Here is a 71,955-nt window from a genome sequence, read left to right as displayed (position 1 = left end):
GCTCTCTTGCAGGTCTGCCCTTTAATGAGGTGTACTGTGCCAGTAAATTTGCAATAGAGGGAGCGTGTGAGAGTTTGGCTGTCCTCCTGCAACACTTCAATATCCAGTGAGTTTTAAATGTTTGTTTTATGTGTCTTCTCTTCCGTTGTTTGGACGCTGTTAACCGTGAAGGTTGATTGTGATTCATCCTGCAGCGTGAGTCTCATTGAGTGTGGGCCGGTCAACACTGACTTCCTGGTCAACCTGCAGAGGGCGGAGCTCGGTGATGCGTCCCTCCAACAGGTCGACGCCCTCACCCTCAGCCTCTACGAAAAGTACCTGCAGCACTGTGGCGCCGTTTTCCAAAACGCAGCGCAGGACACTGAGGACATCGTGAAGGTGTGTTGAAGATAAGATAAAGATATATAAATATAAACAGGGCAAGATTCAATAGACAGATATACAAAATGTACACAATGCCAAAAACATAAACCAGGTTAACGGAAAGGCTCATTAGTTGCTCATCTCTCAACTTGCTTGTTCTAGACCATAACTGCATTACATATCATATATTGTGTCTGTATATGGATAACTTCTACTTTTCATTCTGAACGTGCATTTAATATGATTTAGCTTTCACTTGAAGTCAAATTTTGAATAATAAACTTTTAATAATAATAATAAAAAAAAATATTTCATATGGCTACTTTTACTTTAGTAGAGATCAAAATACCGCGATAGTTTTATCACAGCAAAAAAGTTAGTGTGTCTAAGTACGAGCACTGCTCCACTTCAGTGTGTGTATGTGTGTGTGTGTGTGTGTGTGCGTGCGTGTGTGTGCGTGTGTGTGTGTGTGTGTGTGTGTGTTTTCGTCTCCAAGGTGTTTCTGGAGGCCATCCAGGCGGCCAGCCCGGCTTTCAGATACTTCACCGGCGGTGGAGTGCCACCTCTCACCAAACTGAAGATCACAGATCCAGATGGCTCACGGTACATCAGTGCTTTGAGCAAAATCATGTTCTCAGCTGAGGAACAATAATGTTGCCTCGTTTTCCACTAAGCCATCACTTGCTCTTCTCCTTCTTTACGTGCACAGGTCAACATTTCTGCTCTTTCAGATTTTGGGGAATAAAGTTGACGCACTGTGACTCACTGGTTGCTCGAAGGGCGATGAGTTCAGTGGTGTTAGTTCACATGGAGCGACTACATGCTTCTATTTTTGTATGTCACTTATCAAAAGTTGTATTCCTTATCACAATGTAAAGTTATGAATATAAAAAATAGATCATGTTGGTAGAGAATTATTTGAAAAGGGTTATGTTTTTAATGCGTTCCTGTCTTCTAATAGTTTTCCCGTCTCACTGGTTGGCATAGTTTCAAAGGGATCGGCGAGCTTCTCGACATTACCACCCTACTAAATGTAAAACACGCCAAGAATTCTCTCATTTCGTTTTTGATTGGCCTCCTGAAGCAACATGAACAACTTCCTCGTTCCAAAGCATGGAATGAAGAAATGTTTCATTTCTTTTCTTGTGTTTGCTGAATGGCTTGCCTTAAAGTGGACCTTGAGGGATAACTTAATAAAGTACTTTAACTGACCTGGATGATACCTGTTATTACACTTTGTGCAGTTATTACTTCATAATAAAGGTCACAAGGAGGAACACGGGAAATACTGACCAAATTCTGCATTTTCTTTTTGGTATTTTATTGAAGTGGAAAAATCCTTTGTTTAAAAAAAAAGAAGAAGTATAATGCTTTAAAAGGTATAAGACCCTTTACATGGTAAAGACAAACAAAAGAAGCAACAACAAAACAAGAAATATGACAATAGTGAGAAAAAAACTTGCAGGTTGGCATCTGCAGTTCTGAGGTTGCGGGTGCATGGAGGTCAGAAATATAATGTCAGAAGATATATGACATGACATGACATATCATGACATATCTCTACTAGATACATGAATGAAGGCCTGTTAATGATTAATGCATGCTCAGTGTATAAATGAGTAATACCTGCTCAGTGTATAAATGATAAATGCATGCTCAGTGACGTCTTCGCAAACCAGTGACATCACTGCAGTGACTCCTATGTATAGTTGTGAGACAACAAATTGCATTAATAGAAGAACATGTCATAGTTATTACTGCAAATCTTCTATTATTTTCATTTTTCAATAAAAATCTATCAGAGGTGATTAAAAAACAACGAAAAGGTAAGAAAAGTATTTCTGAAAGAGGAAGTCTAGCTGCCTCGGCTGGGCTTCTGAATCCCTAAACTGTATAAAGCTGAACGAGGGCCATGCAGCAGCCATCGGCTGCATGTGTAATCGTCGGCTCGGGGCTGTTAAGCGCTTGAGTATGTTCTCTTTTAACGTGAATGGTTAGCTTGTCTCTACGTCTACGCATTACGTCTCTGGCCTTTGATTGCATGGCTGAGGTTCTTAAATCCCTCCCTCATCAAGTGCCTTAGTTCCAGTCTGAAGCTCCTGAACTGGATCCTGCTGGACCGGTTCTGACTGTGTGCTAACACGTAATGCTGCAGCACCCAGAGGTGTTATAGCCTCTTAAAGCCATGCAGTGTTATGCAGATTAATAATGAAAATACAAATATAGTTTACAATCATACTGCTATCAAACTCGGCTTTATACACTTCATTTGATTGGAGATGATGCAGCATCAAAGTCTAGGATGAGTCATGAGCACAGCATGTCGAAACCTCTCAAAACCCCTTAAACCCAGGAGTCAAATATGTTTAGTGATTCACTCACAAATGAGTCATATGTGACAAACCCTCTGACAGTAGAAGAACAAATATGCCTTTCCTTATCTATTTTGGGGTGATAAGAGTAAAAGTGTCTAAATTCGCAACTTGTCTGTTTCTATAACAAGTGAGATTAGTTCCAACTAGTATAGCTATTTTACATTCCATAATAACAATACTACTCGTGATACCTTTTCTATTAGAAATCATGGAAACAAGTCGTGTTTTATAAAAAAGACATAACCTCTGAAAAGAAAAAAAGTCCAGCTATACTTCAATTCACAAATAAGTGATCAATTTAACTTTTAAACTGGGCCAAGCTCTCTGATTGGCCAGAGCCTGCTGCCTCGTCACTGCTTTCTGTATCGCACAAGTGGAGCGGCTCATCAGTCGGAACAAAGCCGGGTTGCTGCCGCTGCCGCCGGGGTGCAAGCGCCGCCGTGTCTCCTGAGAGCTCGTCCCAGTCTCCAGAGGTGAACCCCGGCATGACCAGCAGGAAGACCCCGCTCCTCCTCAGGGCGCTGCGCGAGCTGTCCGGAGCCCGCTCCTCCAAAGCGGCGCGAGGCACCGGGAGCGGAGCGAGTAGCATGTGAGTGAAAACCGGACTTCCCGGCAGAGACGATGCGTGACGTCAGGAGGGAGAAATACTGAAGACGGGTTCGATTGAATGTCATTAGTCAGAAATTTCTCGAAATGTGGCGGCTGGTGGGATTTAGATGTTAAACTTCCTATTCTTAACTTCCACGGTTTGTCATTGACTTCTGCGTGAGTTGTACTGCGGAGAGTGAGTGAGTGAGTGAGTGAGTGAGTGAGTGAGTGAGTGAGTGAGTGTGTGTGTGTGTGTGTGTGTGTGTGTGTGTGTATGTGTGTGCGTGTGTGAGAAGCGCACTTGACGACTAACCTGCAGTCATGCGACTCTGTGGCGCCCTCTTGTGGTGGTTATTCCTCGTGCATTCAACAAGCTGCAAGGGAATAATGAATGGAGGATAAATAGGGACATTTCAATCCAGTCTGTCATGTAATGTTCTGTTTTTATTATTATATATAATCCCACAGACTCATGTATCAGGGTTCATACTATCATGGAAAACCTGGAAAAGTCATGGAATTTTAAAATGGTTATTTCCAGGCCTGGTAAAGTCCTTGAAAAAATAAAATCCCAAAAGCTTTGGAAAAGTCATGGAAATTTGTTATATTCATATGTTCATGTTGTTCATTTACGCTGAGTTTGAAATAATGAATATGCTTTTAAAAGAAAGATGCTCAAAACATAAGCAGGCATACACTATAGTATATCTATAAATGGTTATTCTTCTAATCAAACTATTGTCTCTCATTCATTTGTATAATTTAAGGTATACTGTATGCTTTTGGAATTCTCATTGTTAGTTTAAATATTACATGTTCTCACTTTTTCATGTTTACACCGAGATTTCACAAAATGCTTGGTCATGGAAATTTGGTTCAAGGAAAAGTGATGGAAATCCATTGGTCAAAATGTGTATGAACCCTGATGTATGTCTTCCTCTTCAGGCACTTGTGGGGCTCCTGTGGGGCCCTGGCAGTGAGAAGGGTCGGCCTGCCTCTCCGGCCCGCCGTCCTCGTCAGCACACCCAGCCGCAGCTTCATCAACCTGGCTTCCCCCGTCAGCAGGAGCAGGATGGAGTACACTGAGTGCCGGACACTAGGGTGAGTGCCCCGAAATGACAAAGACCACTGAAATACCAACACGATAGCTCACAAACAAAGCACCTGATCTAAACGTTGTACACGGACAGGTTAGGTATCGATTCATGGATTAATGGACAATCAGAGAGTTAAGATGCAAATATATTGACAAAGAAAAAATGGTCTAGGTACCATTTAGGAATATTACATAGCAATTTCACACAAAAAAGTACTGAAAATAGATTACATTTGAAATTGAATTAAATATCGTATGTGCGCCTCTGTCTCTGTGACTGTGTTCAGGTATTCTCCAGAGCAGATGTACAAAGTGGTGGCCAGTGTGGACCAGTACCGCCACTTTGTTCCCTGGTGCAAGAAGTCTCGGGTCACAAAGGGACAAAACGGCCACGTCCGGGCGGACCTCGAAATAGGTTTCCCCCCCATTGTGGAGCGCTACACCTCTGAGGTCACCGTCGTCCCAAACCACCAAGTCAGGGTAGGTCCCAGCCTGTAGCTCCAGGAAAACAAGTATTCTTTTCTCAAGCAATGTACTTTGACACTTTGACTTTTGGCAGTCAATGAAAATTGAAGTAATTTCTTTTGTAATAGGCGGTGTGTACCGATGGATCCCTCTTCAGCCACCTTGAAACAATATGGAGGTTCACCCCTGCAGACAAAGACCTGCCAACCTCCTGCAAAGTGGATTTCTCTGTAAGTCTATGAAAGGAAATTAGTATCTGACCCTGAGGGTCATGAGGAAATCCAGTTTTTGCACCGCCCACAGTAATTTGAATTAGAAGTAGAATTCTGCAATGATAATAGAATAATGTAAACAATGAAAGGAGTCAAATAGCATGTGACCGTATTATTATTATTATTATTATTATAATATACAAACCCACTGATCAATATAAAATGACTTGCCCATGGGACTTAAGGGATCAGATTAGGGCTGTAACAACAAATCAATAAAATCGATTATCAAAAGTGTTGGCAACGAATTTCATTATCGATTCGTTGTGTTGCGCGATTATTACGCCGGGCAATAAGTTGCGGAGAAGAAAAAAAGAGCGGAGCAGAGCAACTGGCCGGCCAGCGTTTCTGAGATTGGAGTGAGACACGAGAAAAGCTGAGGTTGTGATGTTCTCAAAAATAGAAGATCTTTGACAAGTCGAGTCTTAGCCAATCAGCGTCTTCATGTTCCTCAAACTTGTTTTTAATGGAAGCTAGTCAGCTTGCTATCGCGTTAGCTAACGTGTTTGGTTGTGTATTGTCGTTAAAGTTACGTTATGTTCCGTTACAGTTCAGTCTTGTTAGTAAAAAAACGTAACGTGATGAAACATGCCGTCACCCCCCGGTCTGGTTCAGTTCACGCTGTCACTCGTTAACGTTAAACCGGCTCACCGGCGGATCTGGCTGCAGGTTTTTTGTTTTTTTTTACTCAAAATAGAATGAAGCAAATCACGTCGTTGGGCTTAGCCAGCAACGTGACGTCGTGGTCATAAGAGACCCAGAATGAAAGAGTTTAAGGAAGAGGACGCTCTATATGGAGCAGTACAGCTTCCCTCTGTCCAGTATTTCATACATATTGATAAAGCAGGGTATGTAAATGCAGCCTCTGGAGGGATCAATTACAGTAAAAAAGGGCTCACATTTGGCAGATGTAAAGCATAGATGTGTATGTTTTTAGTGTTAGTCCATTTTGTTGTTTTAATTAACAGCTCAGGGATGTTCAAGGAGCAACCTGTTTGTGCACTTTCTGAAGATGTTTTGCACTGTCACTTCTGTTTTTGAATAAAGGGTTGGAAATGAACGCTTTTTTGATAAAAAACATTTTTTTATCCGATTCATCGATTAATCGAAAAAATAATCAATCGATTATTAAAATAATCGTTAGTTGCAGCCCTAGATCAGATGGCATGCTTAAAGAGAGACTCATTCCAGGTCTTGTACTATTGTGAATGGATTACTGGATTCAAATGGGGTAAAATGTCATTATGTTCTTAATTTGGTCTTGAGTGGCATGCTGGTGTCCCAGGAGGCCTGAAATAACAGTCAGGGCAGGGAACAGTGTGAAGAAGCTGCTGAGAGGAGTTTGGCCTAAATGTTGGCTCAGGAAGTAATTGCATTTCAGTGGAACATGTACAATAAAATGGACATTTCAAGGAAGTAAAAGTCTTGACAGTCAAAAGACATCTTTGGTTGTGATTGTAGAATAAACTCACCAACAAGTTTCCCCCCTTGTGTCCTCTGTAGGTTTCATTTGAGTTCAAGTCTCTTTTGCACTCTCAGCTGGCCAACGTCTTCTTTGACAAAGTGGTTAAACAGATGGTCAACGCCTTTGAGTCACGAGCTGCGGCGCTTTATAGGAACCAGCAAAGGCGCCGTTGAGGAGGCGGTCCACATGAGGCCTCCAGGTTCCCTGAGACCTTCAACCAAACCCTGATATCAACACTTGTCTTACACAGGAAGCTGGTTCTTCTTTTAGCACTCGCCCATATCTTATACTTGAGTTACTATTTATTTGTAATCCACAAGTTAATTTATTTACTTTATTGTACATATTTAGTTACTTAAAGGTACGGCATAAATGCATGGTTTCAAATGATCACGTTTCTTTGTAAGATTGGGGATGAAACATCTATAAAAGGGTTCAAAGCTATTTTTGTTCAGCACTTTTTTGTCGGTGGAATTAAAAAGCTTTTATTTTGGTAAATCTATGTCCAAGCGTCATTTTTCTGAATTTCTATTTTTTATGGGCTGCATTTGTAATAAAAATTGCGATAGACCCCAGTGACGGGGGAAGCAAGGATTTCCAGTGTAATGGATCGTATCAATATCTGTTTACTTGATGTTGCGTTTGGGCAAAATAATGAAGGAAAAAAAACTTGTTCAAATCTGCACCTGGTTTACTTTCTTCACCCTTAACAAAAAGTAGGGGACATACAGATGAGGTCACAGAGCAGACACAGACAATAGAAGCTCGAACAGTTCAAAGATCCAATATGAGAAATATTATAGTTGGCGGACAACTTATTTCACCCCATTTCAATTCTGTGGTTCAGGTGAGTTCACAGCAAATCTGTTCTCTCTGATCAGAGTCAGGATTTAAATACAGGGTTGAAGGAATAACAGGAATTGACTTTGAAACTATTTGCACAAGAGGCGTGTAGTCGTGTTCAGTCCAGAGAGCGGTTTGCTCTGCTAGTGGCTTTGCATCATACAGGTCTGTTTTACAGGACTAAAGGTGATGGACACATGGAGGTGCGACCTCTTACAGGTCTGGACTCTCTTCACACTACTACAAAAGGCTTCACTCAGATTTGTTAATTAACGTAAAACAGTTTCTGTGTGCACAGGGGTTACTGTTACAGACCGAACTGACAGGAATACACAAAGGCCATATAAAATAATACAGTTAATGCAGTGATCTAAAATTGAGTTTAATCGTCTTTAAACCCCGTGGAAAAAATACACGCAGCAGCAGAAGAATATCTTAGTGACTATTAATATTTATCAAGATGGTGTTTCTTTGGTTTCTTTTTACATTTCTTTGGGTTTGATATGCGCAATGTTTTATAACTTCATGTCCGGAAAGCACATTTTTACCTCACGGTAACATACTTTAATTCTACTTGTTTGAGTTTGGGGTTTCCCAACTTTTATCTTGTCTTGCACAATGTCATTTGAGGTATAAAAGGGAGGCGTCTGACAGAAAGACTGCACAGAGGCAGATATCTCAACACCACGAGGATGAAGAAGATTGCGGTTCTGATTCTAGCGTTCAGCTGCTGCGTATGTGAAGAGGTGCCAGTCAAGGAAAATGATGCCAACGTCCGTCATTGCCCAGGATCCACCAGCTGCAGTGACATCTGCTCCCTCACCTCCATGAGTCAAATCCTGGGAGCAGTGGGAGAGAAGTTCGACAACATGGCGGAGAAAATAACACTCCTGGAGGCCAAGTTGCTCAACACTGAGAAAGAAGTCCTGGAGCTGCGGAGCCTGACAGGAGGTAGACTAACCAAGAGAAAATCATTTTATGGGATGTAATAATCACGTGTTATAAGTCTTCCTTTTATAAATTCTTCCTTTTGATGGGTTTGTGGTAATTTGATGCTCTCAGGCAAACCTCAGGTGGCCTTTTCTGCGGCTCTCAGGGAGTCCGGCTCTGGAGACATTGGACCTTTCACCACTAATACCCCACTGAAGTATAAAAAGGTCTTCTCCAACACTGGCAATAGCTACAATCCTTCAACAGGTATGTGTGTGTTAGAGAGAGAGATAAAGAGAGGGAGAGACTAATGAGGGCTCATGAAATTGAAAACCAATCTCTTTATTCTGGCAGGCATCTTCACAGCACTCGTCAGCGGAACGTACTTCTTTCGATTCTCAATGTTCAACAACCTCAATCATACTCCCAACTCCGTTGTGAGCCTCATGAAGAACGCCGAGCGTCTGGCGTCCGTCTGGGACACTTCAGGGACTGATAGCAATGACATGGGTAGCAACGCTGTGGTCATCGCCCTCCAGGTGGGAGACAACGTGTACGTGGACCTCCAGGCCAACAGGAGGGTCTATGATGATGCCATGAACTACAACACCTTCAGTGGATTTCTGCTATTCACTGCTTAATTTGCAAGGGACTTCATGCGTATAGCTTGGGAAGTGCCTGCTGTTAAAATGGTTCATTCAAAAGCCAAACTACGGGAGTAAACAGGAAATCAGGAAATGTGACAGCAATTGGTTTGAGGCATTGTATTGATAAAAAATATCAAGGATCAGCGTCTATTTTTTTCGTGATGTTTGGATTTCATCATTTGAACAAGCTGTGGTTATTTGTATTGAAGGTCAAAATGTTATAGGACAAAATATTATAATAATACCGTAGACCAGGGGTTCTTAACCTTTTTGACCTTGGGGCCCAACTTTTCAAGTACAAAGTGCCCCGGGGCCCATTCAAATATTAACACTGTATTGGTTTATTAACTAATTGATCTCACTCTTGGTTTGACTTGTATTCAATAACTAAATCAAATCCACCTACAATTTAACAAGCAAAAACCTTGTCAAATAAATGACATGATACAATGTGATCATCACAAAGACATTTATTGATCATGTGTATGTAAACCTGTATTGCATTTATGGCGTGCATCTTATTTATTTATTTTTCATTTTTTATTGACCTAACGCGGGCCAGAATGGGAGAGCTCCGGCAAAAAAATTCCGTTTTTCACCTGTGGGCCGCGAGGGCCGCGGGACCGCATAGGTCAGACCTGGGCATCTTACGGCCTGCGGCCCACAGGTGAAAAACGGATTTTTTTTGCCGGGCCTCTAGGTGGCGCTCGCGGCCCAATGGTATGGTTAAGAATCACTGCCGTAGACCATCTTGTGATAGGAGCACAAAAGTTCAACAAATGTAGGTTTACCGTTTTTATACAAGTCTGTTTTACAGGACTAAAGGTGATGGACACATGGAGGTGTGACCTCTTACAGGTCTGGTCACACTACAACAAAAGGCTTCACTCAGATTTGTTAATTAATGTAAAGCAGTTTCTGTGTGCACAGGGGTTATTTTTATTTATTTTTTATAAAAAAACGCGGCTTTGAGAGCACTTGTTTGCAATTGCACATTAACGTGATTAATCAATTATTTAACTTGCAAGCTAGGCCAATCACACCAGATGCGACTTTTAAAAGTGCAGCCGCTTCAAAAACGTCTTAGCAAAAACGCGCTGAGCAAACAGCCCGGTGCGCCTGTGGAGCGGGCCTGCGTGCGCAACCGGGGGACATTGATGAGCTGTGCGACTCTGCGCCTTGCGCTTAAAAGTTGAGATCATTTTAACTTTCATGCGCGCCTAAAAAACACTAGAAAAACGCGAAGCACGGCATTTAAAAAGCGCGCATGAAAGGCGTACCGTAGGAAAACAATGGTTTTGCTAGCGACGCTTTTTTGAGAGTCGCGTCTGGTGTGATCGTCCCCTTACTCAACTCGTCAATCTTCACATCTTCATCCTCCTAAATTACTGACTAGCAGAGGTCAATTTTCTATTAGATTTAGGGTAACCAAATCATGGACTTTTCCCACCTAACAAAACAATGTCCCTCTATAAATGTTTAAAAAATTGCCTAAAAGAATGTCTAAGTGCTGTTTTGTAACAGTTTTTTTATGTATTAGTGTTCATGTCTTTCTTGTTTTAGCTGTTATGTCTTCATTTATAGTTGTTTCACCCATGGGGACTTGTAGCATTACCATTGCTTAGGAATTACCGCAGGGGTATTAATCCAACATCCTTGAACAAACACAAGCCATGCTTACTTTCACATGCACACACACTCGACACAATTACATCATTTCATACAGGCAGTCCGATGAACAACGCCCTTTCACGCTTGCTTAGTAGAGCTGCAAAACTACATATTGACTGGAAAGCCAAAATATCGTGGTCAAAGTGAACAATTGTGCATTCGTGTCTCATCAGAGGTGGAGTTCTCAACAAATTATTAATAGCGAACAATGTAACATCCAGCCGTTTTTTTTCTGCGAGGGAAATGGCATTTTCATAAATCGATTCCCAAAAAAAATTCCCAATTTCATATATTTTTAAGAAATGATTTCCCTTGAAAAGCGTTATGCATTCCAAACAACCTCTGTAAAGGAAAAGCACAATATTTTGAATTAAATTAAATGAAGAAGCCAACTAGCAGAAGGAAGATCCAGACTCACCAATGCATTGCATGTTCAAGTTAACGATATTGTCATAGCTGTACAAATGTAGGTTTACAGTTTTTATTTCACCCATCAAAAGCTATATCAGAAACCACAAGTCAGATCTTCACGATGTGATTCAAACAGCATCATCTCAGGCCCCTTTGCTTCTCAAAAGATATTTCTCAATCCATTCATATTGTCAGCTAAATGGTTTGTAGGGAAGCCTAAAATTATTTCACCCGCAAGCCAAAGTAAGAAATACATTTATGGATTTTTCAGCAACAACCCGTTGTTTAAGACAACCGTACCGTCGTCAAATAAAGAAATATCTACCTTTAAATATGCTTGTAGTAGCTATGTAACAGTATTCATCCGTTCATACATTCTGTACAATAATACATGTATTATATATTTCCAGCCACAGTACAGGATGTTCAGTTTAATCCCCATGTCTATTAAAACAAGAATGTACGAAACAACAGTTTAAGGCACCCAAGAACCATATGTCTATACATGTTATCTCTGCAAATGAATATCTAATGCTTCTACGTTTGAACCATGAGTTTGGCTGAGCAGAATGCCTCCCCGTGGTCATTGGTGGCTCTACATGTGTAAACATTGGCGTCCTCTGGGCCAACTTTGGCTAAGACCAGAGTACAGCGGCCATCTTCCTCGTACTCTATCTGCACTGTGGGAGACTCCACCACGGGCTCTTCACCACGCAGCCAAACAACCTCTGGGTCAGGGTATCCTGCCAAGAAAGAGGGAGGGGAGAGGGCAAGTTTAAGAAAGCAGAACCTTTAAAATGAACGAAGAGCAAAGCTGTTTTGGGGAAAGTTCAAGTTGTAAGTCCAGAAGTCTTTCTGGCCTGAATGCTGACCAGTATGTCCCGCATAACAATACGTCAAATAGTGGAATATGCAAGGCATTTTTTTAAGTCAAGTCACTGCTCTACAACAAAAGCACACAGAATATCACAAAGAGGAACTCATGTCCTGCTTGAGCTCTGGAATGAAGTTGTGTACCTGTGAGGTGACACGAGAGACGGGCACTGGATCCCTGATCCGCTGTCTGGTCCTCCAGGCTGCGGGTGAAGTGGGGTGGCCCCTGCATCTTGCGCTCCAGAGACAGCAGGGCATGCTCTGCCTCCGGGCTCAGGAGTGAGTCTGAGACATGGAGGGGGAGGAAGCAGGCAGGAGATGAAAAAGAGGGGTAACGTTAAACCAGAAAGGTGAAAAGGTCCGGATAAGAAGATGAGAGAAGGAAGTGAGTGTCCTACCTTCTCCAGGGCTGGTTGGAGATCCAGAGGCAGAACTGTCACCTTTCGACAGCAGAGCCATTCTCTTCAGAGCTAACAAGGCCTTTCCTGCTTTCTATAAGACAAAAAACAGTGTGAAGCACAAAACAACACCTTAAACTCAAAGGCAAACTTAAAAGTACTGTGCTGAGTACCTTCCACTTCTGCCTGGCTAAAAACCTCTTCATCTTTTCCTTGGACAGCCTCCTGGTGGTGGCGAGATCTCCAGACTCAAATCCCATCCAAGGGTGGTCAAGTGCCTCCTTGCAGGACATCCTCCTCCTGGGGAACGCACAGAGGGTTATAGCTGGTTGTGAGTGGAGATGGTGTCTGGAGCTATCTGTGCCACAGCTGTGCGTCTATGAAATCACCTGGTGTCTTTGCTGAGCAGGGAGCTGATGAAGTGTTTGGCCTCGTCTGTAATCTCCTCAAAGCTCTCCTCATCAAACTCCCACTGGGCAGCTGTGACCAGGGCGAGGGTCTCTGCGTCGTTGTTACCCTGGAATGGAGACTCGCCACTCAGTCTGAAGACCAGAGAATGAGAGACGGCGGTGTGATTATATTAACTGTTTTAACCTACAACCACGAAGCGGCATTAAAAGTCCGAAACATTCAAACAACAGGCGGTTGATCCGTCATGACTATTACCACCAGCACAGTCCTATCAGTCTATTCTGTTCAATTAAAGGGACACTTGACCTTCAAAATCCAGAAACCATGCACCAGTTACTCAAAATAATCCACAGGCCTCGTTTGGAGCAGTTTCATATGGGAACTACTTTCTTTTTGAGTTTTTTCCGAGTGCCGTATAGTCCTGTTATATTTGAAATAAGGCAGACATCTCTACGGCTGATATCTTCAAAACTAGGCAACTCACACCAAAATAAGACAGACTGATAAGGAAAATATGTATTTTTTGATTTTGGGGTTAACGGCCTTTATAAATCTCTCAAAGTGTTTTTTGGGAGTTGTTATGCCAATTTAGATGGAACAAAAAAAAATCTTTAAATGAATAGTGCTACATTTTGGGAGATATACTCATTAGTTTTCTTGCTAAGACTTATATGAGAACCACTCTTTTGTATGTGTGATAAATATGAAGCCACCAGCAGCAGGCTAGTTTAGCTTAAACTAAGTGCCCCAAAAGACTGGAAACATAGACTGGAAACATGGGGAAACCGCTAGCCTGTCTCAGTCCAAAAGTATTTAAATCCACCTTAAATCAGCACCTTAAGCGTGTTTCCCAAAATGTCAAACTATTCCTTCAACGTAGAAAGAGTGATAGTGTGACTCACAATATGTAGCAGATGACTCCTATGCTCCACATGTCAGTGGTCAAAAACACAGGCTCATAGTTGATCACTTCAGGCGCCACGAACTCTGGAGTCCCGTGCATCACCTTGAGAGGCGTGTCGCCAACTGTGAAACACAAATCACATAAATTACTCCCAGAACCGTCACGAGAATGACAAGTAGATATTAAAGAGTTGCGCTGTACGTACCGAGCCTGCAGGCTAATCCGAAGTCAATGATCTTTATGGAGGTGCCAGTGGTGTCAACACACACAATGTTTTCCGGTTTGATGTCCAGGTGGACAATGCTCTGCTGATGCATGTAGGCAACCCCCTCCAGGATCTGATGCATGTAGCGCACGCTGGCCGACTCCGTGTGCTCGAAGTTGTCGTCCACGATGCGCTCAAACAGTTCCCCGCCTGCGATACTATAGGCAGACACGGTACAGTCACATTTATTTTGCATGCAACCAGAAAAAAAGTGCAGTGACACTTTCATGACGCTAAACTCACAACTCCATGACCATGACCATCTCAGGCTTGTGGTCGTACGCCGCAAGGCACTGAACCAGTTTGGGGTGGTGGAGGTAGTTCATCAACTCTATCTCCTTACGAGCAGCCTCCCTCTCCTTGACACGTCGACCTTTGTAGAACTTCCCTGCAAGAACGCGTCCCGTCTCTTTGTGGGTGAGCTTGAACACCAGGCCGAACTTTCCCCTAAAGAAGAGACGCGTTTTAGTTTTTTTTTTTTTTATCTCTAAGACTTTAAGAAAGAAATGTCAAACAATCTGTGATTCTAATCCTTCGTCTGTCAATGGGTAAGATTAAGGGCATTTTTTGGCCTTCATTAACTTTTTAAGACACTGGCGTTCTCAAGCCAGCCTTGTGTACATCTGTTGTTTATTGAGCAGAACTGTGTCTCTACTTGTATTTGAATCCTCCCTCTTTCACACATGGCAGACTGCCGTTCTAACATGCAGCCCGCACTGATGAAAGGACGTTTTTTCCCTTGGAAAGGTCAAGGTTGCTTGTTCATCAGCATTTCTGCTTGATTTACAGGTTTTTCCTGACAGATACTCACATGCCCAGTCTCTCCTGCAAACTGTAGTGATCTGTGACTTTTTCTGAAGAGTTAATAGTGACACAGGAATATGCTTGCGGGGCCTCTTCTCCTTTGGGTTTCTCTACACCTACACGAAAAGGCACAACAGCTGTAATGCAAGGCTCATTATATTTGTCTCGGATTTTGCGGTCCCACTAACCCATGTCGCCTCACCTTTCTCCTCCATCTTGACCACTGGTGACACTGGTCCTGGCTCACTTGCTCCGACTGCGTTGTAGGCCCTCACTCTGAAACAGTATTCCCGACGAGGTTGCAGCCCGCAGCACACTCTGAACGAGGTGCTCTCACACTGGGACGTGAGCTCGCTCCAATCCCCAGACTCAACGCGTCCTTGGTTCTTCACCTCGACCACATAACCCAGGACGGCACTGCCGCCGTCGTAGCAGGGGCCTGACCAGGACAGCACAAGGCTGTTGTCGGATACGACGGAGACCACGGGACCGGAGGCCGGGGGCTGAGGCCGCTCTGGGTGGGATGATAGTGATGAGGATGATAATGAATGAAGAACTCAAGTCACTGCAAACTCACTTCAGGTTCCAGATGCTGCAGAGTGTGTGTGTGTGTGTGTGTGTGTGTGTTCTTGCCTTACCTATGACAGAGAGGGTGAGCGTGTGTTCTGCTGAGCTCCTGCGGTCCTTCACCACCACAGCGTAGCGGCCTGTGTGATGTGGTTGAGCCTCTGCTATGACCAGCGTGCTGCTCCTGTCAGTGCTTTCTGCCCACAGCTCTGGACCATCCACTATCTGCGGAGAGAGAGAGAGAGAGAGAGAGAGGTTAATATTGAGAGAAATAAAGATAACATTGCAGAAAGTGCGTATAGTCTCTCATTTAGGCTTAAAATGACACCTGTTCTTTGCGTCTGATCCAACACGACACGACAGGTGGACTTCCGGTGAAAAAACACGTCACTCGTGCAGTTTGTCCCACCTTCACCTCGAGGTGCTGTGGAGGGTTTTCGAAATGTAATGCTGGACCTGCAAAAAAAAGAAAAATGAATTGAGTGTTTGACTCTTGGTCCGTTTTGAGGCCTGAAATACCCGAAGGAACTGGAAGGAAACTATCCAGTGTGTGAGTGTGAGATAAAGACATGGCATCATCTGTGGTTAGTGCTGTGTCACTTCCCCCAAGACCCTTATTATTGTCGCATGCAGCAGACCAAGTGTCTCAACTGGAAACACATGCAAAACATGAATGACCTATCCACACAAGTACACGCAGTCCTTCAAGTGTTTAATAATGGCAATCTAGTTCACCTGTTGCAATCCAGTTAAAAATGTTTCACGTTCAGATCTATTTACTGAGATAAATATCCTTAAAGGAACAAACACACATTTCAAGTCTGTACTGTATTCTTGTAATATAACGTGACCATATATTTAGATTAGTATGGAAAATTCCATATGAGAGCTGGAGTCAGTCTCAAGCCACAGGCTATCAGTATTCAAATAGCGTGGCCTCAGGATGGGGAATTTGACTTGAGACAATCTGATAAAGTTGTGAATGGCTTTACAGTTTACCTTCTTAAAACAAATGCTAAATTATTGCATCTCCAGGTTTAGACATCAATTATATCTAATTCATAAAGTCACAAAAAGCAGTATTAGATATCCTGTGCACACTCAGACCTTATTACATAAGCTGTTCATGCTTTTATTGCTGCAGCCTACACCCTAAGGTAAAGTTCCCCAGTGTAGTGGAGCACAATAGCTTAGAGCCAGACAACATTATATAAAGAACAAAGGCCAAAAAAAAAAAAAAGGTCTAGCTCCTCCAGGGCAAACCACAGCAGCACCAGCAGCCACTCAAACACACAAAAACAGACTCTAAAGAATAATTAACATTAACATGAACAAGCAGAAGTCAGACAATATAGCAGTGAATGATGAGAAGCAGAAAGGCGAGTGCACTATGGAAAAACAGGTGCATCGCTTTGTCATTTGGCAGCGGCAGTGAGAGAGGAGAAAAGTTATTCTCACCTGACCCTGAGTTGGCTCTCTTCTTTGGGATGACTTCTGCAGAGACAGGTGAAGCGCAGGTAGTTTTAGTGCGATGGAGGCGTGGCTCTGCTCTTCTGTTCTACGCTATCAGTCAACCCACTCATAAAGTTTCACTGTACTGTGCACCGTCCACTTCCCTACATGGCATTCACTTGGGACCCAGCACCATAAGTGGGTGTATCACTATTGTGGAAGTCGTGCATAACCTCTGACTGGTTCACGTGTTGCCTAACAACCAATCAGACACGGACGGGAAATTATGCGTTTCTTATTTATGTATAGATACAACATCCCGAAGAAGTCAAAACAATGGTTTTAAGATATTTCCTGGCGCATCAACATGTGTACCAGGAAGGAAGGAAGCTGCACTGTGTTGGGTTGTTAAATGGACTCCGACAATATCAAGAATGATCAAATCCTTTGAACCTATATGTGATATGAGTATTTATCTGATTACCTCTTGGAGTTGAGACCGGGCTAAGCTTATCAGAGCCTGCTGGGGAAGAACAAACAGATCCTTTGAACTTCTGTAGCTCTTCTTTGGGAGACTGCGATGGCCTTCCATTACCCACAATGCTCTTGGAAGCAGAAGTCGAGACATTTGAGACACGATTCTGCACACCGCAGATAGTTTCAAAGTCTGGATCGGTTGTCAGGAAGAGGAAGAGGGGAAGAGACAGATCAGAAGTGAAACTCCTACTTATTGCGATCGGAGTAACGAACAGAATGGATATTGTGGAGCTCTGCATTTCAACTTTAAAATCAGAAGCAGACTTTATTGTCAACACACTTGTGTCCCAGTGGGCACTCACCTCTGACGAACACAGCGGCGCAGCAGGATGTCTTCCCTGCGCTGTTCTCTGCCAAACAGGTGTAGGCGCCAGCATCTTCTGGCAAGCATTCCCTCACCACAAAGCTTGTCTGCGTGCCATTGAAGGAAGGAGTCCCAAAACGGGCCACTTCACCTGCCCATAGGAGCAAACAAGCACACTAGAAACTCTCTCTCCCGCTAGTGGAATGTGCAAGAAACAGGGGAGCCAGGGGGAGAGGAAAGGCCGACAGAGAAGCCAGATAACCTCTTGAACCCTGTTGTGAATCTGTCGGTACAAATGCTCACTATTTTGCCAGGCATTGGTCAAACCCACGCTTGTGTTTTTAATAATAAGGAATATCCCAATGACTCCAAAAATACCAAATAGCCAGGCTGAGTTAAACAGGAATGTGTGGCCAATTAGGAAAGAGGCAACTAGAAAGTAGAGTAATAAAATATGCCTCATTGGCTTGGAGCAAGCACAAACACAACACAGTCATGTGAAATGTCACAAAGAGTTGATTTAGTTTGCTACTAAGCCCCAAGGCAAAATGTAAGAGGGTTGGTTCGATTAGGACCAGTTTTTTAACCAAATGTGAGTTCTTGCAGCTTTGGTTTATCTAATGTTACTGTATCGGTGTGAATTGTCCCAGCTCACCATTGTGCAACCACGACGCTTTGATGGGTTGACTCCCGGCGAGAACCCCCCGCAGTGTGATGTCATTTCCTTCGTCCACGCAGCAGTCTTGCAGTGGCTCTATGAAGACGGGGGGATCCAGACGCTTACGAGCAGAGAGGTTAACAGACCCTGGATGCGGAGGAGAGGGGAACGAGGTGAGAAGTCAGATGCACAAAATAAAGGCAGCACATTTATAAAAAGCGTTTATGGACTTGTCGTAATTGCATTTTTACACTAAACTGCATAATCACACTGATGTCTTCGGCCTGGTCTTAAATGAGAAGTAACACCTGCTAGAAGTGCAAAATGAAATGGTACGTACGCGTGTTGCATCCTCTCATCTACCCAAACAGTTCACACCACTTCCTCTTTTTTTGTGGTATTTTTCTCTTAAACATCACATGAGTTCAGGTCACTTCAATGACATCAATCCTCCATAATATACAAAAATATAGTTCATGGTAAGAGCACCATGTTTTTATTTTTTTTGTTTCCGTCTTGTTTTTAAATGCTGTATTGATATTAAAGCTGGATCCTGCTTTAAAACCTGGGGGTGGATATTCCCAAGACTGTCACGCCCCTTTATCCAGTAGACCTTAAATGAATGTTGACAACATTGCCCTGCAGGGTGACTGTCAGGGTAATTAGAAGCAGCTACATTCCTGCCAGAGGTGTGAGGGGAGAGAAACACCTGGAGCCAGTCTAATTATCAACAAAGGTCATTGATTCTTTTGTCCCCAAGATCTCCGGGCTGATGGATATAGTTGGAACCGGCAAGTCCAAGACTCCCCAGCGGAGACGGTTTAGATTTTGTCCAGTTTCGTGCTATGCCTCCTGACTGAGCTCAATGGTCTGTTTTGTTTGTGTGACTTCGAGTTGTTTAATTAAAGACGATGCTAACAGCTGCTCTTTGATTGCCACTATTTTCCTTGTCCTCCCGTGCAATCCTGTTCCACTGACATTGACTCATATCACCAGTGCAGTACAGTGCCTTATTGCCACGTTGTGTGAAAGTGGACCAAACCTGACTGTGTGCAGAAATGCCATTTACAGAGTACTAGTTAAGATTTAAATGGATGTTTTTACTATCAACCTTTAGCCAGCATTTACAATCCTCAAGTATTCACCGTGAAGCCAGATGTTTACTACTTTGAGCTGCACACTGAGAGGTGGCTTCTCACACCCTTCTCACATCACTCTGTTTTTCTGATACGCGCTGACCTCAAAGCTTTTATTAGCAAGTCAGTGAACCCTCAGCTGAACTAAAAGCATACAGGTTGCTGTAAAAAGTGTGTGGTGAGGCACCATGGCCACGTAGACCATTTTAAATCTGTTCCTGATGTTTTTGACATGTAAGATCTCCTGTGCAAGACCGTCATCTGATGGACAGATGTGTTGATGTCTGCCAGGTCACAGTTTACACTGAAACAATTTCTATAAGCAGACATTACATGACATGCAGCTGACCAAATGATGAAACCTGACTGCAACCCTTTCAAACTAACACTTTCAGTTTCACAGCCAAAGCCACCAAAGAGCTGTATAATAATACACACAGCAGTTTTCTCTTAGGCTTTTAGAGCTAAAATGATGATGTTCAGTGTGATGTGAAAATATAAGGTCCCCTTAAAGCTGAACAATCAGGATATCAACTTTAAAAGCAATAAACCTGAAGTGTGTGTGATCTCAGTTAAGTTAAATGTCATCATGAAGCATCATCGTGTTCAGGCTTGCCAACTCAAACACTGACATTAAAAACATGATAAATTCTGAGCTCCTTCCAACATCAACACACACGTTTAGATCTCACGCAGCCCTCACCTTACCTGTGTCACTACATCTGTCTCTGGTGTCAACACCTCCCGGCCCGTTCCCCAGTGCGGGTCGTGCAGGTGGTTCTCCAGGGGCCTTGATTTGCATCCTGAAGGTTGACACGTAACGCTGTTTGCTGCCATCGGCGTTCATTTCTGTGCCAGAAAACAGAAATTGCCTCGGAAACAAATAAGTCACGCAGTCATTTCCCAAGCCGGTTATCACACTTCCTTCCCTCTGTCACTGCTGTGTGTGTCTGTAAAGGCAGCACTCCCCACACAGCCAGCGCAGCTCTGCCCTCACTCACACGTCTCTGCACATGTTCAAACTCCACTTTCTCACCCTCCCCTGATCTACTCTAACTCCACCTACAGCACACATCTTTCTCTGTTACATTGTTGGCCTTCTCAGGCAGGCTCTCCTTATCTCTCCAAAGGTCATCTGATGCCAGATCCCCACACCCACAATGCCCAGACCCCTCGTCTTTGTGAATGTGGCTAATAGACACACATAAACAAAGGAAGACAGAAAGTGGGAGGAAAGGGGTGTGTGTGTGGGGGGGGGGGGTGTTGGACTTATCTACCCAACCAGCCAAAGGTCGTATTGTGTGTTGTTTGTCGAATGCGCTGCCGTTTATCGATTTCCCTGTTTGCCCTCTCACTTATCAATGTTGCAATTGAACTTTGTGACGCGGTGACGCAGAGGTTCCCTTCACGCCTGAGGGTTGAAAAAGCAATGATTGTAAATCCTACACGGCCTTGAGTCTGAGCACCGGCCCTTGGTGCAGTATATCCCAACACACACACACACGCGCACACACACACACACACAAGGCAGTCGTTTCCAGGAGAACAGCGTCACTTCAACAGACCCTCCCGCTGCTATGGTAAGCAGGGACGTCTCGTGAGAGACACGATGAGAGCATGTTGTTGAGAGCCAACAGATCACACGACCTGCATTCTATACGATGGGATGCGGCCATGAGGGGAGGAATATATTCGCCCCAGTGAACACGACAGAGGCCCACTGAGGTGATCATAACATCTCTTCCTGCTCCCATGCCTGATCCCTGAATTCCACATCAGTGCTCACACAGAAAAGCACTGTGAGGGGCTTGTTTTTAGTTTCTGTGAGGGAAGAATTCCCAAATCAAACATTTACCAAAAGTCTGTACGCACAGAGACACCATTGTAAGGGCAGTTTGATGATGTAGAGTTTTATTCGTTCCGTATTATTGTGTAAATGTGTGAAATCGTTTGCTGTTCCAAAGAAGTTTGTCGAGCATGTTTCTGCAAGTGCTGCTGTGTCCCAGCCCCGCCACTGCTTTACATAACTGTCACTTTTCTGAGATAAGAATGAAACCAGAGAAGGGATGAAACCACTGGAATTCCCTCTAACTTCCTTGGTAAAATGGAAAAACGTATAATTTACTTACAAGCTCACATAACACTGCGGATGAGACCGTTCACACTCTTTACTTTTCTAATTTGCAGGAGACGGATAGCCTTGTTTGTTATCACGCAGCCACGGGCTCCAAGCTGACAGATAAATAATCAAAATCAAGCCACTGTGTTCACCACTCGCAAAATGGGTCCTCCAGGTGAAGCAAATAGTAGAGCAAATCACAGTGGTATACGTGCTTGCTCATCATAACAAACACATTACCGAATTAGGTCAGACTCAATGTCTCCGCTTTGTGGGAGAAAGAAAACACACCCAGAGAAAGTTGGCAGGGACTGTGAGGCTTCAGTGATGCTCGGCGAGAGGAAACACAGCAGATAATGCTGCATCTCTCCCACAGAGCCTCGGCCCGGAGGAGCATAATTAATGAAGCGTAGGCTCGGGGCCACTTACGACACACAATAGAGGAGAACAGAGCCAGAGGGGACATAGCGACCGACCCATTCGTCTACTTCTTCCCTCTGCATGCGGCAGCTTTCACCTGATGGTGATGCGTGCAGGTAGTTTGGTCTGCTCCCTCTGTCCTTGCATGTGATAAAACTCAAGAGCCCCCTGTGTTTCCACAACAATCCACCGTGATTCCTCAAGCTGAACATGAAGGGGTTAGATGTAGACTGGAGATAGTCACGGCAGACTGAAGGAAGGATTAGGTCCGTGGATAGGAATTTTTGTCGAGCTTCAAAGGGGAAACTGATGCAACGTGAGTGGACATGAAAGAATTACGTTGACAAAACAAACAAAGGGTAATGACATCATTATTATCATCATCATCATCATCATCATCATCATAAGACAGGATCTGAAACTGTTATATATGCAAAGCATGTAACACCCTGAAATATTTTATTAACAATTGACTTTAAATGTGTGTTTAAGTTAAGTCACATGTTGTTGTTACAATGTTTGAGAACATTAAATTAACTGTACACATACTGCCTGTGAAGGGCAGACAGTATTGTATTGGCCCCTTAGAAGAGAGCTCTGTCTCTTTAAGAGAGGAGTGAAGAAGACATACAGTGTATACAGGCTGAAGACATAAACGTATGCTTGTTTTTAAACTGAGATTTGTTAAATAAAAGTTGCAAAACTGAAGAAGGACGTGTTTGTGGACAGTTCGTTTCAAGGGTGCAACACATGCATATCACATGGTGCTTCAGTACACCCGGCAAACTGGGTGCAGTCAATACAATTTAGAAAGTTAGATAATTGGGCTGCTGATTATTTTGTGAGCATGTTTGCTTGATCTGTTTGAGGAAGTTGTTGCAGATAAAGAACTGTTAACTGGAAAAGTAATTAAACTGACACAAGAGAACGTATCAAATAAATATTAATTAAGTAGATTATAGGGGGAACCGCAGCGCCCTCAGGTGGAAAATGTCTTTGTTTGCTTTTTTTTTGCAAAAGGTCTGCCTCAGGTTAAGCTCATGTGGAAATCAGGTTGAGTCAGGTTGGCTTCTCCAAGAGGACAAAAAGTCAAGTGTGGTTAACCATTTAGCAAATAAAGCAGTCAACGGGCAGAACAAGAAACCCTAATGCCCAATTAACACTAATGATCCATGCATGTTCAGCTGATTACACCTCTTCAGGCGGTTCTTCACACCAAATGTGAAGACACTGGCTCCACCTGGAGGGCAACTGTGTACATGCCAGCAGTGCATTGCTTCCTAGATCCTCAGCTTCGTCCCTCTGCGTGGACTCTTATCGTCCTATAACACAGAGTAGTGTCCACTCTGTCAGTGCGGCAATGTTCCTGTTCCCAATAGCCACATTGATGACCCGTCCACAGCTACTGGTATCTGCAACACAACACCTCAAAGACATGCAGCCAAAAGAGAAGGGGTTGTCAGATTCCTCGACTGTATTTATTAAACTCTGCATTGTAAAAGTAGTCCAATAATCTCTCTTTACTCTGTCAAAGCTTTGGATTCAGTCTTTTCAGCTTAACTTGTTGTATTGCTACTTGTTGCTTCAGTAAGTGCAGTGCTTCTTCACCCCTGCACCACAGATACATTTTCTCCTCACGCCTTCACAAGTTGCAGAGCTGCGGCTTGACGAACTTGCTGACATTCTGTGCTGACTTTATAAAACACATACACATGCAACTCTCGGGTGTGAATATTATGAAGCGTCTAAGGCGCCGTGAAAAAATGTAACACTTGAGCCGACCGGTGACCCCTAAACGTCTTGCTCGGCAGCTCCCGGGCTGACAGGACAAGAAGGCGTGCGTGGCCCCAGGCTGCAGGACCGAGAGGAGAAGCCTGCTGACCATACTTACTATTCCCACTGGAGAGCATGTGTTTCTGCACAGAGCCTGGTTTTGGGAGGAAATATACTTGTGTGTTCTCAAGAGTGCGTATTGTAGCAGTAAATGAGCCGCAGCAGCAGGGGGCGTCGTTCACCATAGCAATATTAACATTATCTGCAGCTGTAATAGGATCTTTGAATGAAATGTTTGCTTTTGAAGCTCAGTCTCGGTTCAGTCTTCACATTTTGCGACATGTACATACTTCCTTAAATACCATCCCTTCTATCAGGATTTATTATTATTTTTGAATAGTTTCTCTTCCCTGAGGCTGAAAGAGCGAATGAGCTCTGTCGAGGTGTCTTTAAACGCTGACCCTGTTGTGCAAAAGGAGCTGTTGTTTTCTGCTCTGTTGGTTTCGCACATTGACCGTGACCCTCCGGCCCAGCAGTCCTTGGGGCATCCCTGGCCGACAGCCCGACACGTGTGGATGGAGCCAAAAAACACAGGATGCAAAGGAAAACCACCAAACTCCTGAATATCTCCAAAGGAAATCACTAATGAACGCTGGCCTTCCTGCTATTTCACAGAGGGATTGGAGGATTAAGATTGTATCGTGTTTGTATGCAGGTCTGAGACGTTTGTGGTTCAATATGCCAATGGAAAAACATACAGTAGTTTTCCATTTTTTTATCCAACTCTGAAAACCCTTCAAAATATATATATATAATTGAAGTAACACCGAGTCATATATAGTTTGTAATAACCTCACCAGAATAATCTTCTGGCCTTCTGTTGCATTAGTGAACAGGCTTGGTCCTTTTCCATGAGCGAGTGCATTTGTGAGTCAATGTGTTCGACTCCCACCTTTGCGATGAGGCCCCTCCACCGCTCTGTTGTTGGTGAGGGCCCACATGGAAGCGATTACGCCGTGCAGAGTGAAATTACAGAGGGAACCTACTCAACTGGAGCCCTCCTATAACCACTCGCTCATTCACTCGGGTTTTACACACATGAACGCCAGCTCGGAGAGCGCACTGGAGCCGAGCTCACACACGCAGATACGGAGACGCAGACGGGCACACACACACACACATGCTCATACACACACACACACACACACACACACACACACACACACACACACACACACACACACACACTCTCTCACACAGGATCTCTGCTGCCACCTTGCCTGAGGCTGTGCGTTTCCACTGCTGGCTCTGTTGGGACAAGGCCGCAGTGTGCTTCCCTCTCTCTCCTGGACGGGAGTGGGGCTGTAAATTCCTCAGAAAGTGCTGTTAAGAGCGCCTCCATTAAAACAGAGGAGTAGGGGGGGTGGTGGGTGAGGGGCGGCGCTCGCCAGAGAGGAGCCGACTCAATAAGTCATCGCCGAAGCCCGAGGCCTCGCTGGGGCCCCCACGGGAGAGTCACGAGAGCCGCAGACTGGATTTAGAGCTGCATACGGGGTCCTGTTCCGCACGCCTCGTTCACCTGGAGATACAGGTGTTGAGAGGGCTGCAGCGTTACATCAAAGAATCGGTTTACCGCCGTGTGATGTTTCTGCAGGGGGTTGATTGACTCATCAATTAAAAGCTCTGCGCTTACTTGCACAGCTGTTGCATTGGGAGGCTTTGTTTTGTACTCTGTTTAGAGCCCCTGCTGCACAGGGAGAAAACCCTGTTTGGCCGATTGTTTTTCAAGAAATAATCATCTCCTACTTCCACCTACTGAGGGTTTGGATCAGAAAAATGTTGAATTATGGTTTGAAGTATTATACAACAACGCTGTCCAAGAGTTTCAAAACAAAAGGTGCCATTGTAACTGCTGATATAGTCTCTGCATAACAGTCAAACTATGACTCAATATGTCATACTAGCTAGACAACATCTTACTCTAGATGCGTTACAAGACACGACACATTAAACAGAATGCTTTGGGCCATCAGGGCATTCATACTCTGAAAGTTGATCCATCTCTGTAGCTTCGTGCATGAGAACCACAGACATTGTTATCCCAACCTCTTGTGTCGGATAACATACCCATGTCATATTATTTCAACAGGTAAAAGCTTGTCTAGTGTCGATGCCTACTCAGCTCTCAGGCTTTGCCAAAAAAAACCTAGTTCTGAAACAATGGCATGACACCAGGAGCTTTAAAGCACTCCAGACACCTCATCCCTCCCCATGTTGTCATTTGCTACTTGCGCCATCACCCCGAAAGTTTACGAGAGTGGCCTGGTTGTGTACACGCTGCGGTGTCTGCATGCACACTAACCATTCCCTCCTCTCCACGCACGCTTCTCCCAATCAAGCCCATTATTATCCCAGGCGTGCTGCAGGCTCCCAAAATATCTGTCACGCAGCTGTCGGCACCTCTCTGCTCAACAGCTGGAGAGGCTCCGGGGCACTCCCTCGCCGGCTAGCCCTGATACTGTGCTCCTTCGCCCTGAAGGACAGGCGAGCAAATGAAGCCCTCTATCGTCGCAGCGCTAGCCCCCACCGGTGTTTGTTTACTTGTCAAAGCAACAACTGAGTGGTCCGTGCACTTCTGAGCAATAAAATACCAGACACATGGTGTGCGCGAGGCATGAAAATGAGCCACCAAGAACGTGGAGTTAGGAAGCTCGGTGGGCTGAAGTCTTTTCCACAAGTCCTACTATATTTGCTCTTTGCTGCAAGGCCCACATGTTGGCCTGATTATTTCTGCAATGAGGTATGAACGGCTGTGTTTAGTGATTTAAGAGCAGCTGGACATCTTGTTAACACATGATGCAGGCCTTAAAGAGACCAGGAGGACAAGACACCACAGTGATATTGAAACAAATAAAATCCTTCAGAATTGAGTGTTTTATCGTGAGCATTTTTCGGTGGAAAAATATGGCTATGAATTCAACAAGAATAAAGTGTCTGTCAAGTAAAAAAAAAAAAAGAAGTAAAAGTGATTTTAGTGGAGAGAAGCAGGACATCTCTTCACGGTGGCTGTGAGGGACCAGCATGGCTGGAGGCTCTGAATCAAAGTCAGAAAGTGAAACGCACATTTAAATCCACGGCCTCCTGCCAACTTGTTGCGCTCCATCCCACTCACAGTGGCCGCCTCGGAGAGCAATGATAGGAGGAGAAAGAACATATTGCACTTCCTGTTGAGATTTCGAGGGAGAGCGAGACAGATAGATATAGTACGTGCTCTGGAAACTCTCAGCTGCTCTCCTATGGTTAGGATAATGTATGACTGCAACTAATCCAGTGTTAGCCTTCAGAGCAAGAGTTCTTGAGCTCGTGCCAAGATTTGATTAGAAACAGACTTACTTCATGTCTGGAGAGTTTTTTTCTTTTTTCCTCTTTTCCCCAGTCCTGATTTCCTTTGTCCGTTTGCAAGCCCCTTCATATGCCGGCTGTAATTCTTATACAGTAAAAAATAAAGTACATGGGACATTCGCACACACTTAATCAATAGCTGCGGCAGCAGCGAGAACACTGGCGCTTGTGACTCACAACATGATCCTTTTTCTGACTTCTGACATGTCAAGGCCTTCTCCCAGGCGGAGCGACATCATAATATCAACTCCAGGAGCATTCTTCCTGTCTTACCCCAAATCCTCGGCTTGTCCCTTCTTGCCTTCGAGCGAGCAGGAAACGGCTGCATGCAAGATTTAAGATCTGAGATCAACAACGGGGGAGACGGCTGCGGCTGAAAAACTGGGCACCGACATTAAAGAGGAAAGGATTTACTCTGGACCGGCACCCCCTCGTGCACGCTTAATGGGAGCAGTTTCACACAGGAGGTGTTTTTCACCTCTGCGTATGAATAGAAGAGGCCACCAGGTAAAGCCTGTAAAAAACCTCTCCGCAGCACACGTCGAGATTTTCTGATTACTTTGTGAAACGTTTTTTTTTTTTCCTGGCAAAGAGTTGAATGGAGAGCATCTGATTCCATTTAGCTCGGTCTGCGTGCAACTTTTCAACTGAAATATTCACAAAATCGCACACACGTCTTCTCATTTTGATTCCCTTTCCCTTTCTTTCTTTGTTGTTTTCCCCTGGAGAGAGACAAAAGCAACCAAATAAAACCAAGTTTTCCATCACGCTCTCCAACCACCCCCCACCACCAAACCCTAAAAACCATCTCCCTCTCTCTCTACCACCGGCACCCCACCCACCCCACGCCGCTTGTCTTCATTCTCTCGCTCTTCACTCGTCTCTCTGCGTCGGTGCAAAGCCAAACAAGCCAGCCATTAAGTTGAGTTAAGCGCAGGAAGTGGGCCTTCGGGCCAGGCGGCACTGTTTACAAGGAGCTAGTCAGGTTTCAGCGGCGCTTTGAAGTGAGCAGCTCACAGGAGACTGTCTGTCACTAGGCAAAAGCCCAGCACCGCTCCACTGACTCACTCGCATTCCCCCCAATCATCTGAGCAGAGAGACGGGAGGAGGGTGGAGACGGAGGGGGTGTAAGAGGGAAGATTTATGCCCCCTCCTCGGAGTATCAGTTTCCGCCTCTTACCTGTCTGTTATTACGTTTCTTTATCCAAGAAGATGAAGATACAAGACAGACAAACATCGACTTGTCCACCAGGTCATGAGCTCTATTGACAGAGTGACACTGTAACCCAGAGAGATGTAGCCCGATGCAGTGATTGTGCGTCCATGTAAAGCGTTGCAGTAATAATAGGAACGCACACACACAGTACTGTACTGTATGTGTGTGTGCGAGCAATTCTCCAATGTCTGCCTCCAGCCCAAAGCCTTTGCTCTGAGGCGAGAGGGATCAACTTTCCCCAAACACACCCATCTAACTTCATGACATCATCCGGAGAGACGGTTCAATTTCAGCCATGCGTGGCTCGGGGGCGCTCCAACTTGGCACCGCCGCTCCGAGTTGTAAGTAACACGACGGCAAATCTGAACACCCAAGTTTTCCCCTTCACCAAACACAGAGAGGCAGAGACATTTTTCACAATTATGCAACAGCACAGACGACTCCTGTTGATTTAAGCGAGCCCTCTCTCTCCGACAACGGGCTAATACAGGCTTCTTGTTTTGTTTGGCACCCGAAGGCGATGATGTGGTGTACATGTGTGAGAAAGCATTCTTACAGGTTGGCCCCAGTTTCTCAGTCACAAAACACTTGGATGTGAAGTATCTCGGAATATGTCGGGATATAACAGGAGAGGTGTGTCCAATTGTCTCGGTATGAAGCTCGCTCCTTGTGTTTCGTGGTCTTGTGTAAGGAGCTAACTCTGTTAAGAATGACAATGCTCTCTTTTACTGCCAGTCTGAGGCAACAGATGTTCAGGTGTGACACCCTGTGACACCTTCACTTCACCCCCCTTAAGAAAACAGCATGGTTGGTCTTTTGTCAAAGAGAGTAACACAACATTATTTAATCATATAATACTCAACAAAAGGAAGGGAAGAAGTAAAGAAAAAAACAGTTTTTCCCCTTTGAACAAGGGAATTAAACTCAAGCATTTGATTTATAGTTGATTATATCTGCACATTCTGCTGAGACCCAGCACATGTTTTTTTTTGTTAAAAAAGGACTTACAGTACAGTGGGATAAAACAAAAAAAAGCTTCCTGGATGTAGTCCAACAGACTGAAACGTTCTCTTAATCCATACAAAAACAACGTAATTCAAAAACGTCAATTAATCATCTAGATCTACAGGATGTGGCATTATTACAGTGCAAAAGTAAAGTTAGGTACACTGGCAGACAAGGAAAAGTGTTTACTTTCTATAAATACAAATATATAATTTCATGTTTTTACAAATACTATTTACAATTCCATTTAATTACATTTGAAAGGTTTTACAGAGAGAACAAACCGCCGCTCATTCTCTGTGCTCCTTGGCTGCTGTATCGTCTCTCAACGTGAGCTTATGGAGGCTTTAAGAGAGGGGGAGGAGAGCGTTTCAGCACATGGCGTCCATAGCCATGCTTGTTATTTGTTCAGACAGTCCGGCTCAGTCCTTGTTTATCCAGCTTGCCCTTTTGTCAAACCCTGACCCTCCGTTTGGCGTGTATGTGTGGCTATAAGGCTGAGGCGAATACAAATGCTGTGAGAACCTATATGGCTACTCTCTGTGCTGCTTACCTATCACATGACAAACAGGTAATAACACACACATTATCCCCCCGGAAACATTCGATTGTCCCCGTTTTCTACACTGTGGTCTCGCCTTGTTTGCCGTTGGTCAGCCTCGTGTAAAACTTATGCCAGGACTGGAGAGTCTTTCCAGACCAGATCCAGAACCCGGAGGTGATGCCCACTATCAGCGTCATGAGGTACTTGATCATGTAGACGGTGAAGTCGGGGGTCATACGGGGCCCGGTCTGCAGAGGGCAGGGGATGGCCAGGCCCCGGCAGTTGTGGCTGACCCAGCTGCGCTCCCAGTGCGGGCGGAAGGACTGCTCGTAGAAGACGCAGGCGATGACGATGGTGGCGGGCACGGTGTAGAGCACGCTGAACACGCCGATGCGCACCATCAGCCGCTCCAGCTTCTCCGTCTTGGTGCCGTCGTGTTTCATGATGGTGCGGATTCGGAACAGCGACACGAAGCCGGCCAGCAGGAAGGAGGTGCCGATGAAGAGGTAGATGAAGAGCGGGGCGAGAACGAAGCCCCGGAGAGGGTCCAGGCTGCTCAGGCTGACGAAGCAGACGCCGCTGAGCACGTCGCCCTCGATCTGCCCGATGGCCAGGATGCTGATGGTCTTGGCGGCCGGCACCGCCCAGGCCGCCAGGTGGAAGTACTGCGAGTGGGCCTCGATGGCCTCGTGGCCCCACTTCATACCTGCCGCCAGGAACCAGGTGAGAGACAGGATAACCCACCAGATGGAGCTGGCCATGCTGAAGAAGTAGAGCATCATGAAGAGGATGGTGCAGCCTTCCTTCTTGGTGCCTTGGACGATGGTTTTATAGCGATCCGGGCTGAAGCTGTCATTGCACACCACTTTGTCTCCCAGAAAGTAGCCGGCTATGTAGGCCACGGAGACCATGGTGTAGCAGCCGGACAGGAAGATGATGGGTCGCTCAGGGTACCTGAAGCGCTGCATGTCCACCAAATAGGTGGTGACCGTAAATAATGTGGAGGCGCAGCAGAGCACCGACCAGACCAGGATCCATATGCGGGAGAAACGGATCTCTTTGTCGCTGAAAAACATGTACCCGCCGCTCCTCGACGGGTCACAGGGAGCTGCGCAGTCCTTCACCTCTAAAAACTTGTAGTTCAAATAGGGTGGCACTTTGAGGACGGGCGGGCAACGGAAAATCCTCTCGTGTGTGGGGAGGTCAGAGAGGTCGTGGGTGCCCGGGACGGGGATGATGGGCGGGACGGTGGCGGCGGAGGAGTCGTTTTGGCCCACGCAGATCTGCCCGTCTCCCAGCACCGGGAAGTTCTCGCAGCGCAGGCGGTCCGGCCACTGGAAGCCGAACTTGTTCATGAGGGCCTCGCAGCCCTGCTTGGCCCTCTCGCAGATGGACCTGCAGGGAGGGATGGCCTTCTCCAGGACCGTGCACACGGGCGCGTACATGGAGCACAGGAAGAATTTCAGCTCCGGAGAGCACTGTACCTTCACGAGCGGGTAGAACTGGTGCACCTCGAGCCCGGCGTCCTCCTGGTTGTAATGGCCCACGAGGTTCGGCATGATGGTCTGGTTGTAGGCTATGTCCGTGCACAGAGGGATGGAAATCGGCTGACAAAATCCATGCTCCGGGACGACGATTCCGTTGTCCCCCTGATACTGGGCTGATATCAGCAGAGGCAGCAGGAGTGCAGCCGACCAGATCTTGCAAGAAGTCATCTTCCCAAGTTTAGCAACTTCCGCCCGATATAACTTCGATGTGAATTTACTCTGTGTGTATCATCAGCCAGTAGTTCGTAAGAGAGAGTAACTTTCTAAAGTGAAAATCCGGAGGTGAAGACCTGCACGCTGTTCCCTGGTCTCCGCAGAGAACTGCTGGCTGACTTTTTTCTTTTCTACAACTCCGAGTCCCTCAATACATCAAGGCAGCCTCAATAAGAAACACAACTTCCGGTAATGGCTTTCAAAATAAGATCCTAAACGATACATCTGACGCGTTTGTAGAATTGGATGACAATATACTAGCATAGCTAGTATTTTATATAAAAAATAATGACGAACATTTATTTACAACTTCATCAAGACAAACTTATGTATACTACTACTACTACTACTACTACTACTACTACTACTACTACTAGTAGTACATAATCATTTTTATTTGTATTCATTGTCCTCGTATAATTACAGGACATATTATATGCAACATCATAATAATATTAATTAGTGGACAGCATCGATATTATGTCATGTTTTAAAGGCAATCATCGTATTAAGTTGTATGCGTTAACATTTTAGGAGGGCACTTTTTTTATTTTGAAGGTAATGTCGCTCATATTGTCGGTGACGTTGTCTAACTTTGCTCCACAGCTGGATTGCGTGGTCCAATCACATACAGTCTATGAGCCGGACAAAACTTTCCAAATGTAGAAGGTAGACTTCCCCACCTAGTGTACTCTAATGTCTATGTCATGTTCATATTCCATTTTAAATGTGACAATCCAGTAACCAATCAGTCACTCGCATGTATGACGTAATTTGGTGCTAGTAATGTCTGAAATTATGTTTAGTAAAAATACATTTCCATTGATCTGGACCTTCTTCAGTTATACTGAAGTGAAAACAAACGATACATTACGGAATTGAACAGAGGAATGATACGTAACATACTGAAAACCGTGCATTTATAACCATGACATAAAATAAGATATTCCTTTATGAGTCCCGCAGTGGGGACATTCTCAGGATTACAGCAGCAAGTCCACACAAGAGACACATAGTAACAATAAAAAAAATAAAAAAGTAATATAAATAAACAGTAAAAACCGTAATAAAAAAACAGTAAGAATCCAAAATGACAATATTATATATACAGACAGAATCCACTGTATTTATATTGCACCGATTGAAGTGACTAAAGTGAAACAATGTAAGAAATATACAAATTAAATACATTTTAGGTAAAAGAAAAGGTCAAATAAGAACTCTGTGTGTGTGTGTGCGTGTGTGTGTGTGTGTCTGTGTGTGCGCGCGTTCGTGTGTTCGCGTGTGTGTACGCGTGTATCTGTACGCACGCGACCACCTGTGCCGTACCGCTCCTAACCGCCGGCCTGTGGGGGAGGGTGGTGACGCCGGCCGTTGCTATGCGCCTGGATCTCCTACTTGACGTTAATTGGGCGAAACGACAGAATCGTCCGGGCTCAGCCAATGTGGAAGAGGGTCGCGAGGACCGAGCCGAGGGACGCACGAGACCGCTGGAGGATAATGTACGGACTGTGAAGAAAACTCCCGAAGTGGACGTTACTCAGCGAACTCGGGTAGGTCGATCCCGTATTTTACTCAGCTAACTTGGTTTGTTGAGACCGAGTTAACCAAATTCGACGAGCGGTTTTTGAAAAGTTTTAGTCCGAGTTCGCGATTGAGCTCGACGGCCTGCTAGCTAAACCCACCGATGGTAGCTAGCTTAGGGGTACCGCTAACTGTTCATTAATGGCGGAGGGGATGTATTTCTCTGAGATAGCATACTAAGATAACATACTCTCTGTGTTATCCCAAACCTTTGTCCCGTGTGGTTTGTGCCACATTTTAACCCTGAGCTCCTTGTGTTTTTGCCAAAACCAGTAAGTTAATGGAGTAAAGAATCAGTCCAAGTTCACGGGAGTTCAAGATGGCGTTTGACGGACATCAGAGCACATTTGCGAGTTCCCTCTTTCCCACATACCAACACCAGGTAAGGCATCATTTTAGGGTCATATCGTGGTGACATATTCTTTTAGGGTCATAGCTGTGGTGAGATATTTTTTAGGGGGTCACAGCTGTGGTAAGATATTATTTTAGCTGAGTTTTTTTTTTTTTTTGTCATGACATTTTTACAATCGCCATACACATGCGTTATAACGGGACAATTACTGGTTGGGCCCTTCATGCCGTAACTTTTGTTTCTTAATTCATGCTACATTGTTTATGATTTTTAGTGTCTCTGAATGAAGCTGGAAAAAACAGTAATTTTCATAGTGGACTATTTTCTAGATCAATAGCACGGCCTGTGAAATACTGGAAAGTAGTGAACATTTCCCAACTCCCAGAGTGATATCTTGATCGTTGCTTGTTGTTTTGTCTGACCAACAGTCGGTGCCCAAACCAAATGTTTACTTCACAATAATATTAATCGAAAGTGCAGCAAATCATCACAATTGAATTGATTGCTTTCTTAATTCGTATTAATAGTTTTTGTTTGTTTACTGAATCTTAGCAGTATTATTAATAATTTTATAGATTCTGTGGCTCCGACAACTAGTCTTATCTGCTTTGTGTGAGGAAGAGAAATACAGTAGTCACGATTTTTGTATTTCATTTTTTTCATGCGAGCTTCAGGTTGATTAACCATTGCTTCTCTTTCTTTCAGGCCAGTGTAAATATAGGTAGTGGAAATAATGACAGCGTGCCCTTCGTTGCCATCCCCAGTGTCCCCCTACAGGAGCAGAACACCACATCTTACTTGCCCTGGTCTCACAATGCTTACGATGATCCCTACGGCCTTATCAATTGTGCCCAGAACAACATTAAAATCAGGTACTTTGAACTATGTTCGGGTTATCAGATTTTTCATCTCTGCACTATCCCTTCTTAGTGTTAAGCAATCATGCCGCTATTCCTCCTAATCGAAATAGGTTTCGGATTTTATTCTGTTATTCAGAGGTAATTCCGTGTACCGAGTTACGCATAATTATGGAAGAAAAACACATGCTCAGCCATGCTGTTAGATTAGATCCCACAGTGGGGACATTTCAGGATTACAGCAGCAAACAGCGTAAAGTGCACACAAGTATATAGTAAAAAATCGAAACAAGTGATATAAATAATAAACGGTAGAAAACTGTAAAATCTATATATATATATATATATATATATATATATATATATATATATATATATAAATATAAACATATACATATACATAGACATACATACATACATACATACATATATATATATATATATATATATATATATATATATATATATATATACACAAACACACATATAACAAAATATAACTATGATTATGAGCAGTGTATTAATATTGCACAGGTTGAAGTGATTAAAGTGACCAAAGTTAAACGATAGCCCTCAAAGGAAAAAAAAGAAAAGATGGAGTGCAATCATAGGGACATGTTCTGTTTTGTTTGCAGGAAACCCACTGATGGTACTGACTGTGAAGGCGAGACGGATCTCCAGGGTCTAGTGTCAAATATTTTGGATGAAGCAGATTCACAGGACAGCTACTTCAGTGAAGGGTATGTCATGGTGTTGGGTTTTCACATTGTTTTTCACACTTTCATAACTATATTGTATGATTTAGGGCTGTTGTTCCCAAAGTATATTGTATACTTCATATATGCTATTGTAGTTTTATAAACTGATATTAAAGAAAGTTATTTTTACTTCTTTCAGGAGCCTACCTACGTGTAATCCCGTCTGGTCTCCAAAGACATTGAGAGAAGAACTGCTCCAGTATTTTCAATCGGAGGCTAAAACCCAACATCACCCAACCTTTTCCTCTAACTATGCATCCCGTGAGACTTTAAGTAGAGCACAAGGACAGTCAGTGGACAGAGACATCACAGAGTTGTATCAACAGTCCAATGGCATTTCTACCAAACAACAATGGCTGCCTAATGGAGACCAGGACAGCTACACCGTCCGTCCTCAGAAACTGCCCCCAGGTTTATCAATGCCCAGCAGAGGAAACACCTTTTTGTCACAGGCTACGCGGAGCAAATATGACAACATGCCATCTGAGAAAGACAGAGGGAATAGTCAGCCCGTTAATAATTTACCTGACCTCAGTAATGTCTTTAGACCTCAAAGCGAAATGAACAGCCCATGCTTTCAGCCTTATTATGAAGACCAGTACATCCAGAGCATCAGCAACGAGCAGTATGGGCCGCCCGACATTAACCAACTGGTCAGCAGCTTTCAGTCGTTCATGGCTGGTGAGCATGACAGTTTATATGGGGGAGACTTCCCAAGCATCCACAGGCAGACTGTGGGCGTGCAGCATGAAGACAGCATGGTTGAACAATGGAAAATCACCAGCCCCACCATGTCAACACAAAGCGTTCCTGCAATGCAGACCCAGAAACAGCTGGTGGGAGAATTCGGGACAGTGCAGGTGGAAAGAAACGGGGGAGTGAGGAGACCAACGCTTAGGCGCGATGCCTTTCAAGATCTACCTGGTTTCAGCCCACAAAACACAGAGTACTACCAGCCACCCAAGCCGTTCTCTGCATCTCTCAATTTCCCAAAGCAATATCAGAGCAACATGGCCATGCACAGAAAGAACACTTCACTGCCCATGAATGTGGGCATGAACCAGTATTCAAAGCATCACATCCAGCAGGGCCTGATGCAGAGCAAGCTCAAGCCACAGGTGCAGAGGGAAAAGAAGAGGATGCATATGCCCGGTTTTCTTGGAGAAGGCTTCTCCACACGACCCCTGAGCAACACTAACATGAGAGGGGGAGATAAGAAACAGACATCCTCTAAAAACCCAAATCTTGACCACCTGGGGAGCATGCAGTCTCACAGGTTTGATGGCGAAAACGGCATGGTCAGTGCAGGGAATACACAGCAGCTCATGCCGTACATGTATGCTGTGAATGACCCCAGAAGATACTCCAACGTGCCCGTCAACCCCCCTCACTTCAGCTCCAGATCCACACTGCCCTATGGAGGCTACGTGCCTGGCATGGACGTGAACGATATAATGTCAGCCAAAGAGTCTGCAGTTTTCAACTCCTATGTCAGTGACATGTTGACCTGCAGAGGAGAGAGCACTTATCATGGCATGGCCTCAGCTGTGACGACTTCAATGGTGATGAATCAAGGAGGACCGATGATCCAGCTTTACTTCTACCTGGACGAGTGTTATGAGCAGCTGAGGGGCTTGGAGAGGGAAAGGAAGAGGGTATGCTTTTCAAATCAAAGTTGTTGTTTTTTGCCAACAATACAAACATTTTATCACCCCATTTATGTTCAGACGAGCTGCAAATTATTAACATTTATATTACAAATATCAATTGAACATATATTTAATGTGTTGTTACCTTATTAGGTATTGGGTTACCTTTTGAATTGATACAATATAAACAACTCATTAACAACTATTTTTAAAAGGTGTTTGCTGTGTAAGTGTTATGTTGTTTGTCTCACTTGTTTTTTTTAATTATTACTTCAGACCGAGACATTTCTTGGGAAAAGGACTGCAGCAGTGGCCAACGCTAACGTGCCCAAAACTCCACCAAATCCCACAAGAGTTGACCACCTCATCGTCAATCAGATGAAAGAGCAAGCAAGGGTGAGACCCAACAATACATTGCTTTCACACTGCCATCTACAGGTGGATTCTGTCTCCGCAGCCTCATTATGTTCTGGAGGTTTTGGTATTTGTAGCTACAGAAAACTACTTTCCTTTTACATTTCTTTTGTGTGGACTCTGAATATAAACCATACTTATATACACAGTACAACGCAGACCTCAAAAGAGCAAACAGTTAATCTTCCGTAATGTCTTGTTGATGAATTATCTATTTTTGTGCAGTTATGTTTTATGTGATGGCTTATTAATAAGCCACAGTGTCCTTGTCGTAGAATGTGACACATTTCTTCAAGCAAGGAGGGGAATACAAGTGTTGATGATGTTGCTGTGTTGCAGGTGGTGAGCCTTCTGGATAGAATGGAGCGTCTGTGCAACACTCCCTTCCACGTCAACATCCACACGGCGCTGGACAGGCATCATATGGCTATTTGCATCACCCAGGCGAGACGCAAGGAGGAGATCGCCAGCATGTCCAAACCCCAGCGGCAGAGAGCTCCCTTCTCCGAAGACAGAGGTAAGTCGTGTTACAACGGTCGACGTACGTTCCTCTCTCCAACGCTGCCGGTTCTGACTTGCTTCTGTTTCCATAGACGCTCTGTTGTTGGTCATTGCGCTGAAGGACCTCGCCGCTACCACGAGGAAGATGCGCACGGCCCTGTGGTGTGCTCTCCAGATGACTCTCCCGAAAGCTGCTCAGAGGCCGGACCACCATGATAACAGGGAGGCCACACACACAGAGAGGGGCTCCTCTCCATTTGAGGGATACTCTTTTAAAGTTATGATTTAAGCAAGAGCTGAAGGGCCTGATTCAAATTAAAACTACTCCAGAACGCCCTGATTATAAATTTCCCATCGGCAACGGGGTGACATAAAGAAAACTAATGTTCCCTGCAAGTCTAGAGTGACATTTTACCTGCAACACTGTGATCACTGCAGAATATGAGATGAGCAATTTGAAGCTTGATGATGGTTGCACTTCTTGGCCCCCAGGAGCATCAGTTGGCTAACTTATGTCGCTCGGGAATTGCATGAAATGTAATTTGTCCTGCTGCATCTTAATTTAATTTCATCTAATTAGTGTCCGTTTCAAATGAACGGGAATGTGCTCCATCACCGTTGTATTTAAAGGCACTATTTATGAGGAAGATTTCAGTGAATTCTTCCGTTTTACTTATTTATTGGAATGTAATGGAACCTCAGTTCTGGGTATTCCTTAGCAAGATTGAATCATAAGGGCAGTAGTTTAAAACAAACATGCTAAATATTCAAATTTTTTCTAAAATGTTCCAATTAATTTTGACAGCTTTAGTTTTTCTCACGTTATCGTAACATGTTGTAATCAAACGTATTTAACTGCAATTTGGTGAAGTCTGAACTGTGGCAAAGATACTCTGACTTCAGAAAGTGTTCAGTGTTTTAAATGTATATGTATTAATCACATTTTCCATTAGAAATATATAAAATATTCCTATCAGTGAAATGTAACATAGCTAAGTTAAAATAATAATTCTCTGTATGCTGTTAAGACTTTGAAGATTAGCTCTCTATCAGTAGTTTCATATGAACGCGCTAAATTATAAAACGTTTTCTGAAATGTTCCCATTCATTTTGGAAACTTGTTTTCTCTGCCATTTGGTAAAAAAAAAGAAATAGTAACTGTAACGAAATATACTGAAACTTTAAGAATTCAGCGTTTTAAATTTAAATTTATTAATCACACTTACCATCATTTCCAGATAGTTTTATCAAATATTATTATCAGTGCGACAGTTTAGCTTAGGACTAAAGCTTGTATCTATTAAAAAGCAACACTTCTCTAGTCTGTAGACATATTCCCTGACTATGCTTTGTGAATATGAGTTGTTTCATGCCCTCATTTTAATGTTCATGCTGTTTTTTTTCTTCTTGTCACTTGTTCTGTCAAAGGAAACTTTTAAAATAAAGCAAACCAAATTGCTGAAAAACAGTTTTTATTATTAATTTCAAAAGATGATGACACATGTACACATGTGAGGTATAATTTAGCTACCGCTCCTTTAGTTTTTATTCTCAGGCAAAATGCATAGACAGTCCAAACTAAAACCCAAAGTTTATTTGTGCAGAAATGAAAAGGCATATTGGCACAGAGGAGACTAGCAGGAGCTCTGTTGCTTTACAAGCATTCCTCTGCTCCTACCGTGAGCAATCCAATTTCAAGAACATACTTAGATCATTTCAGGGGCAACTGTGTCAAAGCTCAGCCGAAGCATGCTCCACACGGGACACGAGACTGACCGCAGCAACCGTCATCCTCTAAAACACAAGTAGCTTTATTCCAAGACAACATTTTTTCTGTTCCTTTCATATTGGCGTCCAAGAAAATACAAATGTTGGACCTGCACAGTATGCAGTCTGTTGTTCTTTACAAGTATGGAGAGTGATCAACATGGAGGGTCTGATGAAGACATGTTTGTGTACTGAATGTGCCAAATGAGGTTCAGCTAAAAAGAGGCAATTTCATCTTTGACTCATAACAAAACCTATCCAAGTAAAGTGTCCTTTCTCCTTGGGTTTTATCTTTTACGTTCACCTTTCTGCGTGCGCTTCTTCTCCTTCTCTTTGCGGTCTTGTTTGGAGAGTTTGTCTTTCTCCCGCTGCATCTTGTCCCCGTCCTTCTTCTTCTGGGCGTCGTCGCGAGCCTGGTCCCGCTTTTGCTTTTGTCTGCACAGCACCTCTTCCACGTTTGTGTTCTTAAACAGGGCTGACACGTGAGTGAAGGAGGCGGAGCCTGATGAAAGCCAAAAGTACTCTGCTAATTTATTTTAGCAGTTTATTACTACATTATACCACTGTGCTGTGGAGGTGTAAATGATGGGAGCAGTGCATCATGGGAAGTCAGGGTTATGCATCTACTGCATTAACCGTTCACATTGCAATCATTGACGCTGAATTCCATGTGATTATATACGAACAGCTTTTTAAAAAGGATACACTTTTCACCCGCAGGGAAGTTATTTGGCTCCTCTTCTTCGGCTTCAGTGCGTTTGTCAAGGAAATAACCGACATCTCAAAAGCGTGGACAGAAATAATGAAACTGCACGGTCAAAGGCACGTGTGTGTGACTGAAGTGAAACAACGGTTTGTAAAACAAAGGATATTCCTCGTCGTCCGTTATGTTGGCGTACTGAGCAAGGAGGGCTTCTTTCCTTTTCTTGGACTCATCGGGCACCTCCTTGTGTTTCACCACAATCTGAGCTTGTTTTTGTATCAAGCTGGCGATGGCCTGGACCTCGGCTACAGGACAGAGAAGGCAGAACACAGACGAACTGTAAATAAACCACAACAGCATGTGGCTTTACTTGCAATAAAAAAAAAGATACCTGCTCCTCACTGTCAATATGAAGGCACACGAACAGAAGGCGCTACGAGGGCAGCCATCTGAGCGTGAGACTGCAGACAGTGTGCCCGTCCTTATGGTTATGTACACAGCAAACACTCTTTCCAGTAATAACGATGACAAACCAAACTCCGTGGAAGTTACTTTTTTGGCACAAACACGTCATCGGGTCACAACAAATAAAACGTTCTGCTCTCTCAGAAACAGTTTTTGTTTATTATTATTTTTCTTTCCAGGAAATGTTAATCTCTCTGCGAGACACGCGTGTCTTTGTGTACACTCTGCTTCAAACTCAAAGCAAATGATTTCAAACTAACAGAGCTAAGTCCCCTCCTGTATGTTTAACTGCTATTGACGAAGGACTCGGTAGCCAGCTGTCTTTGCGCTGTTTAGTTAAGATTTAAATGACTCAACGAGCCACCTGGCTCTCTCTCATATATATATATATTTATACACACCTTTACAACTATCTGGGTCAGTTTGGACCTGGGTTGTGTTGATCTTATCTTCAGTAATATATGGCTGCATTATTATAACTGCACTGTATGTGGGTGTTCTGCAAGGTTTGCCAAGGTGCCGCCTCCCTTGAGAACTTCAAGGTAAAAAAAATGTAAATCTTCTTTCTCAATGATATTGGGAATGAAGATCAATTAAATGTTACATGAATACCATCTCCATCGTCACTTTTGGCTGCCGATCTGTTGCGCCAGTCTGTCCACTGCTGGATGATCTGTTTGCAGACATCCTCCACGCTGTCCTCATCCTGCGCACAAGGGACCAAGAACAGATCATTGCATACACTCAGCAGCAGACGTCAACAGCACCCATTGGATTAATTCACAACCAGCACGTGACTCGTGTGGTGGCACCGTGATCCCACATCTGGGTTGTCTTCCAGAGGAGGCATTCAGCATGGCTGCCACGTCGCACAAGGGTATATGAAACAAATACACACACACACACACACACACACACACACACACACACACACACACACACACACACAGCACAGTATGCAGGATAACTACACAGGTGTGCAAATTGTTAACCAAAGCTAGCACTTTTTGACTGAGCCGAATTTGTCGAAACATCTTAAGGAACCGCCTTAGGTTTGGGTGATGTCACGTGTTGCTTAATTAGTATTTCACATGGCCGGAGAGCACAGTTCAATTCACCGCCTGTGGTGTCTGGCCCTCAGCTAAAGAAACTCGATATTTTGTTCTATAAACGGCAGCTGACATCGGCGCTGTCACTTCGGCACCGCCCGGCACACGAGACGAGACGGACAGCAACAAATGAGAGCGAGCGCAGCCTCGGCGGCTGAGCGCGCGACATGCCGCTTTGTATATTTACCAGAAATGCGGATAGAATTCCTTGAAGCGCATCTTCTTTCTCCTCGTCGCTCTCCTCTTCTTGCAGGACCCCTAAAATGTACGCCCCGTACACCTCGCGGTCCACTCCTAGCGAGTCTAGCAGATCATTTAGCCAGCTTTCAAACTCCCCGGCGTCTGTCACGGGCGCAGCCATCTTGGCCCTCTGGGGTCTTTCGGCGGCGCACGGCTGTCCTTTCGCATCGCCTGTCGAAAATTGCAGGCGTTTGATAGTTCAGCTTTTTTTTCTCGTACAAACGACAAGGTAACCGAAATATCTCATTTTATAATACGCTGAAATAAAAACGTAGCTTATAGTAGTTTATGTATTGAATATATGCACAAAGTACTGACAGCTGTCAAGTGCCAACACAAAAAAGCTCGAAGAAAAGCCAAACATCTGACAACCATCTAAGTTATGTAAGTCACGCATTTACGTTAGCTACGTGATCTAATGTTACTTCACTGCTTGTCTTCTTTCTATTGAGGGTATTTCTGAAACACCCCCTTGACATCTGTTTATACATTTATGCAACACACTATATCTTTTTTTTCTTTTATTAAAAGGTCATATCTCACTCAAAACATTTAGGTTGTGTTTAAAAATGGCATTTCTGTATCAATTCAATCAGGTTGTGTTCCATTTCTTTAATTGAACTGAAACCCTTTTCAGCCTTAACGTTTGTAGCTTAGTGTCACATGCAGTCAAATCACATCCAAAGTGAAATACAACACGATGATGAATTAATTAAAAACTATTTGTGAAAAAAACTAATTATAATGCTAGTCATCTGAATGCTTCTGTCTGACCACAGCATCCCAGTTAACGGCACTTCACATCTAATACTTGAAATAGAAAAAATGTCCATTCCCCAATGTTTTTTTTGTCCTCACAGGTAGCTTGTATATTTTCTCTTCCTTTGAGTCTTTACTTTGTATCCATTCCAATGAATCCTATATGTGCTGCCTGAGCAAGCTGTCTCTTTACCAAATGCATACCCACATCTTCCTACTGGCTCACAGTGATGTCTACCTGTTCCCCATCCAGGACCTGCTTTGCACCCTGTACTGTATAATGTCTACGTTACACTACAGCTGGTCATCTCCGGACCATATAGCTGTGAACACGGGTCTTGTCAAGTGTCCATTTGAATGGAAACGCCAGCGTTAACGTTGTCCTGCTGCTATTCTGGCTCGCTGGCTTAATATCAGTAGCCAACATTTCAAATCGGAGCTAAATGCTCTGCGTTGGCAGTCACAGAAAGTGCCCTGGGATACTGCCACAGATCCAAAAGTTCTTGATTGAAAATGAATGTTCGATTGTCCCGCAGTTAACAGAAGGTACATGTGCACTCACTCGTAGGCTTTGAGCACTAGGCATGCCAGTGCCAGTCTAATTGAAATGCTGATTTCAAAATAATCAGCTATTCTTTTTAAATCCAGTGGGCAGCTGGCACTTAAATGGCCTTTGGCAGAACAAAACCATCACAACATCTCGAAATGCTGTGAAACGATTTGCTTTATCCGTCCGAGTGAGAGGACGCCGTCTTTGAAGGTGAATTAGTCTGATTGTAAATCCCCGAGAAGGTCGCTTCATCCCTGTCACTCGCTGAGTGAAAGGAATAGTTGAGGCACACGTAGGACGATGAGTTCCTTATGATTGCATTTTTTTTTTTACCATTCATCATAACTTTTTCATTACTGGGGTCCTTTGCCTGTGCTGCATGGAGGCATCTCTGCTTTCAAAAAGAAGCAAAAGCAAGCGTGACATTCTGCTTTTGGACACTTGGTGGAAGTAGAGGACACAGATTTGTTGACTGCTTTCTCAAGACGGAGACGGAGGATATCGACTCTTGGATTCAATTGCATGAGAGTCGTTTGGAGCTCATTTAGTGTGTGATTCACTGCAAATTGCTCCATGCATGTGCATCAGACGCCATTTATTAAAGCTTAGTTGTAAGCAGAGCCGTGGAGCAAGAAAAATGCCCTGCCAGCTGTTTGTTCGTCCTCTTTCATTTGACACTGGGACAACACCTCCCAGCTGTTTGAATGCATTAAACAATGTTTCCATGTGAATGGCTTGATCCTGTTTCCAGAAAGCACTTTAAGCAAGAGGGGGGGTTATTATTTCTACCCCCGCCCTACCCACACACACACACACACACACACACACACACACACACACACACACACACACACACACACACACCCCGAAACCCTTAGTTATTACCCCCGAACACACACATGCCCACACACGCTCCCCTGCCCACTGCTCCTACATAATGTCTTCACACGTCGCTGGCCTTGCAGTAATGAAGTGTGAAGTTTTCTGTGACGCCACGGGGAAGCTACCGCGTGGAACTGTACTCTATTTTAGAGCACCACCTTCGATTCCTTACAGCCCAGAAACACACACGTGCACATTTTACCCACTTTGTTCCTTCTACAGGCAAAATTCAAATGAACTTTCCTCAAACACCCTTAAACAATTGTGAAATCAGACCGTTAAGTTGGCACGCCATGTCCGGTACTTTTTGCTTTTGGGCTAAAAGTGTTTTGCAGATGTGGACAGGCAGACTCTATAAACCAGCTGCATGTTATGTATTAAGTCTCTCCATGAATTGAATACCACCACATTGGGGGAAAAAATGGCACATGAAAATAAATAAAAAGATTCCCCTCCAGCAGACTTTGCGCGATGTTCAAGGTGCTGATTGACATTGATGTCACACAATGAAATTGAAGGTGCAACACAGGGCTGTCAATAAGCTAGTTTCAAACAGTGTGTTAAAAAAAATGAGTAATAAACTCCCAAAAAAACATTTTTCAAGAAGTTACCAATTCAAATAGGTTTCCAAAAGTGCAGTTTTACTGTTGTCCGTCGGCACTCACTTGCCTTGTATTATTGTAAGCAGTACAAGTACATTAATATCACGTATATTAACCGCCAAAATAGTTCCCCGACTAACAGAGTGGTGTGCAAGTTTTAGGGAAACTGCCATTACAACAGGCTGGCGTATAGTCATATTTCAAGCTGAGGGGCCCAGGGTCGATGCATAATGCCGTCGCCTCTCTTAGCGCTGCATAGCTTTAGGACGCCTGTCCTATTTATATTGAGGGGCTGTGGATTGATGCGAAATGACGAGGGCCGCGAGGCTGCTGAGTGGGTGGGCATCCACATGCTCCGCTCCACAGGCAACCTTTTCCTTCCACACACCACACACACACACACACACACACACACACACACACACACACACACACACACACACACACACACACACACACACACACACACACACAAATATACACACTTGTCTTCGTGTCCCAATGCCACCAGCCTTAGAAAAGCCCTCCAGTCTCAATGTGCAATGTCCTCTCTCTGTCAACATATCCTCTATCCCAACGTTAATGTGACAGAATATAACCACCAGAGCCCAGAACAAGCGGGCAGTGCAGAGCAAAGAAAAACAGCATGTGTAACAGGCGTGTTTCCTCATCTTCTCTAGCAGTTTGCTGCCTCGTCACATGGGGGCTCCGACATTAAGAAAAAATACGCTCGCAGTACTTTTGAACAGGGATCCTGTTGAATGGTGGTTGGTATGTGGTCGTCCTGAATAGAACATCTCAGTTAACGCTGTAGGAGTGAAGTCTAGTTTAATGGCAGTGATACAGCAAGGTATTATTTCACGGATAATTATAATAATATGAATTGCATTCTTTATTGTTCACTGGAAGCACATTGCTCTTCTGTTCTTCTATTTTTATCCCCCTCTAACAACTCACTCTCTCTGACACACACACACAAACACACACACACACACACACACACACACACACACACACACACACACACACACACACACACACACACACACATTGAACATACGTACTGTACACACACCCTCACTCTGGCTTTCACACTTTTGACTCTGCTTTTGCCCCCACCTCCTCTCTCTCTCACACACACACACACACACACACACACACACACACACACACACACACACACACACACACACACACACTCTCTCTCTCCACACTGACAGAAAAACAAACTCCATATTTCTGTGGTTAATATGAGCGAGAAAGCGAGGCACCAGTAAAGTCTGCGGTCTTAAGTAATGTCTGTCTCCTTTTGTCCATCCATCAGTGTCAGATTGCCATTATTAAACATTGCTAATTGCTTATTGATTCTGAAACACAACATTAAGAATATCAAACCTTGGTTGCCAAGATTGTCTCACTGCATTTACTGTGTGAATGACTAGCTGATTTCATGTTACCGTTGTTTATTGCTCTCCAGAGAGATGGAACTGGAAGCATGATTGCTAGGAGCATTCAGTCCTTTATCAAAGTAGAAGTACCAAAACCACAGTGTAGACATACTATATTTATATTTACAGTCCTGTGTAAGTACTGAAGTAATATTAGCTTAATGCATTTAAAAGCTTAACAGTATTTGTTCTGCAGAAAATAAGTGTCTGAGATATTGTTATATATGGCTTTATTTTGATTGTTTGATAAATCTATAAAATATCACACAATTTAAATCACACTTGACCAGGTGACACTGCTTTTTGTCAGAGGTCAAAGGGTTGGCAAAGTTAGGTTGGGAACCACTTAATCTGAAACAATACAGCCGATTGTAGTTTATAATCTCCAGACTGTTCCCTCCAAAATGAAAAATACATATTTTCCTCTTTACCTGTAGTGCTTTTTTTTTAAATCAATCTAGATTGTTTTTGTGTGAGTTGCCTAATTAGAGACATATAAAGAGGAGCCATTCAATTAAAGATGTTCTGTTTGACTCGTTCAATGATTTGTGTGCTGCTGCTTGGATTTCTACTTCAGTGGCTGCACAGCAGTGGTGCATGCTGGTTCGTCAGTTTGCTGAAGCCGGAAAAAGAAAAAAATAATAAAATCAACTTGAGCCGATAGCAGAGGGAATAATCTGGTTATAGATAATGAGGGCTCTTATTGGAAGTTAATGCATCTATCAGGTTAAGTGTGCTGGTGGTGGACTTCCCACATCTCCCCCCTCAGGAGGCCCGGTGCTTTCCCGCCGCTCATCTCGTTTTTTTTAGTCTGAATCGTCAGGCAATTAAAACCCGGCCATGTGAATGTGGAAGAAGGTAATGAATATGGAACACCGGCGCGGAGAAGTCCGCAGAGACCGCTCGTCGAGTTCTAAAGGGTTCCTTTCTCCAAATCATCGCGAAGCACAAAGACCATTTGACAGCGTTTTCTTTCGCTCCTAGCCTCCTGTCCCTCACTCGGAGTGCGTGCGACTCCCCAAATGGTGGCCCAGAGGTTTTAAAAATGCAAAGCTCATTCTTTCCAGGTTGGTGAACTTCCGTGACCTCTGGCAGCGCGCAGAAACTTTTTGTCGCGGGTTTGGCCTCCTGCCTGGCTGACCGTGCCAGTTCTGAGCAGGGCAGAGGGGTGATGGGAAGGGGGGTTGCTGAGTGGAAGTGTCTAGACAGCCAAGTGGAGGAGGGCAAATATTTAGCCATGCCACTTGGGGAAGGGATCCAAGCCTCTCCTCCTCCTCCTCCTGCTAAGGCATGCCTCTTAGCCACAGAATCAGGCCATGTCTTCATCCTGCTCCCTGTGCTGCTTCACACTCTGTATTCAGGGTCACGGATCTCATTTCTTGGATAATATTTCAAGCTGGCCACAGATGGGGAATTAAATTGAAGACCTGGCTTGGTACGGGGCATAAAGGGTGGATTTTGGGGACTTTCTCGGAGAGAACGGAAAGGGATACTGTAGATTTAGCTCCACTTATTTAGCTATTTTTTAAGGGTCTGTGTAAATGAATATATGAAACGCTGACTGAGTTGTCTGCTTACTGACAGCAGAACGACCCCCACAGCCGTCTTATTATCCACTGTGACACATCAGTCACCTCGTTTTAAAATGACTGTTATTTTGCTGTTGTTGGCTGAATGCTACCCCCACCCCCCTCCAAACAAAACAGTGTCAGGGTGAAATCTGACAGTAAAGGTGTTTACATGCAAGCTCCGATATATTCCAATGTTTTCCCAAATGCACTGAAGCAAAATTCCCATGGATTTCCTCGCCGCCCATGCCACATCTGAATGAGTCCGCAATCAGATGGGTCGCTGTCAGATGACTGCCTAACAAGGCTACTCAAATCAGGGTAAATATTGACAGCACACGTCAGTTTATGGAGACACCATGTCGCCACGCTGACAACAATACACATCCTCCCATCAGCGTTCTGGCAGGATGGGGACACGAGAGGGGAGAGTACAAGTTGGAGGGAGGGAGGGATGAAGAGAGAGAGCGAGGAGGGGGAGCAGTCCGGCCAGGCGTCTGCTCAGCTGTTCACGCTGATTGTTAGTCGGTGCCGCAGACTGGCGCTGGTGTCGCGTCTGCTGATGGGCCGAGGAGAGCCGGCTCTACTGGTAGCCGTCACTCACCCACACATCAGACAGCGCGGCGCGGTCTCAAGCCACCTGTGTCTGTGTAATGATCTCTCTCTCTGGCCCTCTATTCTTCTTCGGGTCCCAGAGCCAATAAGGAGAGGCTTTTTTATTATTTTATTGTATTTTATTCCTCTGTTCCGGTGGGAGAGAGCTTAACATAAACTCTTCACCATCAAGAGCCGTCAAGCGGTGCTGACGCGGCTGTTGATAAATCAATAGTTTGATCAGCAAACTGTTATTTGATTAAACATTGAAGGCATTTATCAAGTGAAAGTGCTCCCACTGTCATATCATTGTACGTTAACTGCCTTTTGGGGTTTTTGTTTTCAGGGTCGAAAAAAATGCTACGGGCTTTTGCCGTTACTTTAGTTCAACCAACCAATGATCAGTCTGTGGGGTCTTTCAGAGCAGCAGATAGTTTGTAACGTAGCCAAACGTACCCATCCTCAACCTAATATGATGTCTTAAAATAGCAATTTGACTTTTGCTATTCTCCAGAGAAAAAGAGCTACCTCTTAAAATCTAATACGGGGCAGAAAATGTCAACTGACAATTTCCAACTAACATGAACCTTTCAGAATAAAACCTACTAAACACACAGTGATTAGAAATGGAATCATAAATTCTTCCTCAGCGCCCTCCTGATGGGTCTGGACGATGGCGTTCTCACGCTTCTTGCGAAGCACCTTTTCCTGCACAATCGGGGAACTTTTCAATATGTCACGCAGGCCTTATCTCATAAACACTGCATGCAAAATGTGTGGCTCCCACGGCTCTGACTTAATGAAAGCATTTGTGTCAGTTTCATGTGAAGCCTTGTAGGGCTCACCCATCTGTCTGCTTGTGCCGCTACAGTGTGTGTGTCATCGCAGTCTACAGCCGCAAATTACAGCTTATTAGTCCCGATACCAGCAGTGACAACATTTATCAGGGAAAACATCTCCTGCTCTCCATAATTGTCCCCCTCAGGGCCCCGCGGTCATGTGGACCGGTATCGACGGCCAGGCAGTCATTAGGACATCGCACTCCAGCTGACGAGCGGAGAATTCAGGGGACGTGTCCACCCTGTTTGGTTAATTTGATGTGAGTAGACTGACAGTGCGTCTGGAGCCGATGAGGTATTTATAGTGCGGGGGAGGATGTCCAGACACCCGCCGTTAGTTTGTCCCCCCACACACCCGATAAAGCGCTGCCTACTGGGGGTCCGGTGGCTAGAAGCGCGGCGGCGGGGCCCGGGTATGAATAGCTGGCCGGGAACATTGTGCCGGAGGTGGAAAGGGGAGAGAAGTTTATGTGTCAAAGAATAAGAGCGAGGAGCTGATATGTGTATCTGTCAGCCTCTGTCCCGGCCTGCAAGAGTGAGTGACAAAGGGCGCGAAGTCATCCCGGCCTGCCTGAGCTTTTTTGTCTCTCCTCAACAATGGGATCTTGTCTGATACAGATACGCTGCCTGTCTGTCATTTTTCCTCCCTGATATTTTGTCACTTTTGTCTGTGAGGCCAGCACTGTGTGTGTGTGTGTGTGTGTGTGTGTGTGTGTTTCGGTTGTCAGATTGTGATCTCCAGTCAGGTAGAATTGTCCCCGCTGCTGCCCTTCGTTCATGGCGATACCTCCTTTCTGCCACCTTACACTTCACGCCGCGAACATCCTCAGGGAGTGACAGATAGAAATCCGAGTGTAAGCCGGGTAGCTCAGCAGCTCTGCGGCCCGCTCGATGTCTGCCATTTTTGAAAAAGGGCTTTGCCTCTAAACTCCGAGACGCCTCCCAGCCCACATCAGATGTTCCCGCTGCGATGTTGCACACTGAAGCTCTTTGCTTCGGGGTCTCATCTCTTCGACCTGGACCAGGAGCTTACATCCCATCATCTTTTCACACAGAGGACCGTGCAAGTAAATCATGTTTTCGTCCCAATTGTCGCGGTGATCAAATCCAACTTTTCCTCCCTGCCAATTAAAAGGCTTTGATGTCTATCTGTGCAAGAAAAGCGTCTCTCTTCTGCTGCCTCTTGGCTACCAAAGGCCAGACGTGTGCTGGCACGAGATAATCTCCAGTTCTCACACAAACAAGATTGAGAAAAAATTTGAGAGACGGCTTTACCCCCATCCTGCCTCTCGGGCAACCCACCGAAGACAGGGGAATTATTTTGGCAGCAACACTAATGTGGTGACGGTTGTTGTTTCCTAAACTGATTTCCTTAATCCGCCACTTGTTCCACGCTTTGTAAACATGGGGGGCTTGATTTTGTAATCTGGGAGGTCCCACTGACGCGCACACTCACACACACACACACACACACACACACACACACACACACACACACACACACACCAACTACTTGTCTCTCTAACCCCCTCCTCGTCAGCCGCCGCCCTAATTAGTCAGAATTAAGACGAATGCCTGGGCCTCCCGCGATCAATTGGTATCGAGCGGTCCTTCGCTTGCCCCTGCCTGGGGGCCTCTCGGCCAGCAGATCATTTATATCAATCGCTTTTGTTTTCTTTCCTTCCCACCCCCCCCTTCCCCATTCTTCCGTACAACGAGTGCAAGGTCTTATTGACCGGCGAGCGGAGCGGACGGCAGGGCAAAATGGCAAAAAGCTGGCACGTTAACTGCTACAGCTGTATTGATGTCTCGGGGACACATTCTTCAAGAATGCTCAGGGACAGCAGATGCCTGTCACAAGAATTTGTGTGGCGTTAAATCCATTCGTGGGCGAGTGTTTGAGCGCACGTTCTGGTGCTTTTCATGCCGCCTCGTTTCACTAACAAGCTCACCCTTTAGAAGCAGGAGTCCCTCTTCGCTGCCCTTTGGCTCTTCCTCTTTGCCCGTCTCTCAAATATCTCCCTTTTCTCTCTCTTATGCTCGGCCTTTATGACTTGTCCGGGGCGAGGAGAGCCTATCCCTAGCCTAGCTCCAATGCTTTTTTTCAAATTCAGCCTCATTTGGATCCAGATACTAATCGGTGTATCCATCTCTCACCTGCTAAAGCGGCCTCTTTTTTTTCTTCTTTACCCGCCCACATTCTCTCTTTGTCGCTAGACATGTGAAACTGGCTAGTGGAGAGGATCACAGGAAAGAAGGGACACTTGAGATATTAGAACAATAAAACGCGCCACAAGTTAAGGCGTTAAGTGTTTTTGAAATGGAAAGAACCTGCTCTACCTGTGGCTTTGTCTCTCAAAGTTCAATCTCTTTGACCTGCTTGTGGCTGGATAACAAAGACATGTCCTATTTTCTTTTGGGGTCGTAGGGATGTGGCTGGCCTGGTGTGAAATACGATGACTTGTTTTTGGACACACACACAACACACAACACACACACAGACACAGACACACACGCACACACGCAGAGTCAGGACAATGGAAGGTAGCATTTATATTTTTAGATGGAGTTTCAAACTGGCAGGCACTATTTTTTCTTCTTCTTTTGCTTAACATTTCTTGCTATTTTCCACTCAATGTCTGGAAATGTTACACACAATACCAGTGGAATGTGTGTGCTATTCCTGCATTATTCTGCGGTCTACACTACAGAGCAGAGCCTTCTGGGAATTTCCTTTAAAGGACAAATTAAATAGAGACTAGGAAAGGGTACGAAAGCCCACTTTTTATTAGTTCCTTTCTCCAAGGTTAATGCTACAGTAGTGAACTGCCACTTACAAGAGACAGATAGATCCTGTTTGTCCTCTGTGTGTGTGTGTGTGTGTGTGTGTGTGTGTGTGTGTGTGTGTGTGTGCGTGTGTGTGCGTCTCCACGGGTCACCGAGTGTGTACTTTGGTGGACTATATGCTTGTGGTGCACGAGAGTGTTAGATGCTGACTGCGTTTACCCTGGAGGCGAGCTCAATCCTCTCAGGTCAGCCTCCTCTTCATGTTGCGTGCTTTGTGTGCGTGCCTGGCGTATTTGTGTGATGTTGCAGAGGCCGGCGATGGATGGCGGAGCCGCGCGTATGTGGCGGCCAAGCTTGGATAGCACACCACAGCGCTTTAGTCATCCATGAGTTGGCAACTGGCTGCCCGGTTAGTGGTGTGTAGTGTAGCGGTATGCCTTGTGGTGGGATCCACTCTGGAGCTCAGTCCACAGGAGTAAACCCTGGCTGACGGACTTAAGCTACGTGGCTCAGCTCCGATGAGCCTGCGGGCGGCGGTTTTAAGCTCACGTGCACCGAGTGTTTGCGGTTTGTGTGTCTTTATTCGGCCATCTCCCCCGACTCGTCCCACCGGGCCCCGGCTGTCCTGGCAGTGGACCCTCGCTGTCTTTTCCCCCACATACTCTGTTTGTTCTCTCTGTTTCGTTGCCACCTGCTATTTTGAGACGGAGGCTGACAGCCCTCAACTCTGCCTTCTCATTTCCTTCAGATACTGCTGGAGAGAAGCACACACTCTGCTACTTTGAACTCGGGGGTCATTGGGGACACAAAAGACAGAAAGGGAGGAAAAAACGCAGCGAGGGAGGAGGGGAGCAGCCCTGTAGCGTCTTCATGGATTAATGGGAGGCAAAGTGGAACAATTAATCCTCCTTTCTCTCTCCGTGCTTTGGAGGAGAGGATATGATGGAGACAAAGTGCCATGTAAATATTAACCAGTGTATCCTTTAACAATTTTGCCCATTCACCTACATTTTCTGCTTATTATCAGGTCTATAATGAGTCACAGAGGAGAAACACACTCTCCTGCTCTTCCAGTGTGTGTGTGTGTGTGTGTGCGTGTGTGCGTGTGTGTGTGTGTGTGTGTGTGTGTGTGTGTGTGTGTATATATGTGCTTGATTGGGTGGGATGGCTGGCAACCACTTCAGTATTTCTTTCTAATTTGCCATTGTGAATACTATTTAGTTAAGTGCCCAAAGTTTGTTTTGCTCCCCAGCTCCCTGCTGCGCTAGCATTATACCGCTCGGGCTATAAGCAATGAGAGAGAGAGATATAGAGAGAGATATAGAGAGAGAGAGAGAGAGAGAGAGAGAGAGAGAGAGAGAGCGAGAGAGAGAGAGAGAGAGAGCGAGAGCGAGAGAGATTTAAAGGAACTGGGACTGCAGTATCATGCTTTAAGTGAGGAGCACTCCGAGTGGTGCTGATGAAGAAGGATGTGGTGAAGGGCGACGAATGCCCGGGCCCCGAGGTGCCGTACCGGTCTGAGAGATGGCCCCCCTGCGGTGGAGAGCCGACTGTGGCTCTCCTGAACTCCTGCCAAGCTCACTGGCTGGTTGAGTTGCTGCAGATGGCACAGACTGTAGCGCTGATGTGGCAGGGCACACATTTTGGAAGGTGAGAGAAAACCGATGCAATAATATTCATCCTTGGCGTGTCCTCCAATTGAATTTTTTCAATTTTTTTTTTTTTTTTTTTCAGAGTGCTGCGCTGTGGATCCGCTCACCTTTTCATCATCCTTGTTCGCCGGGTAGATTTTCACTCTGGTGCCCTGTGTTAGATTAAAAAAAAAGCTAAATAATGAGGAGTCGTTTATGATGTGACTCCAAGTTACTTGTGTGTCCACAAACCGGTGGATACCAAACTCCCCTCGCTTTCGTCTTCCCGTACATGTTTGTTCTGGGTCTACTGACTATGAGATGACACGGAGCTAATAATCCCAAAAGTATGTAACTGAAACTCACCTCTGACTCAATACTCCACTGGCCACGTAATAAAGATGAATGGAAGATTTTGGTCACAGTTTTCTCAGCATTCATTATGCTCCCCCCCCCCAAACAAACTTGGTATATTTATTAAGTATTTTTGAACATTGTGCCAGTAGGTTTTTGGGCCTGTTCTTAACAGTGGTAATCAGCTCTATCTCACTTGTTATTGCTGTGAAACTTCGACCCGGATGCAGCAGCCAGCAGTGTGGCTGCAGCCTTCCTACATGATGGCGCTGCTCAGCTCATCCAGAGAGAAATACAGCAGAAGACAGTCTGTTCCCTCTGCTTCATGATGTATGCACCACCAGAACATGTTGTTTTGAGATCCACATGACAGTTTCTTGTTAGCCTAGATCCTGAATAATCAGTTGTTGTCGGGGCTCCCGGCGGCAGGGCTGCGGGGGCCACGGAGACATGCCCAGGGAGCCTTTGGGGCCCCGGCTGCGGGGGGATGACGGTTGCTGTTTGACTGCTGCGTCTGTCTATCAGGAGATTTGTGTGGAGGCTCGGGGGCGCCGAGCGGAGACAGTGTCAGGGCGATACCCTTGACGGTGATGTGATTGAGGAGACAGCGGCGACCCGTTCCTTTCTTTACAACCCCCCCCCCCCCCCCCCCCCCCCCCCCCCCCCCCCCCCACATCTGCATCCTTACACAACAGCTCGGCAAGAGTGAGCAATCACTTAAAACAGCGCTGGTTATTATACCTAAACACATAGTAATTTATTCATGATTCTCTGGCAATCTGGGGCCATTCATCATCCTCTTTCCTATCTTTCTTTTTTTAATCTGTTGGTGTCTTGTTCCTCTGGACTTTAATCTATAGGGCCATTAAGGATGCCCGTGTAATAATGGCTCAGCTCAGGTGGCCGCGTGACATTGGCGCCGTCATTGCCGTGCGGGTTTGAGGATCCTGGAGGACTACGGGCAGTGAAAGAGGCCAGATCTGGCTTTTATGTGCTGGTGGTGCTTAACCTCCAGTCCTGTTAGGCAGATGGGAAGAGCTTTGTCTGTGTGATGCAACTTTAATTTTTCTTTAAAATAAAAAATGTATGTGCATACATGTCTGGAGTTCTGCCGTTTATTCATGCTTGTGCGTTTGTTTGGAATGGGCATTGATGTGGACCTTATTGGAGAGGATTTAATTGCGGTTACTGTACGTTTCGACGGTATGACTTCAAAGTGATATTAACTCAGAAATAGCTAAGTTACTGTTTCTTTTTTCATTCTACCTGACTGGTATAATTACTTTATGGGATGAAAAATAAGAGCAGCTCTTTGTTTGCCGCTTGTGTTTTGGCAGAAGGTGGAGAAGTAGAGCTTCTGCAGAACACGTTGCAGTACTCTGACTGGCACACTGGGACGCACGCGTACCACTGACGGCATCGGTTATGGATGAAAATGTGTTTACCACTGTGTATGTGTTGTGACGTTTGCTTTTCACACAAAAGCATATGGCGTCGACACACAGGGCGCCCGGCCATACTTACGTCTGATGCACAAACGTGTTCGCAACATGTCTACATGCTTCCGTGTGTGTGTGTGTGTGTGTGTGTGTGTGTGTGTGTGTGTGTGTGTGTGTGTGTTCATGCATGCTGGCGGACACCATGAAATATCCAGTGAGAGACAGAGGTGTTAACAGCAACAGCACAGGCTGACCCTTCTGTTGTAGAGTTATCCATCCGTGACTTCAAGGCATGGCTAATGGATGCCGACCTTGCTCCATGTTCTCTATCGGTTCCGTTCAGCATCTATCAACCCAGGGATGCATCTTGATTTACCCCCCCTTTCACTTCTTGCTTGTAGGGCGAAGCACCGGGGTGCACCATGGCCCGTTGCAGGCCATTGTGATCTTTCTGGGCTCAGTGAAGGCTGAACTAAACAGCATGAGCAGGAATGAGGCAGCAGATAGTGACCCAGGTAAAGCTCGCTCATCATCTTTGTTTACCTATTTGGTCGGCACAAAGGAAGTGGCAATATCTCGCATGGCAGGTACTGGATGACAGCAGTGAAAAGGCATTACTCATTATTTGTTCTTTTATTATTATTATTTTTTTTTTTGCAAATAAGTGTGATGTCTAGCTTCGCACCATCTGCAAGGTTGATGGTCATATATTGAGGGAAATAATTAAGGAGTTGGGGATCGTCACACCTTTTGGATCTTGAGACAGACTAATATTTTGTACTGCTGTTAAATGAGTAGTTTGACATTTTGGGAAATACGCTTATTTGCTTTCTGGTGGAGAGATGGAAGAGACGATCGATAACAATCTCACAAATAGTCCAGCATGCAACCCGTAAAATGACAAATTATAGTTTAAGCACTTCAGGCTCTGTGTGGGTTAAACAAACTATATATATATATATATATATATATATATATATATATATATATATATATATATATATATGTGAAATGTAGGTGCTGGTAGGCAGATTTTGTGACCGTGGGACGGTCGGCTTTATGATAAACTGAGTTTACTGGCTGCTAGCTATAGCCACATTTTTAACGGAGAAATATGAGAGTGGTATTGCTTTGTTTTATCTCACTCTGCACCAGAAAGTGAATAAGCGTATTTGACTAAATGTGAACTATTTCATTTAAAGTGAAATAGCAATATGTGAATATAGCAAAATAAAATACTGCAAGGTCATGTTACTCCGCTCTCTTTTATCCATCCCTTGTTCTTCTGCTTACCTCCCTTCTTCTTTGATGTGTTTTCAGGCTAAAATTGATTGACCTCAATCATATTATTTGTAGTTGGATTTCTTGTTTGGGACTTGTGAGCTGACACAGATGGTTGGGGTTTTGTTAAGAACACCCAGATGGTGTATATTCAGAAATATATGAGTCATATTTCAGTTGATGTGTTACAGTACCGAGCTGCATCCTTCATTCACCCCGGTGAGACGGTGAGAAAAGCCTTACAAAGTCAAGGAGAGCAGGTAACACTTTTTCCCTTAAACTTTTTTATTCGGTCTAGTTTGTGTCCCTGGATTAAAATTGGTTCCCTGTGTCTTTTCTCTTCATACGGCAACACTTAGAGAAGGCTCATGGGTTTGAAAGAAAATCCCTGGCAATGAAGTAATCTACCTAAAAGACACCCTGTTGATTTGTTTCTTATTTAATTGTCCTTTCGTGTGTGTTGGTGTGAGTATTGGTGTGCGTGACTGTGTGTGTGTGTGTGTGTGTGTGTGTGTGTGTGTGTGTGTGTGTGTGTGTGTGTGTGTGTGTGTGTGTCCTCATTTACTTCTGTTTGGCTGAGTCGGAAGCCACGTGGGTGCATTTGGTGCATTTCATTGACACTCACAGCAGCAGTCAGTGCATTGATTTCCCATTGGTCGGTGCCGGTTGAGTTTAAAGAAGGAGGTGCAGAGGTAGAATATCTGCTTTTTTCCCCCCATCTGCAGCGGCCACACTTATTTCCTTCCTTTTTCAAAGAAGATGGCAAGAAAGTAACTTTGTAAATCTTTACGAAGGTGACTTTTGCCTGCAGCACTTTAAAATACATTTAGTCTAAAACATTAACAATGTAGGATCGTGGGATGTTCTGGTATACACATGCTATGAGATCCTGTGAATACTGGAAATCATACAGAATAAGTTACAGAAAACATACAGTATAACACCATTTGACACAAGAGTGAATCTAGTATATCTTGAAATGTATTGATAAGACATTACAATATATAAGGTTGGTTAAAGTTATATTAAAAAGTCTCCCAGGCTTCAGTGAACACAGTGCAAATGCCATTTATAGACCGTATTTGAAGCGTACCCTGCTAGTTCAGGCAGTCAACTCAAGTCCACCGCTACACTCGCCATCAGGGCCGGGTATTGGTACTCAACACTGTTATGTATTGACCTAAATAACCCAGAAACAATACCTGCAATTTATCCTGTTTATACCCAAAGAAATGACTATTTGTATGGTTTTGCTTGCATCCTATAACCACAAGTCAGAATTGGCACAGATGGCTGAGCCGGCAGCTAGCAGCTAGCAGCTAATGGTGCGAAGTGCGCGAACCGTGTAACAATGGCAGAGCTAACGGTATTAACCGGAGGGGGAACCAGAGGGTGGGCGTTTTGCTTCTGCGACAACAAAGTAAAACAATTAAAAGATATAAAATAATGTACTCAATTCGTATTGGTTACACTTTTAGGATACCGGTTACGATAAGTATCCAAAAACAATACCACGCTACACTCATTCTCTTCTTACTGCAGTAAACAGTCTATCCAATACACCCTTTTAATCAATCACCGCTAATCCTTGTGTAGGATTTAAAAAGCCACAGCTCCCCAAAGCATCCACCTGTGGGCTCTTTGAGTCTACCTTCTCCTTGGGGGGATGCTAGTATTGTCGCTCAACACTCTCTGGGTTGCTTCCTTGTGACTACTCTATTGAGGATATTTTTGGTGTCACCCATAGGTCTCTAAATATACATTTTGAAGCCTTAAGTTGAGATGTTTCAGTCTTTGTGCTTTTGTCAGTTATCTGGAGTTAGAAAATCCCTAAATGGGCCACAGTGATGTAATAGCATCAGAAAAAGATAGTACTAGCAGATAGTACAATTATCTAATAATACGTATCTATCTAATAATAGTAATACTACTACAGATATTAATACTACTATACTACAGATAGTAATACTACAGATAGTAGTATCTAAAGAGATAGTAATAGCAGCAGAGAAGAGGAAGAAGAATCATCTGACAACCACACATACCTCTTACCTCTATACCTCCTGTATTATTTTTCATGGAATAATAACTTTAAAAATACCAAGACAGATTCTGAAGGAGGGAAATGTATTTATTACGTAATCTAGAAGCATGTTCACATTGCTTTCAGTACACACAGCGTTTGTTTGGAGACAATATTAAGCAGCCATGAGCAGAAAAGCATCTTCAGGCACTGCTGCCCGTGACTCTAACTACAAGTAGCAAATGAAAAACAGTCACAAGTTGTATTCGGACTCTCAAATGACCCGAACATGCACAAGTCCACAGGCCTCGGCACTGTTGGGATTTGGCTTCCTCGCTGCTATTGTTGCCCTGAGAGCATGGCTCCTCCTCAGAGGCCATCGTTGTGCTCTCCATCATCTTCTCACATGGAGCACCAGGCCTGGCGGATACGCACACTTGTTACATGGTGCCATGACAACCCGGTGTGACATCTTCGCTTTCATCTGCGTCCGTGTCGTTTCTTCTCGGCCATGGTCTTTCATCACACTTTCTCCTTCTCTCGCTCTCTTTTCCCCCAGAGCTCATCGCTTTAGGGCCTCGTACATGAAGCTTTTTTTTTCTGTCTTTATTCAAGAGTGAAGTCTTTCAGATTGAGAGCGTAACTCGTTGATTTCACTTCAGATTTCGTAATGCTTTCCCTCAAAACCTCGTCCTCACTATCAAATGCCCCCTGCTTGCGCTTGGATTTGTGCTCAAACTGTATGCTTGCACCCAGGTATATTATTGCTTCAGCCCTTCTCTGTGCTCGTAAGACATCTGCTCTCTCGCATTGACTTTTGACAGGGTCATTACAAAAAAAAGAAATCCAAGAGTAGATGAGAAATCCGAGAGCAGATGTTTCAGCGCACAGAAGCAGCGTGTGAAGAGAGGGGTGCGGGAAATCTGGGTAAACAACAATATATAGTGCGGAAGCAGAGCAAATCCAAGCGCAATAAGGGGCTATTTGAGTGCGAAGACAGGATTTTGAGGGGAAGCGTTACAAAAACGGAATGTGAAATCAACAAGTCATGCTCTCACCTGAAAAAATAACTGCGCACTTGAATAAAGATAAGGAAGAAAGCGCTCGACTAGCACTTGTTTGAAACCGTGAGAAAGAGAGGATAACGCAGGAGGATCGTGGCTTGCTGAGAAATAATTTGTTGAGTTTTTATTTACACCCTACTTTCTTCCCCTTTGTGTTATTCTACAGCTGACGTGATCTTTGAGGGTTGCGTGAGCAGTTTTGGAGTTGGAGACGGCCTCAAGGTTTTAGGTGTAAGTGTTTGTGACGAGCTGACTAATTCAGAGGCTTTGCGTCACCGCCAGTCTGACGGCCTTTCTTTCTAACGATCTCTTTATGCCCGCTTTCGTCCTCGGACAGAGCCAGCAGAGAAGGCCTGGCAGACAGCCGTGGTTAAGGCTGAGATAGAGGACAGATGGTTCAGAGGTGGGCGAGGAGACATGCTGTAATCACAGAGATGGAAGGATGATGTCAATCAAGGCGTCTAGTGGCTCGGGCAGAGGAAGCGGGGAGGAATACGGCCAGAATTGAAGGATCTTTGGTGTCAGAGCAGGAGCCACCCTGTTTCTACTTAGTCTCTGAGAAGAATCAATCTCTCATGGCTCTAAATGCACTCGGTCTTCTCATGTCTTCCAGCATCCAACTTGATCCTCCCACCCATCCTCTTTGACCCTTTCTCATCTTAATCATTGCCAGAAGTCGGACTACTAAATGGCGGTGTAGTGAGTCAGACATTTTCAGTTAGTGTGGTATTCACAAACTCCTTCACACCCAAATTAAAGTTTTGAATTATTTTGAATTGGGCAAATTGTGAAAAGTGACGTAGCTTAAACTTGCATTCTTTTCAGGTTTATTGTAACATTTTGGCCACCTAAAAATGTCTTATTCAGCATTCAGTTCTGTACTTTGCTCCACCTTCTCGTTTCCCTTCTTGTTGCAAAAAATGCAGATGATGATGATGATGATGATGGCCAAAATGCTGATCTCGAGGTTTCAAAACCGTAGTCCACAAACCACTGGGTGGCATCACGTTGACTACGTCATTGTTATTGTGATCCTGATCCCGTTATATAGCTACAATTCTATGTTGTCTTTGCACACCATAGCTACATTAGCCAGTAGCTGAAGCTGTGAGCGGAGGGCAAAACTATTAGCAACATTTTTCCTCCATCCAACGCTTCGGCGATATTGTCAGACTCTCTTTTTTCTTTAAGTTTGTCTTCCTTATTTGGTTTGCAGTGTAGGCGGTCGTGGCAGTGCTGGAATAGCAACTTTTGCTGCAGGATACTCTGCCGTTGAATCAGGCCTTCACCTCACTGCAGGCTAGATTTTCTGAAGCCTAAAAACAGTCAAGAGGAAGTGCAGACGTCTTGATCTGGTGGAAGTCAGGAAGTGATGCTTTTAATATTACCAGCAGCAGCCACAGTGGAAAAGTAAAGCTGCATTTATAAAAAGAAAAAATACATCAGAGAAGAGTAACTACAGTAATAAACAGCAAAAGTGCATTTAAAGTAAAAACAACGAACAAGTCTTTCAACAAATTGGCAACTTCGTTCATTGGACGTGCCACGATGCGGCATGTTTGCAACACACAATGGAGTCCCTTGTCTTTGCTCCTCGGTCTCTGGGAGGCAGAAAAATAAAAGGGAATTTGATTTCAGGCAGGTGTTTTACTCCAGAACCTCTGAGGAGCCTCTCCTGACACTTCTACTTCAAAACCCTCGGCAGAAAGTGAGGTGGGGCTGTCGCCAGCAAGTCCCTACGGATGCGTCAGAGAGCTTCAAACTTTAAAGTATTTATTTATTCATCCATACCTGTTTGTTTGCATATTTCATAGTCTTCTTTCGAACTTTGGGGCTATGAGCAACCTTCATAATCAGTGAGTTTGACTTGCATTCAGTAATTTCTTTAAAGATGGTCGGTGTAATTTTTTCTTTGTTACCTGTTTCCCCTGGTAACCTCATTGGGAATTCACATAATTCTGCCCTTTTTTGCTCAAACTTCAAGTGAGAAGTTCAATCCCAACTCCCGCCGCCATTGCTGTTGGATGTTTAAGATATAGTCTGGCGTCTGAAATTTATTGAAGCGCCATCTTTCAGTTTTCTTCAGAAGATGTAGCATTTCCTGTTTTTTTTATGATTACATTTTGATTTGTTGGTTTGATGGACAGGACTTTGGTGCCAGCCAGGCGCATTTTCCCTCGCTCTGACTGACTGTGTGTAGTAATTTATCATCTGCACTGTACTTATGAAATTATTAACACCTTAATAATAGACAGTTAATTCTTGCTTTGAAGACAGGGTATCATGCTGATTTCTCCTGTATTTCAGTGAGTCATTTCACTGGCTGCAAGATATTGACTGCCTCGATCATATTTCATCAGGGGTTCAATCTTTTCCCCCACTTAAAATTACATCCGGCGCTTACAATATTTCCAACACGGATAGATCTCCATTTTTTTTACTCGTGTATATCAGTTTTTTACTCTCCACACACAAGTTTGACTTCAGTCAACATATTAGTTTCCTCCTCTCATCTTCAGTTTTTCTAAACCTTTTTCTCTCTCTTTTGCTCCGTGCTCAGGCATCAAAAGAGCTTGATGGTTTGACAGGACGGGCCCTAGAAACTTTCTCCCTCCCTGTAGACTCTCCCAAGTCTCTGCTCCCTCATTGAACTGTTTTCTGCCCCATTTCTGGGCTTTTCCATGGCAACTAGGAGCCAGCGAGCGTGTTAGCGAGAAGAGTGAGGTCTCCAGTGGAAGCAGCATCTTGTCTCCGACAGCTGTCTGCTGAAAAAACAAAGGAAAGAGGAAAAAGCAAAAAAAAAAAAGAAAAGTTTGGTGAAGTTGCTTCCCCCCCTTTAGCATGAAAACAACTTAAATGGATGCAATTCGCTGCACAATGGTCGGCAGCTGCCTTCAGTTAAACCCCTCTCAGTCCTTGAGTCTCGGCCCTGCCTTTAGAAAAAACAAACTCACATTGCAGCGTTTCACTGCTGTTTAATGACAATAAAACACAATGGTGCTCTCTCCTTGATCGGTTCCTAAGCAACCTGTTCACTCGACGCACGATGCAGCTACTGACTGACAGGCCTCAAAGTTTCATCCACGGGACCCCCCCCAGTGGAAGTAACCCACATTTCACTCTATTTTAAGTGTAATGTCAGATGTAAGGCGTTACCAAAACATATGGGTCTCTCCACTCCACACATATCAGACAGAGCCGGGTTCCCTGGAAAGCCAGCATGTATACTTTCCTACACGAGAGCCTCTCCTCACAATCCTTAGCCTCTCTCCTCTCCTGGTTCTTGGATGTGCAGCGACAAGGCGACTTTAAAGTCGGGTTATGCCTGCGTCTTACGTAGGATTACACCACAATCCCAATGGTTTTAAACAGTCACACTCTGCCACTCAAACCCAGACATTTTCGTTTGGAGCGTTTATTAAAGGGGCTCGGGAGTCTGGGGTGACAAGTGAAGCGTTTTGTAGAAACGGAATGAGGGATGGGGAAGAACGGAATTTAGCAACGAGGGTTTTCCTTTTTTTTTTAAGTTTCAGTCTCAAGACTTCCATGGCCTTTGTCACTGTGTTTAGAAATACTCTGTCACACACACACACACACCGCCCAGGGACGCCGAGGCCCAGAGGATGGGGGAGGAACCAGCAGTCAGAGGCAATCTGTGAGTGGCGATAGCCATGTCTGTATGAGAATGTTTCCCTATGAAGATGACTGTAGTGGGTTGGAAGTGAAGGGACCTCTTCATCTTCAGTGCTTATAACGGGTTGATGTGAGGGCTTGTTTTTTCCTTCCAGCATAATTAGGAGGGAGGACGGGCCGTGGATGAGTAAAGAGAAGACGCGAGGGAATTCTTAAAAGCGGCCGTTTGGGGGAAAGTCGTTTGTGCTTTCTTGTGCACATTTATCATATTATTTCTCAATGCAAAATATTGGGATAGTTCATTTAAGACATTTTACTTCATATTTTATTTAAAATATATGTTATTTTGAATATAAATTGTACAAAATATAAATTGGTCTTTTAGTAGATCCATGTCCGGTCAACCTTGTGTCTTTTATTTTCAAAAAGTAAATGACTTTAAAGTCCATTTACTTCTTTTCTTTTTTTTCAAATGCAAAAAACAGTGATTTATCAAATACTACTTTCTCAATCAACGTAAGCTGAGTTTGGAAATAACTGAAAAGGTTTGTTTGGAATTTATGAAGTAGGGTTGTAGGTATACTCTTGAAATGACTGTTTCCTGTGGCTTTAAAGAGAGCGACACAACGACTTTATAATAAGGGTTGTCTGACGGCAAGGTAAAGCAGCTGGCAGCAGCAGAAACATTTATTTTATCCACTTAAAAAAAATCAAAATCAGTTTAAGTACCCACTATATTTAGTAGGTCTTAATTGCTTTACTTTGCCATCAGACAGCCACAGGAGCTGAAGCCATTATGTCACTGTCTTCAAAGCCACTAGACTCTTTTGACAAAACCAGTAATGTTACCTTGCAGAACAGGAGTTTCTGGCCGCAGCACGGAGTTCATTGTGTGACTTTCGGATCCAAACTAGCGTGCCATCCGTAGTAGTTTGTTGCTTAGCTTCTTGTCTGCTTCTCCAAACTGGGAGCATGCCAACTGCCATCTACGGCTTTAATACACACTGATATATAATATTGTTTTGACACTAAAACATACGTACTTTGACCAAGGAGCTCCACAGGTAAACTACAGAAAGATAAAAAAAAACTAAAAAAATAATGTGCAGATTTGGACAATTCTTCCTCCATTCACCAATCTATACCACTGAACAATGCTACAATCCTGTGTGGAGCAGCATTCGTCACCTTGCATGAATAAAGCCAACAAAGATGGAGGATACACAGCGACGTGGTTATGCCCGTCCGCGGTGTCCTATGTGTATTCCGGCTTGTGAACACAGAGAAGGGCTCTCTCAAACAGCCTCCTCTGTCCGCTTCACTGTGTTTATCTGTTGTTTCTGTCACTCCCTGCTCATCGGCGGAATGGTTGCTGAGACTATGGATCCGGTTCATTACAATCCATCATTTATGACAAGTACACACAGTAATCTATTTTAAACAGCAGGGTACGATCCTGATGATGCATGGCAGAAGAGGGTATACAGTATGCACGCTCATGGGCGTGTATATTGATAATCAATTTTCTTCATTTTAACCACTGCGGGAATAATGAATCTTAGAAGCCAGGAGTGTTGCGGTCTTTGAACTTATATGCATTGTGATTTTGTTGTATTGACACCTCTCACTGTTTACTGGCTAAATTGAAACATGATGGCGGAAACTCTTCAAACTAAGTCCATTTAGTCGCCATCCATCTTATGAGTCAGAGCAAAATGGAGTGCACATGTACGGAAATAAGTAATGAAGCAAACACGCCCAAAGTCCTATTGTATATTGATCTGTCAGAGACAGAGAGAGCTGCAGGAAAAGCAGAATAAGGCTGTGTAACATCAATAAAACATACATATATTGCAACGTCTATATTTGTGACTGTAAACAGGAAGACAGAATTAGTCGTGTGGCTACAGAATCATTTCATTCAGGGATCAATGTTGCAACTAATTGTGCCGTATTCTCTCCTCCGCAGCCTTTCCTCGGCTTGATTGTTAAAGAACAGTCCTGATGCTTCCCACCACATTTCAAAACTAGAAAATGCATTTCCTGCTGAAAATGCTGAAAAGTTGGTGCTTGTCGTACACGTATAATGAATGAATCTGTATGCATTGAATGTGTTGTAACTCTGTTATGTTGGTCTTTCTGTACACATGACATCTATTGTACTTCAGTCCATCCTCCTCTGTTGCTCTCCCCAAGGTTTATTCCCCTTTTCACCTCATCAAAGGGTTTATTTTTCCTGATCCGATGTGAGGATGGCAAACAATAGGTGACCAACCAAATGTGTCCTTTTACGTGTAACCTCATATTTTTACTTCCTAACCAGTGATGCAAATAATTACATTTACTGTAGCGACGCGACACACATATGATGATCTTATAGAATATGACATATTGCTGTTGGAAACATCTATAGCAGTAAAATGCAACATATGCAATAATGCAGCAGTAATATAATCAAATCATGTATGATAGTAAAACACTGCACGATCAATACATGTACTTACTTTCAGTACATTTTGGTGAGAATACTTCACTTTTAGTGAAGTAAGGCTTTGAATGCAGGACATTTGCTTATACTAGAGCCGTTACCAACAAAAAACAAAGCACTAATACAGCTGCAAGCCAGCAAACGCATACGTCAAAAGGATGAATATTGTGAATATAATATCCAATACCATATACCCAATGTCTCACAAAAAAACAGCACCTATGTCCAGGGTTCACACTGGTGTTAATACTAAGGGCCAACACGTTTTCAGCTTGCAACAGCTCATAAGCTGCATTTCACATCATAGTAAATGTTCTCTGTCAACCCAAAACCAGAAATAATAATGCAGCTTGCAGGGTTTAAATGAACAGCTGAAGAAATCCACCAGTCCAGCACTGATCCAAGTACTTTGGATGGAAAGCAAGAGCGCTTTCTGAATGAATTCACATGTTCAGTGCATATGACTCCTGGCCTCATCGCAAGGAGCTCAGGCTACAGACCCAGTGTTGTCCAGAATTATTCCTCCTCCAGCATTAATGCCGATGTCATCATACGGTCCAGCTCCTACACCCCCGTTATTGATGACATGTATGCGCCTGGTGGATATCTTCATCTCCTTGATGTCCCATATACTGAAAGAAAAAATGAGAAAAAAGAAGAAAATGTGTTTATATCATATATTTATTGGCATACACAGTCAAGGTTAAATCAGCATTGCATACCAATTCAACAGGTGTGAACTGGATTCTTCTTGCAGTAACTATTAGTGGCATTAGGCTCTTAAAACATTTTCTGTAATACAAGACAATTCATGTGGCTGGCAAATGCAATTACACTGACTTACCATGTACTTCCAAATGAGATGCCCATCATCTTCCTCAAGTGGGATGCCAAGACGATGGCATCTCTTTTAGGGTGGACAGCACTTGTCCCCTGTGTAAAAAGATTAAAGTTGTTGAAATATGAGTTAACGGCATCCCAACAATTATGGATGTGTGTGCTCTGCAGCGCTGTTTCAGGTGCAGTTTAAATTGAGAGCCGGCTACGAATCCATATGCCTATATTACAAAGTGGTCTCCAACTCCTCGTCCTCTAAACCGCCATTCCTCCCACCCCATTTAGCCCTTTTCCTGCCTGCCTCTCCCAGTATCCCACCATCACCCTCTCATCCCAGTGCTCTCAGTGGCAGTAAGCCCATTCATTCCAGACCATTCTTTGGAGATATCTGTGGGCTTTCTTCTTGCTCCCAGCCCCTGTTGCTACAATTTCAATCTGCCCGGCGGTTTGAAGGGGCTGCCAGGTGCTTCTGGCTCCTCCATATGTCCTCTGACACGCTGTCTTGGGGATGGGGGAGCTGGGGAGGAAGGGAGGAGGGCGGGGGTAAAAATGAGGCTATCTGGAGCTACCTCTGAGAACTCCTCTCCCTGAAACTCAGTTGGCTGACATGTGGCAAAAACACAACACACCGAAACCGAACCCTGTGCCTAATTCTGTCTTTGCGCGAGCCCTGGGCGGGATTCAGATATAAGGGATGGCAGTGAGTTCTTCGGTGGGTCCCCATGGGGTCGGAAAAACAGATCCTGTTTCAGCGAGCCAGTTGGCTCGTCGTGGCGCAGTGACCGCGTCGCCATCTTCGGCTCCGAGTCTGTCAGTCAGTCACAGTCTGCTGGTCTGCAGCTCCAGTGGTCAGGCAGGAGTTCATGCTTTTCTGGTGTCTTTGTCTGAATGTTTCTCTGACTGCCAGACACTTCCTCCAACTCTGAAACCGCAGTCTGTGCCTCTCTCTCTGTTTCCGATCCAGGGCTGTGATTCTGTGCTGAACTGGTCACACCGTCGGCCCAGCTGCTCCTCCTGCCTCGAGGTAAGGCCTGTGAGCCCGGTGATAGTTCTGCTTGCACACACACGCACACACACACACACACACACACACACACACACACACACACACACATTTAAGCTCAGATGCATGCCAATACACACATCAGAGTTCGAAACCGCTTGACAGCAGACTAGCAGCTTAAACGACAGCGAAATGTCCCATTTGATTTGTATCTTAAAACTCTCCGGTGCGAGAAAAGGCTGTTGTTTAGATTTTCACAAAATTACCAACGCCTGAACCACTGAGACTGACATGCGGGACTGGCAGTCCCTTATTGAGTAACTGCCCTTTCCCTTCGTCGCAGCAGCAGGCGCACACGCTCCCAGAGGTCCGAGCGGCCCGGCGATGTCCTGAAGTTACCGGGCCTGCGGGATGTATTGTGACAGACTTTAAATGTGAGGAAGAGGGAGGGCCCCCGTCACCCATCACCTCCGCGAGATGAAAGGCCCCGAAAGCAGCCAGCCACCCTGCTGGACAGAGCTCAGCTGTTATAAGAAGTGTTTGACAGGAGTGGCAGGTACTTGACCTTCTCTCTGGCTTCTTCTCTCTCTTTTCTCACACTCTCTCGCTTCGTGTCGCTGCTTCCCCACAGGCTGACCACCTACCCCCCCCCCCCCCCCCCCCCCGGCCTCTTTGGTGTTGTCAGGAGCTAACGGTCCCCGCGCACCATGGCACGCCCGCCTTTGTCGTTTGTTTATTCTCTATCTCTCTATTTTCAATGCATCTGATGAAGGACGTCTTGCGGTGGCGCTGATCTTGCCGGCGTGTGATCTCGCATGCCATGCATGCGAAGGTGAAGCTTCCCGGTCGGTCTGAGGAGGATTTGTGAGTGACTCGATGTCAAAGGTCGGTGGAGTTAGTGGGAGAGGTGGAATTGCTGCTCAGTGGATGAGTGAAAGCAAAGGCAGGAGGTCTCAAATTGCATAAACATCTTGTTAAAGATGTGGAGTTACATGCAGATTATGACATTACAACAACATCCACGGGCTAAATCAAGGGGGACTTAAAGTGGCAAGCAGGGGAGGTTGCCTACTGTATTCTGAGCCGAGATATCTGCATGTCTGGGAGTAAAGGCACTTGAATTTTTAACAGCCCTGATGCACATTTCCATTTCTCGGGCGGACAGTGTCCCATGTATTCATCCCTCCTAACAATGGCGAAATGTCAGCATACTTTCAGGCTGCTCTAAATTAAACATGCATCCCCTCTGAGTATACAGCTATAGAGCTGTTCCTGCCATCCACTCCCACACTATATTTTTTTTTCTATTTTCACAAAGAAGGCTTCGGCCAAATGAGGCACAGGACACTTTCTTTCACTTTGGACCAGATGGTAAGAATGCATTTCTTTCAAAAAAAGGAAGACATTGGTTTACAACTATGCCAAATGACTATTGTCTGGCTTACTTTCATGGTCGTATCCCAATTATCCCAGACCTTGATATGTGCAATGGCCAAGAAAGTTGAAGACAAGACATAAGATGGGGAGGGGGATATTTTATTAATGGGAACTATTAATATTCCATCGCAATGGGACGATGGTGTGTTTCTTTTTGCAGAAGCATAATGAATAACTGAGCGCCTCTATGGTACCCGATTCCTCAGCATGAATATTCAGGCACTGGTGGTGCATCATGGGAGTGTTGAGAGCCTCTTCTCCACCCTGTAGTGGGGCACACACACTAGCATTTAGTCTCACCTCTCTATTTCCCTCCATGCACACTCAGGCGTGCGGCTGAGGCCAGTAGCATCTGGGGACCGCCGCCTATAGATCTGATGCCTCGCTCTCAATAACGGGCCTCCACAGAGGCTTGATTGATTGATTACACCACTGTGGATTTGTGTGGGTTTTTAATTGATTGATTAATTGTGGGCCTGGGCTGGGATGTGATTGATTATGAGTAGTCAGCAGTGGGGCGGACTCGGGCGGTTGAAGCCAACAGGGTGAGAGGTGAGCTTCTGTGGCTTCAGTAATATGCTGCTTTCATCCAAGAATCCCACTTTCTTCTCCTCTGCTTGTGTAAAGTCACACTCTGTCCTTTCCCTGGCCACCTCTCCTGAGCTCCTTTTCTCACTACTTTCAGTGGGTACGTGTCTGTGTTGACATGTTGCCTGGAGCTCTGCATGTCCTGTTCTCAGCCAGGGGAGTGTTCAATAGTGTCAGGTCTGTAGCATTCTGCGGAGACGTATCGCTGACAGAGCCCGCACCAGGAAATAGAAGCATTAGCAGAAGGGAGGCGAATAGAGAATGCATGTGACAGTGAGGAATGTGAAGGAAAAGAGTGACCCCACTCCAGAAGCCCAATTTAGATATGACGGTGAATAAGAAAGAAGAAAATGAGGGTAACATAGACCCAGAAGGGCCGACTTTTCATACAGTGACAAACATAGATTTCAACAGTGGACATATCATTGTCAACAAAAGACACACTCTCCCACTGGGCTAATAAATAACACATTTATTTGCTTATTTCCATTCTAGCCGGCTCAGCTCTGGGCGGTTGGGCGACTACGACCCGGCACACGGAACCTAGATCATGTGTCGCAGTCGTTCCTTCAAGTTTCATTGAAATCTGATCAGCGTCGTTTCAGGACGCGTGACAGATAAACAGATGAATGAATTAGCAGTAAAACAAACAGGGAACAAATGAATTAACCCGAGAACAAAAGAGCCAAGAAACACAAAGCGGCAAACAAAGAATTTAATGAACAAATAAATGAATTAATGAGTGGACAACAGACTCTTTGCATTGGGCACAATCTGTGTGTCGGCGGTCTCCGTAAACAGAATCTCCATTCAACACAAAGGTTCAGTCCCCTCCTTCGGTTCTTTGAAGGGCACGACGAGCATCTTGACAGTTAAAGGCTTTGTCTAATCGCTCATCAAATTGGGGATAAAAGAGGAACATGTCTCCCAGGGAAATGTCAGGAGCAGTTGGCAGGGCACAAACGCTGTGTTTTGTTAATACATATCCTAAAGCTGTCGCAGGTACGTTCAAGATTAAAGGATAAACTCAAACACAAACACAGAATGCATGTTCATGCATAACTCTCTCAAAAAAAGGTGAAAATCTCAAGCGTCATTACGTATGCATCATTGTAACCCTACTTCTACCACCGATGCTGCAGGAGCCCTTCAGCTATAGTCTCAATGAGCAAATCCATGCTTCAATATTAGTGGAAGGAAGAAGTTTTGCTTCCTGGTATTATTCGGCAATTACTCCTGTCAGGAGTGTTTTGCGTGCTGATTGCTGAAGGCCAATGAGAAAGCCTTTGCTCTTTTCTATGATTTTCTATTGCCTAAATAGCCTATAAATGGTGAGGCAATTGTTGTGAATGAAATGCAATGAAAACATTTGCACTTGGCACAGTTGCACTTTATTCCCTTTTTAAATTGAACATTAAAAAGCAAAAAAGACTCAGTTTAATCTCTATATTGATGTTTGCATTACTTCCCTTGCATGCAGTATGCTGTTAAATTGAGCGGCTTTGGGCAGAGATCGATAAGGAGGCTGAGAATCACAGTGAAGAATCACGATGGGCTTTCCTTTCTTTCTGAGATTTCCCAGGATCTCGGCAAAATCCGGCAAAAATGTTGCTGTCTGCTTTCCCCTTCCTGGAGGGTCCGGAGAGAGATGTGTTTAAGTGGGCTGCTGCATATCACAGCCATCCGTCAACCACATAATCCCAAATGGGCTGGATGGTATTATGAAGGTGGCACCGTTATATATCAATGTTCCCATACACTGCTGCGGAAGAGACACAAATAAAAAAGAGTCAAAGACGACATGAGGTATACTCTGATTTTTTTGTTTGGCCCCCGTCCCGTCCACTAACATAGAGGGCTCTGGCTTTATGAGCCATAATGCAGCCAGCCACCAGGGGGCGATCCAGATGTTTTGCCTTAAATTTTGCGTCGCTGTCCTGTCGTCCATCCTGTTCGTATTACTCAAAAACATTAAAGTGGTTACAATCATTATGTACTAGTTATTAATACGCTTTCGAACATACTGGAGAATTTAGGTTGCGAAGACATGGTCTTCTGTAGCTCTGCATTGCGCT

General features: G+C 44.5%; 5 protein-coding genes across 5 annotated transcripts in view; 2 read left to right on the top strand and 3 right to left on the bottom strand.

Moving 5' to 3' along the window:
• The window catches only part of hsd17b1 (hydroxysteroid (17-beta) dehydrogenase 1), a gene marked incomplete at both ends in the record, with an annotated part of 1,856 nt that extends 841 nt beyond the window's left edge, over window positions 1-1,015 (top strand). Inside the window, 3 exons of the mRNA XM_079233864.1 lie at window positions 13-106; window positions 195-378; window positions 860-1,015. Of these exons, the coding sequence (XP_079089990.1) occupies window positions 13-106; window positions 195-378; window positions 860-1,015 (434 nt within the window). The remainder of the gene's footprint in view (window positions 1-12; window positions 107-194; window positions 379-859) is intronic.
• Window positions 1,016-3,172: 2,157 nt separating this feature from the next.
• Window positions 3,173-7,090, top strand: LOC306749829 (coenzyme Q-binding protein COQ10 homolog, mitochondrial). Its single transcript, XM_079233162.1, is given in 6 exon segments — window positions 3,173-3,327; window positions 4,272-4,427; window positions 4,710-4,902; window positions 5,016-5,117; window positions 6,663-6,783; window positions 6,786-7,090. Coding segments are annotated over 6 exon segments (705 nt in total). The 5' UTR covers window positions 3,173-3,223; the 3' UTR covers window positions 6,815-7,090.
• A 4,118-nt stretch (window positions 7,091-11,208) lies between these two features.
• On the bottom strand, window positions 11,209-17,959 carry mylk5 (myosin, light chain kinase 5; the record flags this gene model as incomplete). Its single annotated transcript, XM_079233575.1, has 16 exons — window positions 11,209-11,869; window positions 12,144-12,284; window positions 12,398-12,491; window positions 12,571-12,697; window positions 12,787-12,939; window positions 13,711-13,834; window positions 13,918-14,135; window positions 14,221-14,424; window positions 14,789-14,897; window positions 14,984-15,295; window positions 15,420-15,573; window positions 15,677-15,804; window positions 16,807-16,842; window positions 17,285-17,467; window positions 17,640-17,792; window positions 17,935-17,959. The coding sequence occupies 16 exons, from the start codon at window positions 17,957-17,959 to the stop codon at window positions 11,664-11,666; spliced, it is 2,367 nt and encodes a 788-aa protein (XP_079089701.1). The 3' UTR covers window positions 11,209-11,663.
• A 12,032-nt stretch (window positions 17,960-29,991) lies between these two features.
• LOC306749331 (frizzled-2-like) lies at window positions 29,992-31,629 on the bottom strand (the record flags this gene model as incomplete). The annotated part of the gene is made up of 1 exon (XM_079232609.1): window positions 29,992-31,629. One exon carries the CDS (start codon window positions 31,627-31,629, stop codon window positions 29,992-29,994), a length of 1,638 nt encoding a protein of 545 aa, XP_079088735.1.
• A 7,624-nt stretch (window positions 31,630-39,253) lies between these two features.
• ccdc43 (coiled-coil domain containing 43) lies at window positions 39,254-42,194 on the bottom strand (the record flags this gene model as incomplete). The annotated part of the gene is made up of 5 exons (XM_079233786.1): window positions 39,254-40,031; window positions 40,262-40,308; window positions 40,429-40,564; window positions 41,337-41,430; window positions 42,021-42,194. The coding sequence occupies 5 exons, from the start codon at window positions 42,192-42,194 to the stop codon at window positions 39,844-39,846; spliced, it is 639 nt and encodes a 212-aa protein (XP_079089912.1). The 3' UTR covers window positions 39,254-39,843.
• Window positions 42,195-71,955: the final 29,761 nt, after the last annotated feature.

The sequence above is a fragment of the Taurulus bubalis genome, assembly GCF_910589615.1.
Source record: "Taurulus bubalis genome assembly, chromosome: 17".
Classification (NCBI taxonomy): domain Eukaryota; kingdom Metazoa; phylum Chordata; class Actinopteri; order Perciformes; family Cottidae; genus Taurulus; species Taurulus bubalis.
This window is presented reverse-complemented; position numbering and strand designations above follow the sequence as displayed.